Source organism: Nesoenas mayeri (genome assembly GCF_963082525.1).
Source record: "Nesoenas mayeri genome assembly, chromosome: 28".
In the NCBI taxonomy this organism is placed as follows: domain Eukaryota; kingdom Metazoa; phylum Chordata; class Aves; order Columbiformes; family Columbidae; genus Nesoenas; species Nesoenas mayeri.
In genome coordinates this window covers 1,737,132-1,789,244 of record NC_137558.1, presented here as the reverse complement: position 1 = coordinate 1,789,244, position 52,113 = coordinate 1,737,132, and the positions used below count along the sequence as shown (strand labels likewise).

Here is a 52,113-nt window from a genome sequence, read left to right as displayed (position 1 = left end):
AATGGGTGCAAACTGGAACACGGGAGGTTCCGCTTAAATTTGAGAAGAAACTTGTTTGTGGTGAGGGTGGCAGAGCCTGAACAGGCTGCCCAGGGGGTTGTGGAGTCTCCTTCTGTGCAGACATTCCAACCCGCCTGGTTCCTGTGTAACCTCATCTGGGTGTTCCTGCTCCATGGGGGGGTTGCACTGGATGAGCTTTCCAGGTCCCTCCAACCCCTGACACTCTGGGATTCTCTATTCCATGTTCCCATATTGGAAGTGGAGCGTTTCTTTTCTGGTGCTCCGAGCAGGTTAAATTCCCCACAGGACAGGGCTGCTCCTGCCTTCAGCCCATGCAGGGAACCAGGTCCCTCAGCCTGACACTGTTCCCACGTGCTGCAATGAGCCTCAGGCAGCATCACCGAGTGGCACCGGCCCAGGTGCCAGGTCAGGGGGGTCGTTAAAGCCCCTGTGTCACCACCACCTCCCAGCAGCCACCTCACAGCTTCAGACATGCAGGAAAGAGAAACTGAGGCACAGTGCCTGCTGCATTCACCCATCGCCGTCACATCCACGGAGCCAAGACCAGGGCTGTGGCACAGCATGACACAAAGGAGGCAATGGGTTGTTGCAAAAAGTGTGAATTACTGTCTAACCCAACATCCTTCCCAGGTTGGAGCAGGGTTTCCCCATAGGTATTAACACCTTTAAACCTGCCAGGATGCCTCCGCACCATCCAGCACCCCATGGCTGCCACCATGCACCCCCATTGCACCTGCAGCTTAGCAAGAGCATCCGCTCCGCCGGGCTCCTCGCGCCGCGGCCGCGTGGCCCTCCGTGCACTCTGGCCCACCAGATCTAGGCCAGGGGTCAGCGCGGAGCTGTGAGCGGCTCTTGCACCCATTGCATAAGTGTGTTATTGATTTAGCAGTTCCCAGAAAGCAAAGCCTGGGGACTGGACAGACCAAAATACCTCCCCTGGGTACCCCCCCGGCCCAGCACTTGCTGCACACATGGCTTCTGGGCCTCCGACCTCGTGTCCGGTGAGGCAAGCGTGGCACCTGACAACCTGACCTAGAGGTGCCAATAGGCTGGGTCAGGAAGAGCCCCCCCCGCAAGAGCTCGTGCACCAGCGCCGGAGCACGGCTCCCACCAGACACCCCTTCTGTGCAGCTCTGCCCCCAATGTCCGCCAAGGCAGCTGTGACCCGCACCCGGAGCCCACGGCACAGTCCAGACTCCAGCACTGAAAACCTTCCTCTGCACAGACCCCTCTTCGCCCCAGTTCAAGGACAGGGAACTGCTGGAGAGAGTCCAGCGCAGCCACCAAGATGCTGCAGGGAGTGGAGCATCTCCCGTGTGAGGAAAGGCTGAGGGAGCTGGGGCTCTGGAGCTGGACAAGAGGACACTGAGGGGGGACTCATTCCTGGGGATCAAGATGGAAAGGGGCAGTGTCAGGAGGATGGAGCCATTGGTGACAACTAGTGACAGGACAAGGGGCAATGGGTGCAAACTGGAACACAGGAGGTTCCACTGAAAGAGGAGAAGCAACTTGTTCGTGGTGAGGGTGTCAGAGCCTGGCCCAGGCTGCCCAGGGGGTTGTGGAGTCTCCTTCTGTGCAGACATTCCAACCCGCCTGGACACCTTCCTGTGTAACCTCATCTGGGTGTTCCTGCTCCATGGGGGGATTGCACTGGATGAGCTTTCCAGGTCCTTTCCAACCCCTGACACCCTGGTATCCTGTGGTTCTGTGATTCCCCGGATCAAGCGCTGGAAGCCGCGGGCTGCAGGGGCCCCAGGCTGGGGGAGCAGTGCACAGGGTGGCCGTGCAGCGAGTGCCAGGGCCGGCGCCAGCGGCTTCCGCAGGGACAGTGGCAAGCGGGCAGCCCGTGGCCCTGCAGCCGAGGGGCAGCACGGAGCGGGAGGCCGGGCGAGGGCTGGAGCCGCTGGGCTGGCGGGGCCGGGCAGGCCGGGCTCCAGCCGTGGGAAGGGAACGAGGCCAGGGCCCGCAGCCAGGGACGGAAGGTCGGTGGCCCCGCTTCCCTGGGCACCTGCTGCCGGGGCTGTGTCCCCCGGTGCCAGCCAAGCCATGAGGAGCAAGAGAGCAGCCTGTGCCAGGCGCCCTCCTGAGCGGCCCGTGGGTGCCGCCGATGGTGCAGGACAAACGGCTGCGGGACAAACCGCTGCAGGGCCACCCAGATCCACCACAGGGGCCGGTCCTGCAGTCTCCCCTGGGGAGTTCAGCGGGGGTTGGGCCCCGTGAACGGCGCCTCGCAGCAGCGCAGCCGAAGGTGCCCGGCGCAGATCACCGTGCACCTCCGAGCCAGGGGCTGCTGGCTTGAAATGGGGGTGATGGAGCTGGTGAGGGGCTGGAGCACAAGTGTGATGGAGCGGCTGAGGGACCTGGGGGGTTCAGCTGGAGAACAGGAGCTGAGGGGAGACCTTCTGATCTCTGAACTGCCTGAAAGGAGCTTGGAGCATGGAGGGGGTTGGTCTGTGCTCCCAAGTGATAAAACAAGAGGAAACGGCCTCAAGTTGCGCCAGGGGTGTTTTAGATTGGGTATTATGAAAGAATTCTCCATGGAAAAGGTTGTCGGGCACTGAAAAGACTGCCCAGGGCAGTGCTGGAGTCACCGTCCCTGGAGGGGTTTAAAAGGCGTTTAGATGAGGTTCTTAGGGACGTGATTTAGTGCTGGAGTTGGGTGAGGTTATGGTTGGACTCGGTGATTCTGAGGGTCTCTTCCAACCGAAATCATTCTATGATTCTATAAAACTGCCCGTGAGGCTGAAAATTAAAAATTAATCCTTTTCAAGGCAACAGCAGAGGCTTTCAGGAATTCCCACCCCTCCCCTGCACTCCAGGCCCTGCCAAGGGGCACCTGGCGCAGCGCACTTGGACCTTTGTCTCAGGGTCTGTTGATACTGGCAGCGGCTCCTTCCAGGAGCCACCGGCAGCAGCCGCACATCCCCGTGCCCGCCCGGAGCGGAGGCCGAGGGGACAGCACCTCCGGCGCCCCATGTTCCCTCCCGTGTCAGATCTGGCACAGCCCAAGGGCACGGCCCCAGTGCTGGGTCAGCGCTGTGTGCGTGGGAGAGAGGAGAAGAGCCTGCGCTGCGGGACCCTGGACCTTGCGCGGCCGGGGAACCTCCGACCTGAAGACACCATGGAGGGCATGTTTTCAGGGGGCTGGCAAACCCCCAGGACAATGTGTGCTGCCCTAACCTCAAGCTGCCAGGGAGGGGCCTCAGAGACTTCAACCCCTCTTGGGGGAGCACCCCAAATCAGTAGGACCTCAACTCTTCCCTGGGGAGACCACACCTGGAATATTGTGTCCAGTTCTGGTCCCCTTAGCTCAAGAAGGACGGGGAACTGCTGGAGAGGGTCCAGCACAGCCACCAAGATGCTGGAGGGAGTGGAGCATCTCCCGTGTGAGGAAAGGCTGAGGGAGCTGGGGCTCTGGAGCTGGACAAGAGGACACTGAGGGGGGACTCATTGCTGGGGATCAAGATGGAAAGGGGCAGTGTCAGGAGGATGGAGCCAGGCTCTGCTGGTGACAACCAGGGACAGGACAAGGGGCAATGGGTGCAAACTGGAACACGGGAGGTTCCACTTAAATCTGAGCAGAAACTTGTTGGTGGTGAGGGTGGCAGAGCCTGAACAGGCTGCCCAGGGGGGTTGTGGAGTCTCCTCCTCTGCAGACATTCCAACCCGCCTGGTTCCTGTGTAACCTCATCTGGGTGTTCCTGCTCCAGGGGGGGATTGCACTGGATGAGCTTTGAGGTCCCTTCAACCCCTGACATTCTGGGGTTCTGTGTGATTCTATGACCTCCATGTCCATTCAGACGCAGCCGCCCAGTGAGGTTCGCGCTGTCTGTACCACAGCCCAGACGACAGAAGGAAACACGGTGACAACTCATAGGTCTGGCCGTGTTCTACCAATGGCTGCTGCAGCCTCGAGAGCTCCGCACCGGCCCCAGGAAAGCTGTTTGTTCGATAAATACAGGTGGCGAAAAGAGGTGTTGGAAAAAAAAAAAACCAAAAAACAAAAAACAACAAAACAAACACCAAACCCGCTTTGCGTTTGCGCAAGTGGCCTTGGATCCCAGACAGTATTGATTCCCAAGTCTTCCACCCTGCTTGTGCAGCAGCTGGGTCAGTGGGAACCCTTCAGTCCTGAGCCCTGGAAGCACCAGGACCTGGATCTGAGCACAGCGGGTGCTGTGACCTGATGGGAGATGCAGGTGCGGTGGGGCTGGGTGGGAGAACCTGCCCCACGACACACGTGATGTTGTGTGCTGCTTTGACTGAAAACGGGTTAATTTGCATCCTATAGTTACAAACCTTTCTTTTCCCAGCTAGCATGCTCGTGATTTGGACTTAGCTTGAGAACAAGCGGGTAACACCCCATGTTTTGAATCGCTCTGCTCTGAGAGCCAAGGACACTCTGAGCTCTGCCCACAGGGGTGAGGCAGCGAGGAAGGGGATGGATGGACAGAGCTGGACTGGCACCCACACGGAGCAATCACAGTGTTCCAGCCCATTAGCATCATGCTCATTATTTAAGAATGTCAGGGCCTTCCAGTTGGTTCTTCTTCCGATCTCTCTGGTTCTTCTCTCTGTCTCTGGGGTAGCTGGGAAGTTCAGTCGGGACGTTTAGTTTGGCTTTTACCATTTTGCAGAGGTCTCTGAGCCTTTCTGCCTTTCTCCTCTCTTTTCTCTCTCTGGGATCGGCTCTTTGGGCCACGTGTGTTTTGCTGGGACTGGCTGCTCCGTTGTGGCCGGAGTTCATAGGGAATTACCTTGAGCATCTTTTATTTCTGTTTTCTATATATATTTACTAGTAGCGTATTAGTATTTTGTTATTTTATTAAGCCGTGTTGATCTCAATCCAAGTTTCTCCCTTCCCTTTTGATTCTCTCCCCTACTGGTGGGGTGTGTGAGGGGTGAGTGAGTGGCTGTGTGGTTGTATTGCCAACTCGGGTGAAACCACGACACCTCCCCACCCCCCAGCATCTTTTCAGCTCCTGTCTCCCCAGCACCCTGAGGTGGCCGCTGCTGGAACCCGTTACCTGAAGAGCACACGTTCCTGGGACCAGCGGCCGGGCGAGCTGGTGCTGCCCGGACATGCCCGGGAAGTCGTGCTCTGCAGGTAGAGGGTCTGGTGTCCATCAGGAATGCGTTTATGAGCCTGTGGCTCATGAGCAGAGAGGAATCCATGGGCAGATCTGAAGGGGGAAAAGAGCTGGGAGGGAGGAGAGGACTTGCAGAGTCAGCATCACCCTTGATACTTCATCCTCAGGAGGAGAAAACACCTCGGCAGGGTTCCCATCTCTCAGCAGCTCTCCAGGTCTCGCACTGCTAGAGCGGGGCCGGGAGGAGCGGAGCCGCTCAGGTACAACCGCACGCATCAACAATCATGTCGGGGATGTCGGTCTTGACGATGTTGCTGTCGCGGTCATAGTAGAGCAGAGAGAGGGGGCGACGCTGCGTGGGGACGCAGCAGGAGTCCACGGCCGCGTCCGCGTTGTTGGCTTTGATGAGGTTGAGGACGGCGGTGTGGAAGGAGGCGGCGAGGCCGGGGATGCCAGCCATGTGCAGGGGGCAGAGGCCGGCGCAGTAGTTCATGTGATATCCCTCGGGCTGGATGATCCAGTCCTCCCAGCCGATCTCCTTGAAGTCCACGAAGAATTCCTTGCGGCAGCACATCCGAGAGTCCGCGCCGCAATCGATGCCGCGCCGCTGCACTCGGTGGGGCGCCCTGTCCCGCGCCCGGGCTGCCACAAACGGCCAGTGGGAATCACCGTGGCCAAGCAGGAGGGGAGCCCCCCAGTCCTCCAGCATCTCCAGCTCCACCGTGAGCCTTTGGCTCCCTCGGCCAAAGAGGCTCTGGACGGCTCGGCCCACGTCCAGCGTGGCCCAGCCAGCCCTCGGCACCTCCAGCTGTGTTTCGTTGGCCACCGTCACGTTGAGCCCCGTTGGATCTGACTGCAAGAGTCTGACGGTGACAGGACGTGTCCCACGGCCGCGGGCCACCCAGAACAGGTAGAGGGTGGCTTGGAGGATCTCGGTGCTCCCAGCCAGCTCCCGAGTGAAGCGGAAATGCAGGCGAACGCTGCGGGAGGTGAAGGACCCTGCACACAGAACCGAAAGCAGAGTCAGGAGCTGAAGGGAGGATGATGGGGCTCCCCCAGCTGAAGGCCACCAAATGTACATGGAGGTGCTGAGGGGCTGCCCCTTCCCTGCGCTGCTGCTTGTCCTCCTTACGCTGCTCTGAAGTGGCAACATCTGGCCAGATGCTGAACCTGGTTCGGTTCCACCTCCACCCGCCTTGCCAGTGAAGCTGCTGCAGGGTTCTGGAGCGGGTTATCTGGCTGTGTAAACCAGCCTTGTGTTTAAGACAGTCACTGTGGGAAACTATGGCGAGGGGTATGGAAACAGAAATTAGCCTTGAAGATATTAAGGTCTACCTGTGAGAAAGATGGGAGTAAAGGAGTATCTGGAGATATTAAGGTGTATCCGTGAGAAGAAGGGAGTAAAACACTTACGTTAGCAAAAATTGGCCAATGATATGTTACTATTACAGCAAAAAGATATGAGCTGGTAAAGACTATATAAAAAGCCTGAGCTCAGCCCCATGGCTCACGCCAGCTCTTCTGCTTCCAGCAGACGCTCCACCGAGCCAGGAGACAGCTCCCTATTGTCCTCGTGTGCTGGAACACAATGTACTGCCAGGAGCTTTGTTCCCAGGGGTCTTCAAGGACGTGGCAAGCCCTCGCTATCCCACCAGCAGCCATGCAAACCAAGGAGTACAGGGAACTGATTGAAAGGGTCCAGCACAGAGACGCAAAGATGATGGAGGGAGTGGAGCATCTCCCGTGTGAGGAAAGGCTGAGGGAGCTGGGGCTCTGGAGCTGGACAAGAGGACACTGAGGGGGGACTCATTGCTGGGGATCAATATGGAAAGAGGGAGTATCAGGAGGATGGAGCCATTGGTGACAACCAGTGATAGGACGAGGGGCAATGGGTGCAAACTGGAACACAGGAGGTTCCACTTAAATATAAGCAGAAACTTGTTGGTGGTGAGGGTGGCAGAGCCTGGCCCAGGCTGCCCAGGGGGTTGTGGAGTCTCCTTCTCTGCAGACATTCCAACCCGCCTGGTTCCTGTGTAACCTCATCTGGGTGTTCCTGCTCCATGGGGGGATTGCACTGGATGAGCTTTCCAGGTCCCTCCAATCCCTGACACTCTGGGATTCTGTGACTGTGTGTGCCCCGCAAACCTCACCAAGCAGCAGTTTGGGCTGGGCAAAGCGACGATGCACAAGGATGCTCTGCAGGGCAATTCTGCTTCTTTCCAAAGGCGGCTGTATCCGTCTGGGAGAAGTGGCGGGTATAGGACACTGTTTTTCTAGTGACACCTGTCAGGAACCCTGAGCACGCCTTGGAGAGCCCTGTCCCCCCAGCAATGCAGCTGATTCTGGAGCTGATTCTCGTTCCTACATAAAACCCACGGCTTTGCGTAGGAAGCAGAGACACGGCTGAGTGCGGGAAGCAGATGGGCTTTGGAGCCTAAGTCCAAACGCTGTGAGCTAAAGGGAATCTAGGCTTAAAAACTACGTTTTGAAAATCATGGCTGTCTGACCCCTCCACCTCTAACACAAACGGGGAGGCTTCAACAGAAATGGACAACAAATTGCATGTATCCCAGCTGTCCATCTTTGCTCCTGCGCCCACCCCCTCGCTCCAACGCATCCCACATGGAAATGAGAGGGTCCCAAGAGCCTCGGTGGTGTTTCCCTGCCCATGGCGTGGGGTGGCTGGTTGAGACAAGATCGAGTTGTGGATGCAAAGGTTCTGGATACGGAGCTTCTCGTTGCTAGTCGTAGCCTGGCATTGCTCGCAGGAGCGTGATGCCCTCATGCAAAGCCTTAGAAATGTTCATGCAACTGAGGAAATCTCCCCAATTTCCCCCTGTGCCCCCCAACCTCAAGGCCCAACCCAGCGTGCCCATGGAACGTGGGGTCTGTACAGACCTGCCTCGGCAAAGCTCAAGATCTCATATTCCTGCACGCCCACCCCGGGACGTCGGACGCGGCCATCACGGGGCACTCCCAGCGGGGCGGCCGCGTAGGTGCGCTGCACACGCAGCCTGCGGAGAGCGGTCAGCGGGGCCCGTCTGGCCGTGGGCTGCGTGATGTTGGGCTTGTCCGGCAAATGGAGCTTGGAGAGGATGCTCTGCTTGGCCAGCGCGATGAGGACGTCCCGCTGCACGCTGGGGGCCAGGGCAGCCAGCCCGCAGGATGGGCACCACACACCTTTGGGAGCCGCCATCCTCAGAAGGCTCAGGAGCAGGAAAGCCACGATGGCTGTCATCGCCGGTGCCAGATGTGACAACCTGGGGGTCTCAAGCGAACAGCGTTCCTCCGGCCGCCCGATGAGTCGGAGTCAAACTGGGACAGCGGCGCCGGGGCTGGGAGAGCGGAGTGTGGCGGCGGGACGGCAGCGCTGGACTCCGCAGGAGCAGAGTGGGGATGGGCTCGTTCTCCTGACGTGGCCACAAATATTGGCTGATCCCGGACAAGATAAACGCCCCTGTGATCCCGCCGGAGTGTCTGCCGGGCGCGGGGTAGCCAGGTTAACGTCGACAAGGGCAGATGGTGCCCCCGCTCGGCAGAGGCTGCCCGGGGGCTGGGGCTTGAACTGAGGGTCTCACACCACCCCTAGGGAGCCCCATTCCCAGCGTCCCGCACCACAACATGGTGGGGTCCTGCACCATGCTCTGGGCAGCCCGTTGCCCCGGGGGGTTCACGTCGTGCGCCCGGACAACTGTCACCTGCCTGGGTGCCCACTCCTGGGGTGTGTTCCCTTGGCCAAGGCAGGTTGTCTGGGACCAAGAACGCAACTGGAATCTTGTGTCCAGCTGTGGCCCCTCAGTTCCAGCAGGACAGGGAACTGCTGCAGAGAGTCCAGCGCAGCCACCAAGATGCTGGAGGGAGTGGAGCATCTCCCGTGTGAGGAAAGGCTGAGGGAGCTGGGGCTCTGGAGCTGGACAAGAGGACACTGAGGGGGGACTCATTCCTGGGGATCAATATGGAAAGGGGCAGTGTCAGGAGGATGGAGCCAGGCTCTTCTGGGTGACAACCAGTGACAGGACAAGGGGCAATGGGTGCAAACTGGAACACAGGAGGTTCCACTTGAATATGAGCAGAAACTTGTTGGTGGTGAGGGTGGCAGAGCCTGGCCCAGGCTGCCCAGGGGGTTGTGGAGTCTCCTTCTGTGCAGACATTCCAACTCGCCTGGTTCCTGTGTAACCTCATCTGGGTGTTCCTGCTCCATGGGGGGATTGCACTGGATGAGCTTTCCAGGCCCCTCCAACCCCTGACATCCTGTGACTGTGTGACTGTGTGACATGGGGCTCCCCAGAGGCAGCGCCTCGGGGATGGAGCATCACTACCCCCGAATGGCGGGAACGCCCGCGCTCCGCTGCCACCTCCACCACACCGGGGGTCGCTGCCGCGCCCCTCCCGCCTTCCCGGCGCGCCGCGTCCGGCCGGTTGCCACGACAACGGGCGCGCTCTGGTGACGCAACACGCACAGAGCAGTGACGCAGCGCGCACGCCCGGCGGGGGAGGGGCCCGCCCGCTTCTTTCCTTTTTTTCCCCCCCTCCCCCCCCCCCCTTTTTTTTTTCCTCCTTTTTTTTTTTTTTCCCCGTTTCTTCCCCGTTTCTCCCCGTTCCGGCCGCCCCTTCCCCCCCCATCCTGTCCCCCCGTCCGCCCGCCGCCCCGCCCGGGCGGCCCGCGCTGGCCCAGGCCCGGCCCGGCCCGGGGTGGTGGTGGCGGCGGCGGCGGCGGCGGCCCCGCGGCGCAGGGCCCGGCCCGGTGAGTGCGCGGGGGCGGGCGGCGGGTCGGGGTCGGGGCGGGTTGTGGCGATGCCCCCGGGGATCCCGCTTGCGGCGTCGCCCCCGCGGCCCTGGATCCGAGCGGGGAGTCCCGGGGGAGCGCTCGGTGTCCGCCGCCCCGGTGGCGGTGGTTGCGGTGGCGGTGCGGGGCGGGTTCGCAGCCCCGCAGCGGCGGGTGTTGTTTGTACGAGCCTTCGAGGGGTCGCTGCCGTGGGGGTGACGGCGCCACCGGGGCTTTGCCGCGGGTTTCGCAGCACCGCGCCGCTTCTCTCCTGATTCTCCTCCCCATTCTGCGCCTCTGAGCAGCTGTCGGAGCGTTTCTTGCCGGTTTTTGTTTCCTGCTGGAGATGTGGCTTGTGCTTAGTAATTAAAACTAAGGTAGAAATCCCCTCGGTTTGCTCCAGCCCGGCGGCCGCAAGAGCTGCCCCTGTGTTTCCAGCACACTTTTGTTTCCAGCACACTTTGTACTTGCGGGAGGCCGAGGAGGGAGAGCAACAGGTGGGCGAGGAGGCCCGTGGACAGCGATCCGCTGCTGCAGGGCTTGCACAGGTGAGGATGCCTTTCAACACGTTGCTCTCCATGGCGACGCTTTGCTGGAGATGCCACCCGGCTCTTGAGGAGCTGGATTAAGGCTCCCAAATCAATTCCTGCCACTTGTGAAGGGGAAAACATCACTTGGATATGGGCCATTCATTCCCTTATCTCTCCGCCTGCTTGTGAATGGAGACTGGTGCCCTGGAGATGAGGTTACGGGGCCACTTGACCCCTCAGGGCATCGCAATCTTTGCCGAGTGGTTCCTCAGGGACAGTTGGAGCGACGTGTGTTGCATGAACAGAACAAAACCTGGCTTGGTTTAACAATATCGGAGAGCAGTTTGTAGCATCGCCCTCCTCTTTGGCTGAGTCTTAGTAGCTTCATTTGCTTCAACCTTCCTACGATCAACACTGAGAAGTTATATTCTGTATTCCTCTCAATTCAGGGATATATAATGTGGTCAAACCCTGCAACCGTCTGCCCTGTGAGGGTCAAGGCTGGGAGCCCATTCAGCAGAGTGCAATTAAAGGAGCTAATTAGTTCTGTCACATTTCTTCTTGGGTGTTTTGTTGCTGGTTTGGGGTAGGAGCTGCAGTCATTGAGCTGGGAGAAGCAGATGCTTCTAAATCTGCCCAGCAGCTCGCCAGAACACGGTGCATTTTAGAGCAGCCTGTGGCCTCTCGCATCCTGTGCAACACGCGAATTTGGTAGAATGTCTTTCCTTAAGAGCTGGAGCTGACATTTGAAAGGATAGTGGGATGTAGTTGAGAACCAGCGTTCGCCCCCCTCCTTCTTCAAACACACCACGCTCTTCCCTATCTTTTCTTGAACATTCTCTTGATTTCGGAGCTCTATTTAAACCCAGGATGACGCGCCCTGCGTCCCGGATCGAAGCCGAGGGGAGACGCGCCGCTGCGGGGCTGTTGCTGTGCCCAGCGTGGGCAGCAGCAAGGGGAAGGGCTCATGACTCCTGTCTGCCAGCGCCGGGATTCCCCGGCATGTCTGTTGTCAACGGGGCGCATGCGGGTTGATGGTTTCATATCGAGCCCGGTTTCATTATGTAGTGGGAGCACAAGCTGTCTCTGTACCGCAGGCTGAGTCACTGCTGCCTCCCAGTGAATTTCAGCGATGATTATCGGGTGTGGGCAGATGCAGTCTGCTCTTTATAGCAGCTCGCTTGGATTTATTTAATGAAGTTTTTAAATCTTTCTATCGCTTTGAGAAACTGATTTTTCTCCCGAGCCGAGTTTAGACACAGAGCCGCTTTATCACAGAAGGTGTTTTGTGTATCTCCTCTTTTTGGAGGCTTTAGCTCCCCCAAAACTGGCAAAACCCTCAACTTTCGCATGTGTTGTGTTTATGGGGTTTTAGCACGTGGCTTTGTGCTGGTGCAGGGGGAGCGATTCTGCCCCGTTGCCTGATATTGGGGCTTTTATGGGTACAAATGCGCTCAGTCTGCTGCCTATGGGAACAAGCTCCTCGGGTAACAAAACCTCCGGCCCATAAGCGACTCTGTGCTGGGGGTTGTACCGACATAACGATGCAAATAAATGACGATCGCTGTCTAGTGGCCGGGTTGTGCGCTGAGGATCGGTGTCGTGGTTCTGTCTTGCCACTAGCGGGAGCATTAATAGGTTCTCTTTGATCTGCTCACTTAGCAGAAGGGTTTTTATCCAGGAAATTCTCCATTTGGGGTGCAGGAGGAAAAGTTGGCACCCCCTATAACCTCCACCAAGCAAGGGGCAGAGGCATAAATGGCTTTTTAACATATGTAAATGGGATTTACTTCAGGTGCCCATCAGCAGCTTTTCAATGCACAAAACTTTGATTGGAGATTCTGATGCCGTTGGGAGATTTATTCTTGTCATAACTGCAAGTCTGATAATGTATAGAAGATTGGTTGGACTCCTTCCATCCCATCTTCCTTTCATAATATACAGTCCCATGACGTGCTTTCCAGAAATAGCAGCCGGCTGGGGGGGGGAAATCCCAAAATATTGATGGCAAGCCGCCTCTGTATGTGCATTCATTAGGTTTTGAATTAACTGTACCTAATAGCATTTTAATTTTCCCTATCAAAAATGTACTGTATTTTCTTCTTAGCGGCGTTTCCTATCTGGGAAGCACTTGGGAAACCGGTGTCGTTCTTCTTCACAAGTGAGCGGTTTGTGTCAGGTTACACCTACATCAAGACATCTTAAGGCAGGTGAATATTTTAGGTTAGCAAAGTGTTTGGTGTTTAACACATGGTTTTTAGTGCAAGAAAAGTGGTGGAATGTGGAGAGAACAGTATGTTGTTGCCTAACAGGGTGGTGATGTTCGTATAGTATATTCATATATTTTTGTCTATTACATCTATTTTGTGGGATGGAGGTGGTGGGACAGTTTGCCATGTTGCGAACGATGCGTGAAAGCGCCTGGATTTAAGATAATGGCATTTAGAACAGCTGGATAGAGAACAAGGCTTTAATTGTGCCATTAGAAACAGCTGGCGCTCATTCCACCTTCACCCCCCAATAGAAAACAGATTGTACCAACTAAGTCCTCCGAGCTGAACGTCTCTGATCCCAAGTCCCCGCGTCTTCCCACCCAGCGCTGGCTCCGCCGCCTCTTATTTTGGGCACGCGCTTCACCGCAGGGCTCCGATCCAGGAGGGGCAGCCCCGGTTGCCACGCTCATCATCATCAGATTTGGATTCCCAATTTAAAGGGTAAACAGCTCGCCATGTGCTGGGCTCAGCACACAGAGCTGCGGTGCTGCAGCACCCACGGGCCGCCCGCCTTGTGGACACACATGCTGTAGTTCACGCCACCTCTCTCCGATTCTCCCCCCGTTCCTCTGGCATGGGCGCATGTTCTATTTTTAATCGGCGCTGCGCTCTGTATTGCGGCATTTCTCCTCCTGAATTATTTATCAGCGTTCGGAGCTGAATGGAGCGCGCGCGTTACGTTTTTTCCACCGCTCGTTACTGCCCACGTGTCTGTCTTGAGCCATTGACAGATTTGGTTCATGTCAAACGCGCCGGCCGAGGGGCTGGAGGGACCGATGGGCTTTGCTTGCAGCCCATGCCAGCGCAGGGTCACTCGCTCTCTGCGTGTTTAACACTCTCCTCGCTGGGGCAGACGGGGAGGGGATGGTTGCCATGATAACACACCCTCCGCTGCTCCAGATTCGAAGGGAAGGTCCCTTTTTAAACCAAAACGCTTTATTACTGCCTGGAGCTCCAGCCTTGCAGCTCTATGCATGTGTGTGTGCGGGCACATGCGGAACACGGTGTCAGAAACCGAGGTAGACCCCAAGCTTTGTTTGCTCGGCCATGTCCTGATGTTGGGCGCAGACAACACCCGGAGCTGCTGCGATTTCCGTGCCCGGTTTTCCCTGACCCGGTTTCACGGCGCACACGCGGTACCCGAGCAAATGGTGCGGAGCTGCTTTTCATTCCGCTTTAGCATCGATGGTAGGAACTGACAGTGGGTTCAGCAGAGGGTCCTAAGCTCATGGTGTGTTCTTGGGTGCTTAGGGTGGGCTGCTTTGGAAACAGGAAGATCTATTAGAAGGGAAGAACAGCATTCTAAGTTCCCTTCTTTTCTAGTATTAATCTTGCCATTGCCAGGCGCCGGAGAGCAGAAAACAATCATCTTGCCAATAGAAAAGGCCCAAGTAGGATCTCTCAGCAAAGCAGATTTTATTCACAATTTTGCAAGATGGGGTGTTTTACCTAAAGGTTGGCATATAGAATAGCGCAGAAACCCCGCTTATATCCCCCAAATCCCACCGTAAATTCCCTCCCCTGTTCCCCAGTGGTTGGTACTGCAGGGTTTACACACCCCCCGGCCCTGCCTCAGTTTACCCATCTCATTCATCTAATTCTAACAATACCCTTCCCCTTACCGATCTATTTAAAATATGGATTCCTGGCTCTTTGGCCACCCGTCCTCCCAGATTAACTCGTAAATACAGGTATCAATTTGGGATTAGTTGAAGAGACTTTGTTTTACATTAAGGATTCATAGTCTGATGTGTCTCGTTCCCCCCAACTGGGATCAGGCACCAGCTCCTTGGTTTTATAAAACCAATGTTCCTTCATTAAATGTTCCTTACACAGAGTAGAGCCTGCCAGCCACTGTCTTTAAATCGGATTGAAATGCAGCAGAACGCTGCTGGTTCCACTAAGGAGTTTTGGCGATTTTAAGGTTCTGTGGAGCAAAGACCCTTGGGCTGTGCAAGGTGTGTTGGAGCACTGCCCGTGCACTTGAGCTCTATCACTTCTTTGTTGGTCAAGTACCTTCTTAAGGGCTCAGAAGTCCAGGTTTGAAGCTCAGGGGCCTCCCTGGCTGCTGGGAATGAACAACCACATAATAATAAGTTCAAAAGGGGGGAAACTGGTTGGTACCGCGTGGAGATGGTGGTTCTGTTTCCTTGGGCAGACACCTGGATACAACTTGGAGCTTGGGGCATGGAGGGGGTTGGTCTGTGCTCCCAAGTGATAAAACAAGAGGAAACGGCTTCGAGTTGCACCAGGAGAGGTTTAAAATGGATATTGGGAAGAAATTCTTCAAGGAAAGGGCTGTTGGGCATTGAACAGGCTGCCCAGGGCAGTGCTGGAGTCACCATCCCTGGAGGGGTTTAAAAGGCATTTAGACGAGGCTTAGGGCCGTGGTTTAGTGCTGGAGTTGGGTTATGGTTGGATTGATGATCCTGAGCGTCTCTTCCAACCAAAATCATTCTATGATTAATAAACTCCGTATCATCGTCCGCTAGTCCAGAAAGAATTCTGTGATTTGCATCTTGTTCCGTGCATCTGTCAGCATTTCATCACTAGTAAACGAGCAAGAAAATCACCCAATTAAACCATTAACGGACCCCTTGGAAACATTGCAGTGACACGAGGCTGCCCGTGACCTACCTGCGCACAGGTGGGACGTTCCGCTAAGCGCCGTCCGTCTGTCCTCTTGAAGATGCTGTGATACTGTGGCACCTCTTTGCTCCTGCACTGACTCAAGTTGCTGGCGGGGAACGGGGGCTGTGTCTTTAAAGCCTTTTCGGGGCGGCGTGGAGGCAGCTCCATGGAAGTGTTTGAATGAGAGCAGGAGGGGGTGCGCATGTGGCTATTGGCAGAGCTCTCGATGACATCCTCCGAACAGCTGGGCTCTGCTTCGCTTCCGAGCCGCTTGTCGGAGCAATTAGCTCGCCGGAGCAGCAGCGCAAATCGCTGGCGTCTCGTTCGGGGCGCAGAGCTGGCCCCGAAGGAGCAACATGATTTGGGCAAAATTCCTCTCCAAGCGGTCGTGACAATGAGATCTGCGTTGAGATCGGGGAATAGATGACCTGCCGAGAGCACAGAACCGCCACGGTGAGTTTATTTTTAGAATAGATCTTCAATTATTTTTGGCTTGGGGAGGGTTGACTTCCTCTATGTCCCCACCGTGCAACATACAGTGTATAAATGCAAGTGTTTTAGGGATGGGGGACCTGCCACCATTCAAGCAGCAGCTGCTTGATGGGGTTAATTTAAAATGGTGCAATAATGAATATGTGGCTCTGTGATCCCATTCAAGACGTGTGTTTTTGCCTTGTTTTGTGATGCTGGAGTCGCACCCACCGGAGCAGGGGAATCCCCGATAAGCAGCCATGTCATTAAGGAGTTCCCGTGACGGTCTCAGGGGTTCTCCTGCTCTCTACGCCGCTGCGTCGCTTCTCATCACTTTGCAGAGCCAAAATACTTCCCTGCCGGCTTGCACTTTAAAGGATTTACCTGATCAAAGCTGGCTAGTTGATGAGAAATGTTGCCTGGTTAATTGGCTATGGGCCATATGACGGTTCCAGGCTACCTCGCGCAATTCCGTGTTCTGCAGGTCTGTATTTGTGTTCACGGATGTATTAACCCCGGTTTTAAACTATTTTAAACCCATCGCTGAGTTTGGCTTGGTTTTAGTGGAATCAGGAGTTTAGATAGCCTTCAAATCCTTCCCACACATTAATCATCCAGTCCTGCCTAAAAATGAAAGCGCTGGAAGTGATGCTCCATTCATTTGAGATTCAGTGCTAGGAGCTGTGTTTTTTGGGCTGGAGGTGCAGTTACCACGCTGCAGGATCTTCACTCAGGTGCATCAGACCTGATTTTCCCTTTTCTTAGTGTCTTTAAATGCTTATTTAAACTGGAAGCATCACCTGTGGCTCGAGACTCTGCAAACAGCAGCTGCAGCGATCAACCCAATTTCTGGATCCCACCTGGAAACCAGCCCCAGTGACTTGTATTTGGTGACAAGTGACTCTGTGTCCTCTGCCAGCGCAGTAGCGGAAGGAGCATCTTGAATATAGAAGAGTGAATATAAAGAGCAGCCCGACTCTTTTCCTTCTTCCCAAGGAAGAGCTGCAATGATTTGGATCTGATTAGTGAAGTTTGAGCATTGGGAATAGCGAGCTGGGCTGGGGATCTCTCGCTCTGGCACGGGCACAACAGGAAGGTGCCAGCAAGGCGTTAAGAACTATTTCTAACGTTGTGCCTTTTTCCTGAGCATGTTGCCACCTCTCTATCTGCAGATGTCTCCTGTATTTCGTTACGGAAGGAATTCTGCATGGGGTTCTCTGAAAGAATGAGGCCGCGCGGCGGCAGGAGCAGCGCCGGGTTTTCCTCCAGGCGCCGAAGGGTTAACAGAGGTTCCTGCTCAATGCTGCCCTATTGAGTCTTGACACTGTGGAAAGGAGGTGGATAATTCCTTGCTCGCTTTTGAGGAAACCCCCGTGGTGGCCAACCCTCTTAATTGTTGCTGGGAAACCGCTTTGACGTCACGGGAGCAGTTCCCTGCGCTTGGGATGAGGACAGGAATAGATGGGGAGAGGAGAAAGCGCTGCGAAACGGAGAAGGGAAAGAACTTTTGGATGGGGACCTTCTCATCTCACGCTTCTCTTTTCTTATCTTATCCCACCCTTCTACCCAGGGGACCCAGAGAAACCATCTCCCACCGCATCGCTCGGCTCTCCATTCAAGTTTCCCCATCAACCTGATGGCGACTCTTCCTGCCGCTGCTCCACCCAACCAGCACTTTACATGTGTAGGGAAAAACACCAACACACCCCTTTATCCTTTCGGTGTTTCCCTTTGGTTGCGAGCCCCCAAATTCCGCAGCTGACTCGGTGATGGTGTGGTGGACCGTGACAGCAGCGCTCTGGATAGAAAACCCCAACGAGTTTCATCCAGGTGGACATGTCAGGCTATTGAAGTTTGGCTTTTCGAAGCCCATGGGCGCAGCACGCCGTGTCTTTTCAATTCTCTCTTTCCTCAGGTGCCAACGCACCTTTATGGTTCTGGCACATTGGATTCCTGTGTGCCACATGAAGATGGTTTGGGCAGCACTGCTGTGGTTGTGTCCGTCTTGGAATACAGTAATAGCGAGTTGACGCTTATCCTGATTTTAGTACTTGAATTGATTGAGAGAGGTAACGAAATAACCGGTTGGATTTGGTTGTTTTCTTCCCCTTGAAATTATCCTGTGGCTCAAAACGTTCTACATCATGAAATCCATGCATGTACCGCACAACTAAGAGCTGCTGCCATGGTGATAGTTCAGCTGTTCCCCAGAACACACCTACCGGCTGTTGTGCCGGTCAGTGGCGCTGCCTGCGCCTGTCCCAGTGAACGGTGTTTCCCGTCCCCTTGTTCACATCAGGTTGTCTCTCCCCTTTCCACCTGGAGCCAGACCCTTCCATCCGCATCGTCGTTCCACCTCTTTGATGCAATGTGGGGGTGGAGATGGAGATTTGAAGCGATGACTAAGCACCGGGAGCCTGTGCGCCCAAACACATCTGCCCTCCTGCTTTTTGCTCATTGATTTGCTTTTGCTAAGTTTTGGTAGTGAGGAATTAAACCCCTTTGTTCAATGGGGAGACTCGAGAGGTTGATTTGTTGGCTAAAAGTTGTAAGTTATGGGTGTTCTTGAGTTCTTTCTTACTGAACCAAGTGCTTGTTCTCGCTAGAGCTGTAACCTCGCTGTTTTTCCAGCAGTTTGCTTCAAAGGCTCGTTACCTGTTTGTTTCCAAGCTGAGGTTGCAGATTTTGGATGGGTGCTGGCTTTGCCCTCAGCAGCAGCATCAGTGCAGGCAGAACAGCCCAAACGGAGCCTGGGAGGGAGATGATGCAGGAGCCACGTGGCTTTGCTTGGTCCGACTAGCAAAGCCTTTCCCTCCAGCCTCTTGTTGCATCTGGTAGGTGTGCTTTACAATGGAAAAAGCTTCCCAGCTGCTCTGCCTTGGCAGAAAAGGAGAAGACTCAGGTCTCCCGAAGATCCCCGGGTGCGCAGAGGGAGCGCCGGGAAGGCTTTAACGCCTTGAGTTTGCAGCGCCCTCCCCACCGCGCCGCCTCCACTTTTCCCTGTGCAAAAGCCTTTCTCAACAGCAGACGCTGCGCTGGGGAAGGGGAGTGAGGAGGGGGAACCTGCATCCCCCCCAAAACCGGGCTGGTTGCCCCTGGTGACAGAGCCGGTTGCCATGGAGCCGCGGTTTTGATTGGGCGATGCGGAAGCCAATGAGCAAATTGTTCATGAGAGCATCATCATTTAACCTTGCAGGAGGTGCTTACTCAGTGATATATGATGCTAATACTAAAGCCTTGCACACGGAGGGGTGAAGTGACGCTGGAAGAAGGCCGCTGCTTTCCCCCTCCCCTCTCACAGGCTCGTTTGTTGGTTTTAATTAACCAGTTGCACCAGCAAACCTCCCAGTGCTCAGAATTGACTCTCATTGTCCATCAGAGCGATGTAGTGAGGACCGACCTGCCTGACAGTGAATCAGCAGCTTCAGGATGTTTCTTTCTCATCCCTTAGAGCGTTTAAACTCCGATTGGAGCTGTTTTATTTCTAAGCGTGCTTTCTTTATGTCTTATATCCAGCCTGCGGATGGAGGAAGCCGCTGTTAGGGCTGTGTCAGGGTTTCTTCTTGGCAGCGAAGCTTTGTAGTTAAACTCAGTTCCAGTGATGCTGGGCTGTCTCTGGTCAGATTTTTCCTCTGAAAAATTGGTCAATAAACAAGGGGAGGGGAAGCGAGTCAAGATTCTTTGTCTATGGAGCAAACTGCGAAGCCTGAAGGCTGTGAGCTGCAAACTTGCTCCTGTGGTCACAGTTTGGACAGGGGCTGAGAAAGCAAAGCCCACTCGCTTGGTTCCTTCCCTCCTGAAAACCAAGAGGCAGCTGAATTCTCCTGTGTGGTGGGACGAGCTACCGCAGGCACCTCTGTCCTGCTGAAACAGGAGCGTCCATCCAGCCAGGCTGCCGTGCGTCTCCGTTTCGCTCACAGGAGCGTGTCCGTGCTCTGAGAAACAGGGCCAGGAAGAGTGCGTTCAGTAGTTTGCTGCTGGATCCATCCAAACCGGAGATGCAGGAGTTTGTTGCTTTTATTCCCCGCCTAACCAGGAGCGGATGCTGCCGGCGTTGGCGTGGCTTGGCAGCTGTGAATTGCGTGTAGCTGGAAGCCGGCAGAGATGGAATTTGGTGTTCCCCTTCAGGGTGTAAATCAGCCCTGGCTACCCACTGTGCATCACTTGACACCATCACCACCTCTCCCCGCCTGTTCGCCGCACCAGCCTCCAGACCCAAACCCAAACCAGTGGCAGCTCAACCGCCTTCTGTTGCTCCGTTATCACAGAATCCCAGAGTGTCAGGGGTTGAAGGGACCTGGAAAGCTCATCCAGTGCAATCCCCCCATGGAGCAGGAACACCCAGATGAGGTTACACAGGAACCAGGCGGGTTGGAATGTCTGCAGAGGAGGAGACTCCACAACCTCCCTGGGCAGCCTGGGCCAGGCTCTGACACCCTCACCACCACCAAGTTTCTGCTCATCTTTAAGTGGAACCTCCTGTGTTCCAGTTTGCACCCATTGCCCCTTGTCCTGTCCCTGGTTGTCACCAGAAGAGCCTGGCTCCATCCTCCTGACACTGCCCCTTTCCATATTGACTCTCTCCAGCAGTTCCCTGTCCTGCTGGAACTGAGGGGCCACAACTGGACACACGATTCCAGGTGTGGTCTCCCCAGGGCAGAGCAGAGGGGCAGGAGAACCTCTCTGACCTACTGACCACCCCCTTCTAACCCACCCCAGGTCCCATTGGCTTCCTGGCCACAAGGGCCCAGTGCTGGCTCAGCCCACAGCACCGGGATTCCCAGCTGATCTCCCATCCAAGTACTGACCAGGCCCGGCCCTGCTTAGCTTCCGAGATCGGGCATTCTCAGGGTGTTATGGCTGTATATATTATATACATATATATGTTCCCCAAGTATATCCTGATAATATCTGAACTAAACCCTTTTCTCAAGGGCAGAGCAGAGGGGCAGGAGAACCTCTCTGACCTACTGACCCCCCCCTTCTAACCCACCCCAGGTCCCATTGGCTTCCTGGCCACAAGGGCCCAGTGCTGGCTCGTGGTCACCCTGCTGTCCCCCCCGGTCCCTTTCCCCTACACTGCTTCTCTTTTCTAACACAGATTTTTGCGCTTTCCCTAATGCTGCCTCTCTGCAATCTTTTCCTCTCCCTGGCAAAGCGCAGCTCAGTCCCACCAAGTCCTATGAGCTTCCACTTCTCTCCGCAAGCCGCTGTCTGTCACGGCAGCTCGTGTGTGCCGCCCCCTCCCTCGCCCACGGCCGTCCCGGGGGAGCGGGGCTGATTCATTCATTCCGAAAGGAAACCTCCTTTCAGAAGCATCGCAATTGAGAAGCACCAGCAGTGCACGTATCTTCCCTGAGTTTGATGCGAAGGGAGACATCCTGGAGGGCTGTTGGTGCTTTGTCAGGAGGAGGCAGCCTACAAACGTCAGTTCAGTGGCTCCAAGTCGTCTTTTCTGGAAGAGGAGAGGGAGAACTGGTTATGTTCTGCTTGTTGCGATGCTGAAGTTACATTACACTATGATGAGAAAAGATCCCGTTACTCGTCTCAGATTTGACTGAGGCGCTTGGCTTGGGGCTAAAAATAGAATCATAGAATCATTTTGGTTGGAAGAGACCCTCAGGATCATCGAGTCCAACCATAACCTCACCCAACTCCAGCACTAAACCACGTCCCTAAGAACCTCGTCTCAATGCCTTGTTGAACCTCAGACAATTGGCCTCAACCCGTCAATCCAGATCCCTCTGTGTAATCTTCCCACCCTCCAGCAGATCAACACTCCACCCAGTTTGGTGTCATCTGTGGACTAAGGGTGCACTCGATCCCCTCATCCACAGCATTGAGAAGGAGGTTCAGCAACACTGAGCTTCTTGCAGGACTGCTCCGGGAGCCGCTTTCTGTATCTGGAACTGATTCCTGTAGCTGTAATAAGAGTCCAATACATGTTCTATGCTCAGCAGCTCCACAAATTAAAGGGGAAGGAGGTTGAATTAGTTAATGAATATTAGCAGTTGCCACGGAAAGCCAGGAGTTGATAAATGTCTGTGAGGTCTGACTCTTTTTCAGCCGTATCTGCCAAAGTAATTCATAAAACAAGTTGTTAAACATCAGCTCTGGTTTAGAATCATTTCAGTTGGAAGAGACGCTCAGGATCATCAAGTCCAACCATAACCTCACCCAACTCCAGCACTAAACCACATCCCTAAACCTCGTCTAAATGCCTTTTAAACCCCTCCAGGGATGGTGACTCCAGCACTGCCCTGGGCAGCCTGTTCAATGCCCAACAACCCTTTCCATGAAGAATATTCTCCTAATATCCAATCTAAATCTCCCCTGGCACAACTTGAGGCCTGTTGTCATCTCCAATGGCCAGGCCTGACTCCCTTGTACCCTGTTCTGTCCCCTCGCAGGTGCCCATCGCTGCGTCGTAGGGCGCTGAAGATGTCAACCAGCACCACAACGCAGGAGTCTCTGGAAATAATGAAGGAGTCTGAAAAAAAGGTGGTCGAGGAATCCGTGAACAAAACCAAATACGTATCCAGGTCACCGAGCAAGGAGGAGGCGGAGAAGGACGCGGGGGAGGACGCCAGCGTGCGCCAGGAATCGCAGGTAAGGGAGCGGACGCGCGGGTCGGCCCTTCGCGGTCTGCGCCCTCTCCTGCAAACACGCCGTAGTTTGCCAAGTGCCTCTTAAATCCGAGCGGCGCTGTGTCTCTCGTGATCCCCTGTGTCAGAACCACCTTCGTGTCCCAGAAATGGTAGGAGAGTTCTAGTTTTCCCACTTAGAAGTGGCGTTTCGTGCACCTTTTGCCTGGTTCCTCGTGCACCAGGCTGAGCATGGGAAGGTGAAAAGTCCTTGGCTACTGGGCAACAACCAAAATATCAGTGTATTAGCAACACCCTTCTCAGACTGAACCCAAAACATAGCACTAGGCCAGACGGAAAATTAACTCCATCCCAGCTGAAACCAGGATAGTCAGAAACAGAAGAACTGGGTGTAGAGTCTTGAATCTGGGCAGGAACAGCCCCAGGTTCAGTGTGAGTTGGGGAATGAGCTGATAGAGAGCAGCGTAGGGGAAAGGGAGCTGGGAGTCCTGGGGACAGCAGGGTGACCATGAGCCAGCACTGGGCCCTTGTGGCCAGGAAGCCAATGGGACCTGGGGTGGGTTAGAAGGGGGTGGTCAGTAGGTCAGAGAGGTTCTCCTGCCCCTCTGCTCTGCCCTGGGGAGACCACACCTGGAATCTTGTGTCCAGTTGTGGCCCCTCAGTTCCAGCAGGACAGGGAACTGCTGCAGAGAGTCCAGCGCAGCCACCAAGATGCTGGAGGGAGTGGAGCATCTCCCGTGTGAGGAAAGGCTGAGGGAGCTGGGGCTCTGGAGCTGGACAAGAGGACACTGAGGGGGGACTCATTGCTGGGGATCAATATGGAAAGGGGCAGTGTCAGGAGGATGGAGCCAGGCTCTTCTGGGTGACAACCAGTGACAGGACAAGGGGCAATGGGTGCAAACTGGAACACAGGAGGTTCCACTTGAATATGAGCAGAAACTTGTTGGTGGTGAGGGTGGCAGAGCCTGGCCCAGGCTGCCCAGGGGGTTGTGGAGTCTCCTTCTCTGCAGACATTGCAACCCGCCTGGTTCCTGTGTAACCTCATCTGGGTGTTCCTGCTCCATGGGGAGATTGCACTGGATGATGTTCGAGGTCCCTTCCCATCCCTGACATTCTGAGATTCTGTAATCCACCTGAAGTGGATTTTTGCCCATCTTGGACCTGACCGAGCTCCAGCTCTTCCTATTTGCACGTGTTTCCATTTTCTTCAGTGTTGTGCTGCTTTACGCCGCAGATGCCGTTTGCAGTGTGCACGTTCAGGTTGAGCTGCTCACCTTCTCTCTCTTTTCTCCACAGAGGCGAACATCGAGTCATGGACACGCCAGAAAAAGAGCCAAGGTACGACCTGTTCCCATGTCCCCTTCGCCTTTTGGCCATTCCAAGCAGAGTCACAAGTGCCTTGGCAATGCAGCAGCATTAAGTGTGTGTGTTTTGGGCGAGATGTCTTAACTAGAGCCTTTCTTTTCCTTCTCCAGTCTAATTCGAAGCTTAAACTGGTCAGGAGTTTGGCTGTATGTGAAGAATCATCTAGCCCCTTCGTGGATGGGTTGCTGGAGTCCCAGGTAGGCCTAGAATGAGACAAACTGTGGAGCAGGGAAGCCTGGAATATCCACATCTTGCTCAAAGTGATGTCCTGTCCTACACTTGTGCCTCTGAGAGCCAAGAATTTCCCCCGGAAGCTGCTTTTGAGGCACTCACAACTACTCAAGTTGTGCAAGCTTATGCCTCCAAAAATGGAATGATCCTTGGCCTTCACAAAGCCCTGGGGCTTTGGCCATGGCAAAACACTCTTGAGTGCAAAATTAACAGCATGTTATCAGCTTTGAGCAGGGAAGCACATGCCTTCGATCTCGAGGTGATCCGGGCAAGGTGGGTTTTCAACAGCGACAGATGCTGTTGAGGGTCCCGTCAGAGCCTGAACAAGTGTTGTGGTTTCACCCGAGCGGGCAATACAACCACACAGCCGCTCACTCACCCCCCACAACAGGGAGAGAATCAAAAGGGAGAAACTTGGATTGAGATCAACACAGTTTAATAAAATGACAAAATGCTAATTCACTGTTAGTAAATATAGATAGAAAATAGAAATAAAAGATAGTCAAGGCAATTCCTCATGAACACACTGAGCAGCCAGTGCCAGGAAACGGCACCTGGTCCCAAAGCCGATCCCAGAGAGAGAAAAGAGGAGAAAGGCAGAAAGGCTCAGAGGCCTCTGCAAAATGGTAAAAGGACGAACTAAACGTCCCACACCAAAAACTCCCCCGGCTGCGCCAAAAAGTGCAAAGAGAAGGACCCAAGAGATCAGAAGAACCAAAACCAGAAGGTCCTGACTCTCCTTAAATAATTAGCAGGATGCTAATGGGCTGGGACACTGTGATTGCTCCGTGTGGGTGCCAGTCCAGCTCTGTCCATCCATCCCCTTCCTCGCTGCCTCACCCCTGTGGGCAGAGCTCAGAGTGTCCTTGGCTCTCAGAGCAGAGCGATTCAAAACATGAACCCTGTGCTGGGCTGGTATCTGCTTGTTCTCCAACTGAGTGCAAATCATGAGCGTGCTGGCTGGGAAAGAGAAAGGTTTGTAACGCAGGAAGGAAATCAACCCGTTTTCAGTCCAACCAGCACACAAATGCTTCTCGTTGGGAGGAGAGTGGGGAGAGATGTTGCTCCGTCTCAGGTCTGAGACCTGAATCTCCAGCCATGCTGCTGACTCCAGGCAGTGTCCAGGTTCCTCAGAGCAGCCTGGTTTGGTTCGGTTTGTTCCAGGACATCATTCAGTTGCACATCAGCTGCCCCTCTGACAAGGAAGAGGAAAAGTCCACGAAAGATGGGACCGAGAAAGAAGAAAAAGACAAGAATAAAGAAAAGGCGCCAAGGAAGATGCTGTCTCGAGGTCAGGTCCTGTCTTCCTGCTTTGATTCTGCTGGCCAGGGGTACAGTTTTTGCAAGAACAGTTCTCTGGTGGCTTTTTAAATGTGCAGATGTAAACCACAAAAGACCCACTGTATAGACTTTTGGTTTTTGGTTTAAATTTGATGTTATGAAACCTGCCACAGGTGGCAAGATGGGAGGTTGCAAAGAAGGCAGGAGGGTCTGCAGAGGGATCTGGATAGACTGGAACAATGGGCTGATTCACAATGGGATGAAGTTCAACAAGGGCAAGGGCCGGGTGCTGCACTTTGGTCACAACAGCCCCCTGCAGCGCTCCAGGCTGGGCACAGAGTGGCTGCAGGGCAGCCAGGCAGAAAGGGACCTGGGGGACTAATGGACAGGAAGCTCAACATGAGCCACCAGTGTGCCCAGGTGGCCAAGAAGGCCAATGGTGTCCTGTCCTGTATCCAAACCAGCGTGGTCAGCAGGACCAGGGCAGTGATCCTTCCCCTGTGCTCTGCACCGGGGAGGCCACACTGGAGTATTGTGGGCAGTTCTGGGCCCCTCAGCTCAGGAAAGAGATTGAAGTGCTGGAGGGTCCAGAGAAGAGCAACAAGACTGGGGAAGGGACTTGAGCACAAGCCCTATGGGGAGAGGCTGAGGGAGCTGGGCTTGTTCAGTCTGGAGAAGAGGAGGCTTAGAGGTGAGCTCAGCACTCTCTAGAACTACCTGAAGGGCAGTTCTATCCGGGTGGGGATTGGGCTCTTCTCCCAGGCATCAGCAATAGGACAAGGGGCCATGGGCTTCAACTCTGCCAGGGGAAATTGAGGCTGGAGATTAGAAAGCAATTCTGTGCAGAGAGAGTGGTCAGGCATTGGAATGGCTGCCCAAGGAGGTGCTGGACTCACCGTCCTGGAGGTTTTTAAACTGAGATTGGCCATGGCGCTTAGTGCCATGATCTAGTCAATGGACTGGAGTTGGACCAAGGGTTAGACTTGATCTCTGAGGTCTTTTCCAACCCAGTCGGTTCTGTGATTCTGTGAAAGAGGTGAGCTGAGTTTCTGTGGGATGATTTTGGGACACACAAGTGGCTAAAAGATACACATTTAGTCTGATGAGCAAATTGAACCTGAAACCCCTGTACAGACAGCACCTCTGCCCTGGTGCAGGTTCAGTGGCACACACACTCTTTTCTGCAATTACTTTTAAATTTGAAAGTGTGTGGGGAGAGGGAAAGAACAGGTCCTAGGAGCTGGACTTGAGCCCAAGGTGCTCAGTTCTCTAACAAGGTGGGTTTTCCTCCTGTCACAAAGAGCTGAGGCTGAGAATGAGGCTGAATTTCCTTGGGCAAAAATACGGGGACATCATCCTTCAGTCTGTTCTACTGCAGTGTTTCCTTAATTCATTCTGCTGCTGTTGTTGTTTCAGATTCCAGCCAGGAATACACGGACTCCACTGGAATAGATTTACATGAATTTTTAGTAAATACACTGAAAAAAAACCCGCGGTAGGTCCCTCGTCAGTAAAACAACTTGATGGAGCGAAGGGGGGATGAGAGGTGACTACAGAAAGCACCTGGAAGCGTGTTTGACTTTTTGGGATTCAGAGAGCGTTACTGGAGCCGAGGCGGCATGGAAACAACAACTACAACTGTAATTTGAAATCCCGCAGTCAATCAAAACATGTAATTGTGTATTACGGAGAGAGAGAAAGATAGAAAGTCGTTTGTTTGAATGCAAGCAGGAAGGAATCTTGATTGCTTTAAAACCCTTGCTAGAAGTGATTGTCAAATACCAGCCTGTAAAGGAATCCCTCCCCTCCCCTCCCCTCCCCTCCCCTCCCCTCCCCTCCCCTCCCCTCCCCTCCCCTCCCCTCCCTTTCCTTCCCCTCCCCTCCCCTCCCCTCCCCTCCCCTCCCCATAACCAGGGTACATCCCATCAAGCCAGAAGTCTCTACCAGTGGAGCTTCCAGCAGAGCGGAGGTCCAATATTACCAAATACTGTTAGCAAAACAACTTGAAACTGAAGATAATGGCAATTAATTTACTATAAATGAAAAAACATGGAGGGTTTTCCTTGGTCCATTCCTGATGTGTGAAGCCGGGTTAATAGTGTTGCTTGCTGCAGGTATTTGTGACTTTTCTATGTCGCAGGGAGGTGGGCACCAGGCATACAAAACTGCATTTCACTGTCTCTAAAGGCGGCTTTTTCATTTTTCTCTCTTGACAGGGATAGAATGATGCTACTAAAGCTAGAACAGGAGATTCTGGAGTTTATTAGTGATAACAAGTAAGTGATCATCATGAAAAAGAGGTTTGTAACTTACACTTTAGGAGCTTGGGCACCTCGGGGAGAAGGGAGTGGCTGATCTGGGGTCTGGCTGAGGCACATTGAGCCTCAATCTCTCTTTTGGTGTCAGGGCAGCTTTGGCTGTTTTAAGACCTTCTGATTTGTGAGGCTTTTCTCCTCTCTCCTCAGCAATCAGTTTAAGAAGTTCCCTCAGATGACCTCGTACCATAGGATGCTGCTGCACCGGGTGGCTGCCTACTTCGGCATGGACCATAACGTGGACCAAACTGGGAAGGCGGTTATTATCAACAAGACCAGTAACACACGAATGTAAGAACAACTGGGCTGGCATCTCCTTCCCCTCCCCTCCCCTCCCCTCCCCTCCCCTCCCCTCCCCTCCCCTTCCCTTCCCTTCCCTTCCCGCATATCAGAAGAGCCAAAAACAGAAGGTCCCAACTCTCCTTAAATAATGAGTGTGACACTAATGGGCTGGAACAGTGTGATTGCTCCGTGTGGGTGCCAGTCCAGCTCTGTCCATCCATCCCCTTCCTCGCTGCCTCACCCCTGTGGGCAGAGCTCAGAGTGTCCTTGACTCTCAGAGCAGAGCGATTCAAAACATGAACCCTGTGCTGGGCTGGTATCTGCTTGTTCTCCAACTGAGTGCAAATCATGAGCGTGCTGGCTGGGAAAGAGAAAGGTTTGTAACTCCAGGATGTAAATTCACCCATTTTCAGTCCAACCAGCACACAAGCTGGTTCTCAGAGAAGGAGCAGAAGCTCTTGTTGCCATCAGACACAGGGTGATTCAACACAACAAGCACCTTTGCGTGCTGCCTCACTCCCTGCAGAGCGGTGGCTCTATGAGGACAGTTCTGTGCCCATTTTCACCCGTCTAACCAGGGCTGTTTCTTCCCACAGCCCTGAGCAGAGGTTCTCTGAGCACATCAAAGATGAGAAGAATGCAGAGTTCCCGCAGAGGTTTATCCTCAAACGAGATGATACCAGCATGGACAGAGACGATAATCAGGTAAGGGGTGGCGATGGGATATCTGCATACTGCATGAAAGTCAAACGCGACTTTCTCAGCTGAGAACAACTCTAAATTTCTCTCGGATTTCCTGTAATAACCTTATTTAATAGAAGCCTCCACCCCACCCAAGAAGCAGCTTCTAGATACATAATGAAGCCTTTACAAATTACTGTGGAAATGGATGAAGAGTTTGGGTGGGTTGTGGGAGTTTTCTGTACCTTTGAATGCTCCAAAGAGCGGCCTTTAGTTTTTTGGCCCCCGGGAACAACCTGTCTGATATTCCTGATCTGCCCTTTCCAAATCAGGCAGAGTTCAGTGGTTGCGCTTGAGCCAGGAGGTGGAGGGCACTAAGGTCTCCAGGATGTTAATCCCTAGACACAGGTGTCCAGAAGGTGGGCGTAGAGGCACAGGCTGTGTCATTGCGTCCAGGCGTCACACACACTCCGTAATCCACACCCTGCGTTAAAATACCAGCAGCTGACTGTGCCCCCTGCTCCCGTTGGCAACCGCTGACCCGCTGAGATGTGTTTGTCCCTTCAGATCAGGCTCCCCTTGCAGGATGGGAGAAGGAGCAAATCTATAGAAGAGCGAGAGGAAGAGTATCAGCGGGTCAGGGAGCGGATATTTGCACGAGAGGTAAGCTTGGATGGCTCGCTTGCCAGGTACCATCCTGGAACTTTGTGGTACACAGTGACCTTTAGTATACAGAGAGGTCAGATCTCACCATTGCCTTTTCAACAAATGTCCCAGCGTTCTTGGTATTCACCATTGAATTCCAGCTCCTAACAAAGATGTCTAAGACACCAAGATAGAGGAGCCGCACCTCCCCAGTCTGCTCATCCCCAAACTCTCTGTTTTGGGGGCAATGGATGCGTGGGAACTGACAGGAGGCAGTTTTTCTCCTTGCTGCCCATCAGGATTATAAGCTCCACCAGCTTCTCTCCAGCGCAGCTTTGAGCTCCTGCCCGAGCTGCGCTGGCCTTGGAGCATCAGGCGAAGCTTTGTGGCTGTACAGGCTGGAGCTGAGCAGCATGTTTATTGTCTTCCTCACCAAGTGTCTGGCTGGGTTGTGGCTTCCTTGAGATCTCAAAGTGGGAGCAGCGTTCCTGGCCCACGTCTGGCTCAGGCTGCTGCGCTGAGCGCCGTCCTGTGCCAAACGCTGCAGTCGGGGGCGATTCCAAGTGCCCATCTGTCGTGGATTATGTTCAGAGTCCAGCTCCTTTCCCTGCTGCTTTTGAGAGTCTTGGGGACGATGCCTTTCATTTGTCCTAGTGGGAAGTGCCGTGTGCCCGAGGAGGATGTTGTATGTCTGGCCTTAATTGTTCCATTGACAAAGGTGCCGTCAAAGCTGCTGCTGTGGTTTCACCGGAGCTGGCAATACAACCACACAGCCACTCACTCACCCCCCACAACAGGGGAGAGAATCAGAAGGGAGAAACTTGGTTTGAGATAAACGCAGTTTAATAAAATAGCAAAATACTAATTCGCTACTAGTAAATGTATATAAAATAGAAATAAAAGATAGTCAAGGCAATTCCTCATGAACACGCTGAGCAGCCAGTGCCAGGAAACGGCACCTGGTCCCAAAGCCGATCCCAGAGAGAGAAAAGAGGAGAAAGGCAGAAAGGCTCAGAGGCCTCTGCAAAATGGTAAAAGCCGAACTAAACGTCCCACACCAAAAACTCCCGGGGCTGCGCCCCATAGAGAGAGCGGAACAGACAACCAGAAGATCCCAGCTCTCCTTAAATAATGAGCAGGATGCTAATGGGCTGGAACAGTGTGATTGCTCCGTGTGGGTGCCAGTCCAGCTCTGTCCATCCATCCCCTTCCTCGCTGCCTCACCCCTGTGGGCAGAGCTCAGAGTGTCCTTGGCTCTCAGAGCAGAGCGATTCAAAACATGAACCCTGTGCTGGGCTGGTATCTGCTTGTTCTCCAACTGAGTGCAAATCATGAGCGTGCTGGCTGGGAAAGAGAAAGGTTTGTAATGCAGGAAGGAAATCAACCCGTTTTCAGTCCAACCAGTGCAGCTGCCTTAGAGCAAATAATTAAGGAGTTGAGAACTGAGATTTTTAAACTCTTGAGAGATCCCGGGGTCGCAGGTATCACGAAAGGCTCCTGATGGGCCTGGGTGGAGAGTCCAATGGGACTGGGGTGCGGAGGGCTCAGCAAGACTCCGGAGTGACCACATAACCGGTGCATAACATCAACTGTGTCCAAACCCCGTGCTGTCAGTCGTGCTCCTTTTTGCTTTGAAATCACCTGGGTTTGCCGCTTTCAAAGTTTCTAAGTCTCCTTTTCTTTCCTTCCCATCTCCGTGTCTCTTCCGCGCTCCCAGACTGGCCAGAACGGATATCTCACCGACAGCAGGTTAGTACTGTTTCGCAGACGCTGTTTGTACCTCTGCGAGGCCTGCGTGGCTCTGTAACAATTATTCTTTCTGATGTTAACCGACAGAATCTCCAAAGAAGGCTTTTCTTCTAGTTCTCACAAACGAAGGCAGATTTTTAGGTATCTCTGTGTGACTTCTTTTGTATATTGTCCTGCTGAGTGAGTTTGCCCCATGCATGGCTGCTTGTGGAGTTAGTGAAGTTGTATTCTCTGCAACATCAACTCCGGAGTCCTTTCTTTGCTGATTCATCAGTTATAAAACGGAGGGGTGGGAGGTGAATGGCAGGGAGGAATGGGGAACCCAAAGATTCCCAAAAGGACAGAGAAGCCCCCACAGTGGCAGAATCAGCACCCAGACAAGGTGGGGTTGTCCCTAATCGCCGATTATAAACGCCACACTCCTTAATGGTGGCAACGAGGTGTCTCAGGCTCTTATTTCTGCAGAGGGCACTGGGAGCATGTTTGAGCAGCGTGTTCGTGTGAACCCTGCTGGCCTCACGTTTAATAGCCGGAGCTCTAGAGATGAAGCGTCTCTGTGCAGGAACAGGCCAGAAGGATCCAAGGAGGTGCAGGAACAGCTTTGGCTGTGTCCTCAGTCCCTCGCATGGCTCGGGCTGTCCTTAGAGAGACATCTCCATGGAAAACACGGTGTCCTCAGCACAGTTACATGGACTTTAGGAGCTGAGCTGCAGCCAGGAGCTTTTCTACCTGTTGTGCACAGTCCCTAAAGGGCTTGGCTAACGTGCTCTCCTTGTTTTGTGCTTTCCATAGTGGGGAGAGACTTCAGAGTTCAGGCTGGAGAGCCTGAGCTTGACAGCGATGCTTGTTAGGTCAGCTGTACTTTGGGGTTCGAGGCTGCGTAGTCCCAATTCCTTCACTCCTTTAGGGGTATAACCCTTGTACTGGTTTGCCAATAGATGTGTTTAGTCTCTCACGTGCTCCCAGCAGCCCAGGACATCACCTCAGAAGTTCCTTCCAATCTTTTCCCCTCCACAACTGCAGCGTTACATGAGCACCTCTCCCAGCGTTGCCTTCACCGTTCCTCCCCAGCGAAGGCCCGGGAGCCCATTCCTCTGCTTATGATCCTTCGCTGGGCTGATGAACCAAGTTTACTGCTTGGAATGTTCTGCTGATGCTCCACCAAGTCCTGCTATGGCCAGACCTGCTGTGGGGCTGAGGAAGGGTGATCAGTGGGAGCACAGCTCTGAGCATAGCGATATCCCAGCCTGTGGGCAGAAAGCTGTAGCAGGACCGGTGTGGAAAGTGGTCTCACAAGATCTCGAGGCCTCTGTTAAAAGCTCCCTGTTGTGAGACAAGGCTTTAGTGAGGGATCGTGCTCTGAGCGGCCTGGCTTCCCTTCCAGGCTGCGCTCTGGCTGGGGACAAGGGCTCTAAACACCCACCAAGGAGATGAGCAGTGGTTGGGTGTTCACAGTGCATGCCCAAGAACGCTGTGACCTGGGTTGGTTGTTTGCTGTCAAATCCATACGTGAAGCGCTGTGTGGCAGGACCGGCTGCCGCGGCGTTGCCCGCAGGTCCTGCTGCTGCCCCTCTGCGCCGCAGCCACCATCTGACTCCTCTGGTCTCCCCAGGAGCAACCGGGACGGTTTGAACCGCGCCTCGGGCAGCCGCCAGAGCAGCACGGAGAGCGAGATCAAGTCGCTGGAGCCTCGGCCGTGGAGCAGCACAGACTCAGACGGCTCCATCCGCAGCCTGCGACCGCCTGTTACCAAAGCCAGCAGCTTCAGCGGCATCTCCATCCTGACGCGGGGGGACAGCATCGGGAGTAGCAAAGGCAGCGCTACCAGCAGAACGTCACGGGCAGGTACTGAACTGTTTCCCCGCACACCTCCTGTCAAAGGGCACCTAGAAGACATGGACTTGGGGCTGGAGGATGAGCTCATGACACTCTGGTCAGTGACAGGTTGTTGTGGTTGAACCTGAGTTGGCAATACAACCACACAGCCGCTCACTCACTCCCTCCCACACCCCCCGAGTCGGGGAGAGAATCAAAAGGGAAGGGAGAAACTTGGATTGAGATCAACACAGTTTAATTAAATAGCAAAATACTAATACACTACTAGTAAATATAGATAGAAATAAAAGATAGTCAAGGCAATTCCTCACAAACACGCTGAGCAGGCAGTGCCAGGAAATGGCACCTGGTCCCAAAGCCAATCCTAGAGAGAGAAAAGAGGGGAAAAAGGCAGAAAGGCTCAGAGGCCTCTGCAAAATGGTAAAAGCTGAACTAAACGTCCCAACTAAACCCCCACATCTGCACCCCGGAGAGAGAGCGGAAGGGACAACCAGAAGATCCCAACTCCCAACTCTCCTTAAATAATGAGCAGGATGCTAATGGGCTGGGACACTGTGATTGCTCCGTGTGGGTGCCAGTCCAGCTCTGTCCATCCATCCCCTTCCTCGCTGCCTCACCCCTGTGGGCAGAGCTCAGAGTGTCCTTGGCTCTCAGAGCAGAGCGATTCAAAACATGAACCCTGTGCTGGGCTGGTATCTGCTTGTTCTCCAACTGAGTGCAAATCATGAGCGTGCTGGCTGGGAAAGAGAAAGGTTTGTAATGCAGGAAGAAAATTGACCCGTTTTGGGTCCAACCAGCACACTGGTTGAAATGGAACACAGTTGGCATCATCTGAATGAGCAGGGGTGTGCCAGACACAGTGGCAGGATCCGACCCCCATCCTCCCCATGAAAAGACCAATGTTTTTCCCTCGCAGGTGCCAACCCTGCCATGCCTTTCTCTGTTCAAGGTTTGGTACTCGGTGCCCCTGAAGCATGCAGCCAATCCCCTTCTTCACAGCCCAGCCGCGGCCTCCTGCCCTGCACAGCCCCGCAGCCGCAGCCCCAGGGCCTGGCGCCCGCAGCCCAGCAGCCGCCAGCCATGAGTAACCACATGCTGTCCCAGGTGAGTCGCTGCGCCGTGTCCAGGGCTCCGGAAGCTCCTCGGGCTCGTGGGTGGGAGGTAGAAGCAGAGAGAGGGGCCCATGGGGAAGAGAAGAGTGGAGGAAAGACCTGGCGGTCAGTGCCGCACGCAACAGAGTGGGGTCAATACAGAGGTTGCGCTCTCCCGCCGCTGTTGGCCATCGCTGGCCTTTGGGGCCTTGTGTTCATGCCAGGCGAGAGCTGCTTTGTGGACATGCTCAGCCTTCCACAAAGCAACTGGCTGGGCTGTGTGTCTTCACAGAAAGACGAATGCCCCCCCCTGTTCTGGTCTCTGTGCTTTCCACCCCTCTGCAGTGCCCCCTCTGTGTGTTTGCAGTTGGCTCACTTGACTAACCTGGTTGTTCCTTCTTTCTCTCCTTCCTCCTCTCTTTCCTTCCTCATCCTCCTGCCCTTTTCCCACCTGAATCTCTCCTCCACTCCCTTCTCTGCTGGTCTCAGCCGGTCCCAGCGCTGCAGCCCGTTCAGTATTCTCCAAGCTCCTGCCCCCAAGTCCTCTTGCCAGTCTCTCCACCCCAGCAGTACAACCTGGTATAAACCCCATTTCCTCTTCTGCACTATCTCTGTTGTACTCACGTGCTGTGTTTGTGTTGTATGAGCTTTTGTTAATCAGGTATGTCGCAGACAAACCCAGCGGGTTCGGGGTTCATGGAGGCTTTGGGGTCAAGGCAGTGGGATATCCGAGGCTGTGGGACACATAGGGGCAGGGCACTAATGTTGGAAGGAGTCTGGGGAAGGGCAAGCGCTGAGCCCGGAGCTCCGCTGGGAAGCGACGCTCATGCCCAGGGGCTGTGGATGCCCCGTGCTCCCAGTCGGCCGCTGTGTTGTCTCCACCACGAAGGGTGCGCCCCATGGGACGTGGCCTCTGTGCTTGGGGCCACCCCTGTCCCTGTGAGGCCCTGCATGTCACCAGTGTCCGCTGAGTGCTTGGGCCCCTCCAGCAGCTCGCGTGCTCCTCCCCCCTGTCCTGCAGGGTGCTCTCGGTCTGTAGCTCATTTCTGGGGACTTTTGCTGGGCGAGCTCCTCCACACAGATTAGGGAGAAGGCGTCTGGAATGTACTCAGCAGAGTGATGTCCTACATGTTGTTGTCCTCCACGCTGTCCTCCTCCATCCTTCCCGCTTACCCCAATGCAGGCTGATGAACTCAGCAACCCCTTTGGGCAGATCAGCCTCAGCCGGCAGGGCTCCACGGAAGCACCGGATCCTTCCTCGGCCATGTTCCAGTCATCCCTCATCTCCCAGCATCCTCAGCAGACAGGATTCATCATGGCAACCCCTGGGCAGCCCATTCCCACCTCCAACTACTCTGCCTCAGGGCACACAGCCCCCACACAGCAGGTGCTGCAGCCCCAGGGCTACATTCAGCCTCCCCAGCAAGTAAGAACACGCGCGAGCCCAAAGGGGACATTCATTTTGGCCCAGAGCTGTTGGGAAAGGGGCTACCAGAGAGCAGCCCAGAGAACCAACCGTTCCTTGAGAGCGAGTACCTTCCTTTTCGTGATGGATGGACACACAGGGGTCCAAGCTCCAGGTTGGCATGTGCCCCTGCTCCACCCCCTTGTCCCTCTGAGCTTCTTTGGAGGCCCCCCTGGCCATTCCTGGCTTGTAGTTCTGGGGAGGGACAGTGACGAGACTCAGGACTGACACCTCTAAGATCCCCTTGGGGTCCTGTAGGGCATTATGAGCTCTGGGTTTGTTCCCCTGAGCTGTGATGAGGATTGTTCCTCCTGTGCTCTTGCACTGCTGTGCTGGGAAAGGCTTGGCTGTGGAGGCTGGGAGGAGCAGGAAGGGGCCACGGTTCCCCGAGGAGCTTCCATCTGGCCAGAGCCAAAGCCCTGGGTGGTTTCCTTCAGCAGAAGCCAGGCCAGATGAGAGAGGAAACTGCTCTTAGAGGACCAGCTTTCTTGGTCCTGCTCCTTCTTGTGTTCTCATCGCTGTGTTTTCTTCATTGTGATAGATTCAGGTTTCTTACTACCCTCCTGGGCAGTACCAGAACTCCAGCCAGCAATACCGATCTCTCAGTCACCCAGTGGCCTACAGCTCCCAGCGCACTCAGCAGCTCCCCCAGCAGTCCCAGCAGCCTGGTAAGGGGGTGCAAAGTGGGGAGGTGGGGCATGTTTCCCTTCCCCACTGCTCATGTTGGCTCTTGGGGATCTCCCATGCGCTGTCTGGGGCTGGGATGCTCTTCCCTGTCTCCTCCTTGCTGGATTTGCTGCCTATAGAGTGTCCCTTGCCGGTGCAAGCACAAGTTGAAATTGGCTTGGCTGCAAAGGCTGGTTTAGTCTTTTCCCACCCTCTCAGCGTGTATCATGCACCGCGGTGCTGCGCGGTGGATTTAAAGCCAGGAGCTTCTTTCAGGTGTTTTACATTTGCCATAAGAGAAGCCCTTTTCCCATTCTCCAGCAAGAGGTGGGGCAAAGCAGCATCTGAGCCCTCACATGCCAAGCCTCAGGCTGTCTCTTTTGAGAAACCTGTGCCATTTAAACCTCGTTCCGACAGGTTTACAACCAGTGATGTCCAACCAGCAGCAAACGTACCAAGGTGTGATGGGAGTGCAGCAGGCGCAGCCTCCGGGGCTCCTCAACAGCCAGAGGAACAGCATGGGGGGCCAGATGCAGAGTATGATGGGGGTGCAGCAGGCACAGCCCCCCGGCCTTCTCAGCAGCCAGAGGAGCGGGATGGGGAGCCAGATGCAAGGCCTGATGGTGCAGTACACTCCGCTTCCTTCGTACCAGGTAGGCAGCGGTTGCTGTTTGACGAGGGGCTGCTGGGGACGGACCCTCAGCTGTGCAGGCCCTGTGGGACGTGCCCTGTTCTGAGCATGAGCGACAGAGATTTATTCACCTGGAGAATACAGTGCATGCTCGCCAGCTTGGGAAAGGCACGTCCACGTTTGAATTTGCGTGGGACAAGTCTGAGTGCAGCTGGTCCCTTCGCTATTGTGTTTGCAGAAAAGCTGGAGGGGCCACCCTTGCCTGGGCAAGATAGCTCTGGGATGCAGTAGACAACCGTCTGGCATCTCATCTACCTTGTATAGACCTCCCTGGTGTCTTTAGGGCCAGTTCTTCCTGCTCTGTTACCTGTTGTTCCATGGGGCTGCTTCTTTCCTCCCTGCACAGGTTCCTGTGGCCAATGAGTCCCAGAGTGTGGTCCAGCAGCCCTTCCAGCAGCCAGTGCTTGTACCAGCCAGCCAGTCTGTTCAGGGGGGGCTCCAGGCTGGAGGGGTACCCATCTACTACAGCGTCATCCCAACTGCCCAGCAGAACGGCACCAGGTAAAGCTGCTGTATCTGTGGCCTGCCCAGGGTGGGAAAAGGATCCGGCTGAAAGGGCACAGCATCCCCCTCCTGCAGCCGGGCACCAGAGGTGCTGGCCAGCTCCTGAGTTTCATAGAATCATTTTGGTTGGAAGAGACCCTCAGTATTGAGTCCAAACACAACCTCACCCAACCCCAGCACTAAACCATGTCCCTAAGAACCTCGTCTAACCGCCTTTTAAACCCCTCCAGGGATGGTGACTCCAGCACTGCCCTGGGCAGCCTGTTCAATGCCCCACAGCCCTTTCCAGGAAGAATTTCTTCCTAATATCCAACCTCAACCTCCCCTGGTGCAACCTGAGGCTGTTTCCTCTTGTTTTATCACTTGGGAGCACAGACGAACCCCCTCCATGCTCCAAGCTCCTTTCAGGCAGTTCAGAGATCAGAAGGTCTCCCCTCAGCTCCTGTTCTCCAGCTGAACCCCCCAGGTCCCTCAGCCGCTCCATCACACTTGTGCTCCAGCCCCTCACCAGCTCCATCACCTCCTCTGCACTCTCTCCAGTATTTCAATGTCCTTCTGATGATGAGGGGCCCAAAACTGAGCACAGGATTCAAGGTTTGGTCTCCCCAGTGCCCAGAACAGCAGCACAATCACTCCTCTAGTCTTGCTGGCCACACTATTCCTCATACAAGCCAGGATGCTGGTGGCCTTTTAGGCCACCTGGGCGCACTGCTGGGTATCAAGTTTGCCCAGTCCTGTCGCCCAGAGTCAGCACATCTGGCCACAGCTGTCCCGCACCGTGTTCCTCCGCAGCCAGCTGTGTTTCCAACCAACTCACGTACTGAGGAGCTGGTCGGGCTGTTTCTCCTCATCCCCAGCACCTCACCAGAGCTCCCTCTGCTCCACAGCCCTTCGGTGGGGTTCCTTCAGCCACCCGGCTCTGACCAGTACCAGATGCCGCAGTCCCCGTCACCCTGCAGCCCGCCACAGATGCAGCAGCAGTATTCAGGTAAGAGCGGCCACCGCTCAGCGCTGGCACTGATTCTGCACATCAGGTTTTGTAAGGGCTGCGGAGTGAACAGAGCTGCCGCTTCACAGCCAGTCCGGCAGCTTCTGCGCAACGGGCTTTTCCTCATTCTCACCCATCCCACAAGCCGCTGGGCGTTATCAGAACGTGGCACAGCGACTTTGGCCTGTGCCCGGTGTCTCTTTGCCGTGGTGGGTGGGAGCGGGTAGAGGGAGCTGCTGTGGGAGATGCTGAGACTCCATCTGCTGGCAACGCGGCTCAGTGTCAGCAGGATAGTTCATGGAAGCAGCGTGGATGGCGGAGCATCAGGATTCCTGCATCCTGCTCCATCTGCTGGGGCTGGTGAATTGGGGACAGAGCTGGAACCAGGATCCTCGAGCTCCATGCGCAGCTCTGGCGTTAGATCTTCTGCCTAAAGTTTTGCTGTGATGCTCAGAGAGGTCACCCGAGTTCCCTTCAGCTTGGCCCCTCTGCTCACGTTTCTTCTGGGTTAAAAGTCATCACTCTCTGATGTAAACTGTGATAACAGAGAGAGATTCTGGCCAGGTCTTGGTGGGGGGGTTTTCAGCAGAAGAAAGAGCACAAAGGGGGTGTTGTAGGGAAGAGTGCGAAGTTGCAGAGCAGCAGCATCCCTGCGCAGAGCCCGGCCAATACTGCTGCTGTCGTTTCTCCCCAGGGGTGACTCCTTCAGGCCCTGGTGTGGTTGTGATGCAGCTGAATGTACCCAACGGCCCCCAGCCCCCCCAGAACCCTCCCGTGGTGCAGTGGAGCCACTGTAAGTACTACAGCCTGGACCAGCGGGGGCAGAAGCCAGGAGACATGTACAACCCAGACGCCAGCGCCCAGGTATTGAGAGGACTGGGAAGAAAGCAGCTCGTCTTTGGGGGAGGGAGAGGACCCCAGTGTCCGTGCTGGGGTCACCCCATGGTGGTCACGAGCACCGGGGCTGTCTAACGCTTTTCCCCCCCCAGGCCAGCACCCAGCTGAGCAGCCCCATCACGTCCCCCACCCAGTCCCCAACGCCGTCTCCTGTCACCAACCTCAACAGCGTCTGCACGGGGCTGAGCCCCCTCCCCGTCCTCACACAGTTCCCCCGGCCCATGGGCCCAGCACAAGGTAAGGGAAGGGACAGAGACAGCACAGGGCTGGGTCTATCCTATGATTTCTTCAGCCCCCTACAACTATTTGCTTCTTTTTTGCAGGTGACGGGCGCTACTCATTGCTGGGCCAGCCCCTGCAGTATAACCTGTCCATCTGCCCCCCGCCGCTGCTCCACAACCAGCCCAACTACAATGCACACCAGGTAAACCCCCCCACCACCCTTTCACCATCCTGGGTGACAGGGGGTGCAAGGTTCATTGAGGTTCTTTCCTGCACCTTCACATCCGTGGCCTGGTCAAGTTGGGTCTCGCCCCCAGCTCCCGGGGTGCTCCGTGGGCATCGCGAGCCCACGGTGTCTCTCAGGTGACACGCTGCCCTTTTTATTCTTTAAAGGGGCAGACTGGAATGAAACATGGAAACCGGAGCAAGAGACAGGCCCTCAAGTCTGCGTCTACTGACCTTGGGACCAGCGATGTAGGCAAGTGACCCTCCCCAAGCGGTTCCCCCTTTGACTGGTCCCCGGTGCACGTGTGTAGTTGGCATTGGCAGAGACTCCAGATGCCGTGTCTGCCCACACCGGCGTCCCACAGAACCTGTGGCCACATGGGCCCTGTTCCTGCTTCTATGGGGGTTGGATTGATGGAGCTGGCAGAACTCCTGGGATTTTATTCCTCTTTGGCAGCAGAAAGTGAGTGTCCAGAGCCCAGAGCCATCTTGTCCCCATCATTGCCTTCCCAGTTGGTTTGTTCATCCGTTTCCCAGTGGGAGCAGGAGCTGCAGAGCTCTTGTCTTTGTAAAGGGCTTTGGGATCCTCCAGGTGTGGCTGAAATCCCCAGTGGATCGTTTCTCCCCAGAGGGGAAGGGGCTCCCTCACTTGGGGGTCTCCGCTCGCTCATCGCGGGGGTGAAGAAGAGGGACGTGTCTGTCCTCTCCCTGCAGCAACACAACACTTGCTAGCTGGGCACGAGCCAGCCAGCCTGGAAGGGTGACAGCCTTCACCAGAGGCTTCAGGCTTGTCCCCTGTGTCACCTCCATGTCACCAGCAGCAACAGCAGCTGGCTGCGGGGGGCCCTTTAAGAGCTGCTTGCCAGAGAGCTGTCCCCCTCCCCGCGCCTGGCGTGTTCATTACATGCCACGTTAATATTAGCAAAGAATCCATTCAGCCAGCCCTCTGCTAAGCCCGAAAGCCGGGGCTGGAGCCAGGAGGCAGCAGGAGTGTTTGGGTACCACAGCGCAGAGGCAAAGAGGTTGGTGTGACACTGGCGAAGCGCGGGCAGGATCTGCACATGTTGACGTCCTCCGTGGCGCTGCCTTGTCCTTCTCCCTCCCAGGACAGAGGGCAGAGAGCTGCGCTACCTCCCCGTCCCGGTACCCAAAGATCAGGGTGGGAACACCTGGGAAAGCCCCCAGCCAAGCGTTGTGAATGTGGGGGTGTTGTGGTTGAACCCCAGCTGGCAATACAACCACACAGCCGCTCACTCACCCCCCAACAGGGGAGAGAATCAGAAGGGAGAAACTTGGATTGAGATCAACACAGTTTAATAAAATAACACAATACTAATTCGCTACTAGTAAATATAGATAGAAAATAGAAATAAAAGATAGTCAAGGCAATTCCTCATGAACACACTGAGCAGCCAGTGCCAGGAAACGGCACCTGGTCCCAAAGCCGATCCCAGAGAGAGAAAAGAGGAGAAAGGCAGAAAGGCTCAGAGGCCTCTGCAAAATGGTAAAAGCCGAACTAAACGTCCCACACCAAAAACTCCCGGGGCTGCACCCCAGAGAGAGAGCGGAACAGACAACCAGAAGATCCCAGCTCTCCTTAAATAATGAGCAGGATGCTAATGGGCTGGAACAGTGTGATTGCTCCGTGTGGGTGCCAGTCCAGCTCTGTCCATCCATCCCCTTCCTCGCTGCCTCACCCCTGTGGGCAGAGCTCAGAGTGTCCTTGGCTCTCAGAGCAGAGCAATTCAAAACATGAACCCTGTGCTGGGCTGGTATCTGCTTGTTCTCCAACTGAGTGCAAATCCTGAGCGTGCTGGCTGGGAAAGAGAAAGGTTTGTAACGCAGGAAGGAAATCAACCCGTTTTGGGTCAAAGCAGCATGGGGACAGCTTAGCACCGCGCTGCTTTCCTGGGTGTCAGCTCCCGCTGTGCCGCTGGCACCTCTGACACTGTTTCTCCCCGCAGTGCTGGGCCGAGTGCTGGAGGTGACAGACCTGCCCGAGGGCATCACGCGGACAGAGGCCGACAAGCTCTTCACCCAGCTCGCCATGGCCGGTGCCAAAATCCAGTGGCTCAAAGAGACTCAGGGGCGGCGCGGAGACAGCGGCGGCGGCGGCGACAACGCCGGGACTCCGGAGAACGGCAGGCACAGTGACCTCGCTGCCTTATACACCATCGTGGCCGTGTTCCCCAGCCCGCTGGCTGCCCAGAACGCCTCCCTCCGCCTCAACAACTCCCTCAGCCGCTTCAAGCTGCGCGTGGCCAAAAAGAACTACGACCTGCGGGTACTGGAGCGGGCCAGCTCGCAGTAGGGCGCGCGGGCACACGACACACTGGACCGTGGGCACTTCCCTCTGCCTCCTCCTTTCTGCCCTCCCGCCCTCTCGCCCTCCTTCCTGGATATATTTATATGGACATAATTAAGAGACAAGAAATTGATTTCTTTGGTTTTTTTTTTAATTATTATTTTTGGAGTGATGCCCGTGCCCGCCCACCTTCCCCTGTGTATATTGTTTTGTTAAGCACTGTGTTGAACCGCACATACAGGTGTTGATTGGTATGTTCACTGCACATTTTATTTAATCTGATTATTATTTGGGGGGAGGGATGGGGAGGGTTATTTTTGGTTTTATTTTATTTTGGGGGGGTGGGGGGGGCGTTTTTAAATATAAAAGGAAAACTTGTCCATCACCTTCCTGCTGCTTTGCTGTTCTGTACCAGTGCTGGAGCTCCCTGTGCTGCCTCCATGGGGTGAGACGACAACGGGGGAGCAGGAGGGTCGGTCCCCCCTATCTGGTGTTTGCAGCCTCGCTGTGCAATGGCAAGAATGGGGGTGCAGGGTGGTCCCACTGTACCCCCAGCCAGGAAGCAACATATTCCCCCCGATGACAGGAGTAGGTGCAGGTGTTGCCATGTAACTGGTAGTTACACATGAAAATACACTATAAAACTTCAGTTGTGTAGCTGGGACTATTCCCAAACTGTACAATGGGAAAAATACCTGGAAAAAGGAAAAACATGTGAAATGTATCACACCTTTATTATCTTATGAAATTAGCAGGACTACACATTTCCATTAAGACATAAAGCCCAGGTTTATCCTTTCTAGTTAAAGATATCTATTGAAGGTACTGAGACACAATGAGGATGTTGTTACACCCAGGGTGTCCATAGAGTTAAAACCGAGTAGCAGGTATGAACAGGAAGCCAACCAATGATCTAAATCGCTTGGTGGAAACACAGGAAAACCAGTTTATATTGAAAAAGAGATCTCATTGGGAAAATTCTCATTTGACTCGGTGTTTCGTGAGTGCCAAGATAACTTTGGTTACACTTTTAAGGGCTGGTGGCGTTCGCACGCAGCACCTGGAGCATCTCGCAGCAGCTGGATGGGACCCTTGAGAGCAGGTGGGAACGGAGAGGTAAGAGCTGCCTGGAAGGGTTGGGCTGCAACCCCAACCTCGCTGCAAACTGGTGTCCCACAGCCTGGCAGGGACACAGGACCAGGGACCTGCCACCCGCTGCAGGGCAGAATGGGAGAGAGCAGAGGAGACGGTGAGGGGCTGGAGCACCAGTGTGATGGAGCGGCTGAGGGACCTGGGGGGTTCAGCGGGAGAACAGGAGCTGAGGGGAGACCTTCTGATCTCTGAACTGGAGCTTGGAGCATGGAGGGGGTTGATCTGTGCTCCCAAGTGATAAAACAAGAGGAAACGGCCTCAAGTTGCGCCAGGGGAGGTTGAGGTTGGATCTGGGGAACAATTTCTGACCCAAAGGGCTGTTGGGCATTGAACAGGCTGCCCAGGACAGTGCTGGAGTCACCATCCCTGGAGGGGTCTAAAAGGCGTTTAAATGAGGTTCTTAGGGACGTGGTTTAGTGCTGGAGTTGGGTGAGGTTATGATTGAGCTCGATGATCCTGAGGGTCTCTCCCAACCGAAATCATTCTATGATGGCAGCGGGGTCCCAGAGCAGAGCAGAGAAGAGCAGCAGGATTTGCTGCCAGGAGCATTGGGACAGTGGCGAGAGCCGCCCCATCGCAGCCCCGCTGCCGCCGCTCTGCCCTTCTCCCCTCCCGGCTGCAGGAGCCTCGGGTGCGAGAGCAAAGGAGCCGTGGAGGCCGGACCGCTCGGTATGCCCCGTGCCAGGGGGTGGGTGGGCCCCTGTGACGCCCAGCAACCCACTAACGCAAATAGCCAGTGGCTCCTCTCCACCCCACTCCCCTCCTGGCTCATGCGCTGGCTCCAATTTCTCGGCGTCAGCCTCCGCCAGCGCTCAGCTGTTGGTTCCCCTCGCCCTGTCACTCCCGCTCTCCACGGGACCGGGGCAGCTGCCCCCTCCCTGCTCACCCAGCACAGGGGGCTCTGCAGCCAACGCGACCCCAACGCCACCACCGTTCGCGGCGTTTTCCATCGCGAGACGAGAGCTCCGAACGCAGCGTAAGTGCGTGTCCACGCGGTTCCCCCTCGTCGCGGCCACCGGCCCCCACGGGCCGCTGGTCCACCCGTGTTCCTGCAAGACCTCGGGGTCCTTTGCTCCTGCAGCACCCCGGGATGCCCCAGCTCACGTCGCCGTTTCCCTGCTGGTCGTCCTGGTTGGTTTCTGTGGGGACATGGGGGGCCCTGTGTTAGGCATCACCAAAAATAGTGATGTCTGGGTAGAAGGGCTGTGGGGATGGTTGAGGGTCAATGGTGGAACGGGCATGTTTGGGGGGATGCAGGAGCAGCTCCTGCCCCCTTGGTAACATGGGGCTGCTACGGGGAGAAAAGCGGCTGTGCAGCGATGCCAAACAGTGGCGCAGGTGCTCGTGTCCCAGGGGGGTCGAGAGTGGCACCGTTTGTGATTAATCCGTGCGATGGAGATGTCTGGATGTGCGCAGGTAGCCCAGGGTCGGGCTGGCAACACTTGGCACCACCTGCACTGAGCATCAGCAGCGCTGGGCTGGGCCGGGAGCCCCGGGCCTTGGGCGGCACAGCTGGGGCAGGAGGAGCAGCTGGGGAGATGCTTCCCATCCAGCAATCCATGGCCGTTCCTACCCCAGCAGCCCCTCCACCATCGTGTCTCTTTTCCCCTCATAGCATGACAGAGAAGGAAGTGCCGGAGCCGGCGGCTTCACCTGCTCCAGGTGGGAAACCCAAGAGCCGGGTAAGTGGGTGCCCACAGGGGAGCTCGGGTGGGTGGGCGAGGGAACCACCTTTCCAGCGCTGTCTCTGCGGGGTTCAGGTGGGATCCTGCTCCAGCGGGGCCATTTCCCACCTTGGCTTCTCCCCAGGGTGCCCACACCGACGTGGTGCCGAGGAGTCACAGCCGCTAGTTTTGTGGGGACCTCACGGGGTCCCTGTGCTCGCAGCATTCCTGCCGTGGGATGCGCAGGGTGCCCACGTGGGGGTGAATGAGTCTCTAGGTCAGAGCAAGGGGGCCGGGAGCCAGGCAGCGGCTCCTGTGCTGCGCCCCACACACCGGCCATGTCGATGCCTCCTCTCCCGCCCCAGCAGCTACAGAAGCTGAAGCAACTTTTCCAGCGAAAACCCAAGGAAGAGACGGTGACGGAGCCGCAGCCCAACGGGGAGCTGGTCAGCCCCTCGGGCGGCCCCATCTACTACATCTATGAGGAGGAGGAAGAGGAAGAAGAGGAGGAAGAGCCTGAACCCCCACCCGAGCCCCAGAAACTTGTCAACGACAAACCCCACAAGTTCAAAGATCATTACTTCAAAAAGCCCAAATTCTGCGACGTTTGCGCCCGCATGATCGTCCGTGAGTGCCGAGGGTGCTGGGGCTGGGGGCCGCGGTCAGCGCGAGGGCTGGGGGCCAAGGCCACAGCTGCAGTGTCACATTGCCTCTCCTTTCCACCCCGCCACCGCCAGTCAACAACAAATTTGGCCTGAGGTGCAAGAACTGCAAAACCAACATCCACCACCACTGCCAGTCCTACGTGGAGATGCAGCGCTGCTTCGGCAAGATCGTGAGTGTCCCCGCCGCGCTGCGGGCAGCGAACGCCAAAGCGATCGGTCCCCTCCTCCTGGCAGGGGTCCCGGGTGTCGCTCCCCTTCTGCGCGCTCATGGGTCCCCAGCGCCCACCCGCTCCGCTCTCACGGGTCACCCACGGGTCTGGGTGGTGGGTGATGCTCTGTCCTCCTCTTTCCCGCAGCCCCCGGGGTTTCGGCGGGCGTACAGCTCACCCCTGTACAGCGACCAGCAATACGCCTGCGTCAAGGAGCTGCTGTGTAAGTACGGTCCCCGCAGCGGGGTGCCCCATCTCCTGGCGTCCTGGAGACGAACGCTTGTCCCCACCCCTGCGCCCCAGCAGCCAACAGGAGCGACCCCGTGTTCGAGACCCTGCGGACGGGCGTCATTATGGCCAACAAGGAGCGCAAGAAAGGGCAGGACGACAAGAAAAACGTGAGTGCGGGGTTGGCGCATGGCTCTGAGCGCCCGAGGGTCCTGGCACCGCGCTGCACCCCATCGCCACCCCCACCTCCCCGCGCTGCGCCCCCTGAACGCTCTCTGCATTGCAGCCCTTGGCTGCCATGATGGATGAGGAACCAGAAGCCACAAAGCCAGAAGAGGGCAAAGCCGAGGGCGGTGAGTGCGGCGACCATACATGGGGGCCGAGGAAGCCGAGAGTGGGGCAGGGAGGGAGCCCCATGGGGAGAATGGACTTTGCCCTGCGCAACGGGGTCCTCGGTTCAGGTCTCCACCCTGGGGCTCGTTCTGCTGGACACGGGAGGTCCGGGGGTAGGGGGCAACACCGAGAGCGACATAACCGCCCTCCTCCCACCTCCAGGCACCTCCGAAGGGGACAAGAAGGCTGAGAAGAGCCCAACAGATGACAAGGTAGCCGTTGTCCTCCCCTTCCACCCTGAAGACCTTGGAGCAGGGCAGGCAGAGGCTGCAGGGATCTCCCTGCTGGGCTCCCCGGGGCTGGTTTTGGTCCTCAAGCCCCTCGCTCCCCCTCCCCAGAACAAGAAGCCGCAGCCGGGGCTGCGCGGCGGCTTTCTGCAGTCTCACTATTTCGTGGCGCTTTATCGCTTCAAAGCCCTGGAGAAGGACGACCTGGATTTCCCGTAAGCTCTGGTCCACGGGGCGGGCGCAGGGGCCACGAGTGGAGGGTCCGAGGTGGGCAGTGGGGAGGGGGAGAAGCCTTCACCTCGACGATGAGGATCACAACCAAACGCAGGTGAACGAGGGCAGGAATTAGAGCCACGCTGGCGCGTGCACCCCCAAGCTCCCCAACACCCAGCCCTCCCTTCCCTTCGCAGGCCGGGGGAGAAGATCACAGTGGTCGATGACTCCAACGAGGAGTGGTGGCGGGTAAGGCTGATGTCCTGCAAGCACGGAGGGGAAGGACGCGCTGCTTAAAGCTGAGACCAGCGGCCGGCGCAAAGCGCGCCCTAAATCCCCACGAGCTGCGGGGTGTTTGTCATGGGGGACCTGGGGGCTGGACAGATCAGCTCCAACCCATGATGCTGACCGCATCATCAGAAGGACATTGAGGTGCTAGAGAGGGTGCAGAGGAGGTGATGGAGCTGGTGAGGGGCTGGAGCACAAGTGTGATGGAGCAGCTGAGGGACCTGGGGGTTCAGCTGGAGAACAGGAGCTGAGGGGAGACCTTCTGATCTCTGAACTGGAGCTTGGAGCATGGAGGGGGTTGGTCTGTGCTCCCAAGTGATAAAACAAGAGGAAACGGCCTCAAGTTGCGCAAAGAAAGGTTGAGATTGGATATTAGGAAGAAATTCTTCCTGGAAAGGGCTGTTGGGCATTGAACAGGCTGCCCAGGGCAGTGCTGGAGTCACCATCCCTGGAGGGGTTTAAAAGACGTCTAGACGAGGTTTAGGGACGTGGTTTAGTGCTGGAGTTGGGTTATGGTTGGATTGATGATCCTGAGGGTCCAACCGAAATGATCCTATGATTCTGTGACTTCTTCCAGGGGAAGATCGGTGAGAAAATCGGCTACTTCCCTCCCAACTTCATCATCCGGGTGCGGGCGGGCGAGCGGGTGCACAAGGTGACGCGTTCGTTTGTGGGCAACCGGGAGATCGGGCAGATCACGCTCAAGAAGGATCAGGTGAGACGGGACCGCGCGCTCACAGCCCACGGTCCTTCAGCCTCCCAGCACCTCTGCCCCAGCCCCCCCCAGCTCACAGGAGCCTCACCTGCCCACCCTCGCCTCCAGATCGTGGTGCAGAAGGGTGAGGAGGTGAATGGTTATGTCAAAGTCTACACCGGCCGCAAAGTCGGGCTCTTCCCCGTGGACTTCCTGCAGGAGATCTGAGCAGGGGCAGCATCCCAGGGCCCCCCAGCCGGGGGGCGGACGGACCCTGATGGGGATGGGGACAGGGACGGCAGGAACCCCTGTCCCTGATGCCTGCAGCAGCGGGGGCTCTGCTGGGGACCATCCCCACCAGGACAAGCGCAGGCCTGGGGTTTGGGAGGTGCCTCTCGCGCTGTTTCCCCCGGGGGGTTTGTAGCGCCTTAGCACGCTGGGTGCAAGGAGGGGGCACCCCCAGACTCGCTGGGGTGCCGGGTGCCTCGGGGCCGTCAGCGGGGCCGCTCCGGGCTGTGTAATCCTGTGTTGTGCCAATACACGTCTGCTACCCCATTCGGTGCTGGTCCTGGTTTGGAGTTGCTGGGGGGGTCACTATGGGGCTGGGAGGCTGCGTGTTGTAGGAAACAATCATCTTGCCAATAGAAAAAGCCCAGGTAGGATCTCTCAGCAAAGCAGATTTTAATAACGATTTTGCAAGATGGGGTGTTTTACCTAAAGGTCGGCATATAGAATAGCGCAAAAACCCCCACTTATATCCCCCAAATCCCAGCGCAAATTCCCTCCCCTGTTCCCCAGTGGTTGGTACTGCAGGGTTTACGGACCCCCCAGCCCTGCCTCAGTTTACCCATCTCATTCATCTAATTCTAACAATACCCTTCCCCTTATTGATCTATTTAAAATATGGATTCCTGGCTCTTTGGCCACCCGTCCTCCCAGATTAACTTGTAAATACAGGTATCAATTTGCACCCCGGGATTAGTTTGAAGAGATTTTGTTTTACATTAAGGATTCATAGTCTGATGTGTCTCGTTCCCCCCGACTGGGATCAGGCACCAGCTCCTCGGTTTTGTAAAAACACCATTAAACGTTCTTTACACACACACACGTGTGCAAGTACAACTGCGGCCCCCCCAGCGCAGCACCCGGGGGTCCCACAGCCACGGGGAGAAGGGGCAGGACCCCCCGGTTTCCAGGCCAGCCCCGCTCAGGACCGGGCGCTGGCGCGGGGCCCGGCAGAGCCCGAATAGGGTCCGCGGGTGACAGGTGACGGGACAGGACGAGTCCTTGGATCGCGGGGGGGGAGCGCGGCCGGGAACAGGTGCGGCGGCGGAGGCGGCTGCGCGGCCCGTGACGCCCCGGGACGTGACGCCGGCGGTAACCATGGCGACCGAGCGGAAGCGCGGGCGGTAACCACAGCGACGAGGGCAGGGACCGCGTGTCGCCCGTCGCCATGGCGACGGGAAACGGTGTCGGCCCGGGGGGGTCCGCGTGGTGAGAGCGGCGGCAGCGATGTCGCGATCGCAGAATCAATGTCAAGGGGTTGAAGGGACCTGGAAAGCTCATCCAGTGCCATCCCCCCATGGAGCAGGAACACCCAGATGAGGTTACACAGGAACCAGGCGGGTTGGAATGTCTGCAGAGAAGGAGACTCCACAACCCCCTGGGCAGCCTGGGCCAGGCTCTGCCACCCTCACCACCAACAAGTTTCTGCTCAGATTCAAGTGGAACCTCCTGTGTTCCAGTTTGCACCCATTGCCCCTTGTCCTGTCACTGGTTGTCACCAGCAGAGCCTGGCTCCATCCTCCTGACACTGCCCCTTTCCATATTGATTACTATTAATTAATCACCCCTCAATCTCACAGAATGTCAGGGGTTGGAAGGGACCTCAAAACATCATCCAGTCCAACCCTCTGTCACCCTCACCGGGAACAAGTTTCTGCTCAGATTTAAGTGGAACCTCCTGTGTTCCAGTTTGCACCCATTGCCTCTTGTCCTGTCACTGGTTGTCACCCAGAAGAGCCTGGCTCCATCCTCCTGACACTGCCCCTTTCCATCTTGATCCCCAGGAATGAGTCCCCCCTCAGTGTCCTCTTGTCCAGCTCCAGAGCCCCAGCTCCCTCAGCCTTTCCTCACACGGGAGATGCTCCACTCCCTCCAGCATCTTGGTGGCTGCGCTGGACTCTCTGCAGCAGTTCCCTGTCCTGCTGGAACTGAGGGGCCACAACCGGACACAACATTCCAGATCCCATGGGTTCCACGGGGCCGGGGCCGCCGGGCGGAGCCGCCTCTGGGTCGCGTCCCCGGCGCGGGCCGCGTGGGGGCGCTGCTGCCGCGCTGCGCGGAGGCGCCGTATGCAAATGTATGCAAATATATGCAAATGTATGTGAGCAACCGAGGCGCCCCCTGGCGGACGGCGCTTGTCCCTGTCCCGGGTGTCGCCCCCCCCGCCCCGTTTCCGGGGGTCGCCCCCTGTCCCTTCTCCACCACCCGGGGCGGCTGTTTGCTATGCGAGCCCCGTCCTTGTCCCCGCCGCCACAGCCATGAATATTCATAGTCAGACCCTCGCTGGCGAGCGGGGCCTGGGGGGGGGTTCAAGGGCAACGCAGCCCCCACCTTTACCCCCTCTTCCCAGTCCCAACACTGGGGGGTCCTCCCCCAGTGCCCAGCTGGCCGATGTGCAGCAGAAAACACCGGGGGTGGGGGCAATGCAGGGCTCACTCCCAGCCCTCCCTCCTGACAGCTTTTAAATGCTGAGCCATTACAATTTTCCAGCTCATTTGCAGCTCTTCATATGGTTAATTTTACTGGGACTGTCTATTTATTTATATGCAGAGCCCTGCGTGGGGCGGGGGGGGTGGAAGCTGATTTGCTGTGGCTGAGAAGTAGGTTGGGGAAGAGAGGAAACCACCCAGGGAAGCGGGGAGGGCTCCGTCTGAATTAACAGCTGAAGAGAACAACTTAATTAGAGTAATCAGGAAAATTGGGCAAAACCCCTTTCCTAAGACTTCTGTGCCCAAACCTGCCAGTGCTCGGGGGCTTCTGTGGTGGCTGCAAAGGACAGCGCGTGATTTGGGATGGGGAGGGAGCGCTGGGGCCCTCCCGAGCAGATGGCCTTCATTACATGCAGGATCTAATTGGACTGATCAGCAGTTAATAGGAAATTAAGAGGTGAATCTGTTCCCTCCCACCCAGCTCCAGCATGTGCCTCCCAGCTGCTTTTTGTAGCCTCCCAGTCCCCATTGTCCCCTCCATCCCCGGTGTCCCCTCTGCAGGTCCCTATGGGTGGCATCGCTTCCCTCCAGCGCATCACCCTGACCTGTGGAATGAGCTCAACAACCCGAGTTATAAAGCAGGTATGTTTATTGTGGTGCCAGGGTGCAAGGGGGTCGCTCCCAAAGCTCGCACACCCTTCTGCCCAAAGCTCGCTGGCTTATGCCCGTTCCTTCATGCATATTCAGACCATTTATTAGAATGGGCTGTAATATTACAATTGGATCCCCGAAATCATTGTAATATCCCCACCCCGTGTCGCACGTGTGTGCTGCCTCATGGTGGTTGTCTATTGGTGTCTTTGGGCTGAAGTCAGTAGTCTTCCTCTTGGCGAACTTCCACAAACCCTTGCTCTTTGGCCCAAAAACAGTTTGATGCTCCTCATCACGCTTTTTTCCTTCCTTTTCTTCATATGGGGATGTGGTTGACACTGGGGTGGGTGCTCTTTGAGTCCCTCTTTAAGCTCCTATTGCTGGTAGCTGAGCTGATCACATTGCAAACGTTCTTAACCACAATGGAGTCACATAACGCATCACTCTGCACAGTGAACTTCTACCAAACCGTCTATAAACCTGCACCACGCGTCTTGGTGTCACGGGCAAACGTGCTGAGGGTGCGCTCAGTGCTACCGTCTACGTCGCCAACGAGGGTGCTCAGCAGCACCAGTCCCAATACTGACACCTGAGGAACGCTGGAGTCACCGGTGTCACACAGCGAGTGAGACACAAGGGACAATGTTGTGGTTGAACCTGAGTTGGCAACATGACCACGCAGCCGCTCACTCATCCCCCGAATAGGGGAGAGGATCAAAAGGGAAGGGAGAAACTTGGATTGAGATCAACACAGTTTAATAGAATAACAAAATACTGATGCATTACTAGTCAATATAGATAGAAAATAGAAATAAAAGATAGTCAAGGCAATTCCTCATGAACACGCTGAGCAGCCAGTGCCAGGAAACGGCACCTGGTCCCAAAGCCGATCCCAGAGAGAGAAAAGAGGAGAAAGGCAGAAAGGCTCAGAGGCCTCTGCAAAATGGTAAAAGCCGAACTAAATGTCCCAACCAAAACTCCCCCATCTGCACCCCAGAGAGAGAGCGGAACAGACAACCAGAAGATCCCAACTCCCAACTCTCCTTAAATAATGAGTGTGGCACTAATGGGCTGGAACACTGTGATTGCTCCGTGTGGGTGCCAGTCCAGCTCTGTCCATCCATCCCCTTCCTCGCTGCCTCACCCCTGTGGGCAGAGCTCAGAGTGTCCTTGGCTCTCAGAGCAGAGCG

The 52,113-nt window shown here is 55.7% G+C and overlaps 3 protein-coding genes across 10 annotated transcripts; 2 read left to right on the top strand and 1 right to left on the bottom strand.

Moving 5' to 3' along the window:
• Nucleotides 1–5,367: 5,367 nt before the first annotated feature.
• Nucleotides 5,368–8,349, bottom strand: LOC308050363 (inhibin beta C chain-like; the record flags this gene model as incomplete). Its single annotated transcript, XM_080360450.1, has 2 exons — nt 5,368–6,110; nt 8,010–8,349. 2 exons carry the CDS (start codon nt 8,347–8,349, stop codon nt 5,368–5,370), a joined length of 1,083 nt encoding a protein of 360 aa, XP_080216576.1.
• A 1,411-nt stretch (nt 8,350–9,760) lies between these two features.
• On the top strand, nt 9,761–42,274 carry R3HDM2 (R3H domain containing 2). 8 transcript variants are annotated; one of them, XM_080360419.1, is made up of 23 exons: nt 9,761–9,855; nt 22,192–22,390; nt 23,683–23,724; nt 23,862–23,948; nt 25,147–25,273; nt 26,680–26,758; nt 27,480–27,539; nt 27,729–27,869; nt 28,457–28,565; nt 29,109–29,204; nt 30,904–30,935; nt 32,548–32,780; nt 33,721–33,875; nt 35,046–35,288; nt 35,869–35,995; nt 36,411–36,646; nt 37,031–37,185; nt 38,076–38,176; nt 38,871–39,040; nt 39,166–39,310; nt 39,397–39,497; nt 39,689–39,773; nt 41,485–42,274. In XM_080360419.1, exons 2-23 carry the CDS (start codon nt 22,223–22,225, stop codon nt 41,829–41,831), a joined length of 3,039 nt encoding a protein of 1,012 aa, XP_080216545.1. In that variant the 5' UTR covers nt 9,761–9,855; nt 22,192–22,222; the 3' UTR covers nt 41,832–42,274. The 8 variants fall into 8 exon arrangements, with proteins under 8 accessions (XP_080216545.1, XP_080216546.1, XP_080216543.1 ...); XM_080360420.1 differs by having other exon boundaries at nt 25,108–25,273; nt 35,046–35,249; XM_080360417.1 differs by having other exon boundaries at nt 25,108–25,273.
• A 2,319-nt stretch (nt 42,275–44,593) lies between these two features.
• STAC3 (SH3 and cysteine rich domain 3) lies at nt 44,594–48,028 on the top strand (the record flags this gene model as incomplete). The annotated part of the gene is made up of 11 exons (XM_080360715.1): nt 44,594–44,659; nt 45,010–45,268; nt 45,379–45,476; nt 45,663–45,738; nt 45,822–45,913; nt 46,030–46,096; nt 46,299–46,348; nt 46,475–46,578; nt 46,774–46,825; nt 47,442–47,579; nt 47,688–48,028. 11 exons carry the CDS (start codon nt 44,594–44,596, stop codon nt 47,784–47,786), a joined length of 1,101 nt encoding a protein of 366 aa, XP_080216841.1. The 3' UTR covers nt 47,787–48,028.
• Between the last annotated feature and the right edge of the window lie 4,085 nt (nt 48,029–52,113).

What these genes read in the sequence shown, in the direction of transcription:
- R3HDM2 (XM_080360417.1), top strand. Translation starts at nt 22,223, where the DNA reads ATGTCAACCAGCACCACAACGCAGGAGTCTCTGGAAATAATGAAGGAG. An exon ending in ATGGGTTGCTGGAGTCCCAG is followed by an intron (nt 23,949 to 25,107) that starts GTAGGCCTAGAA and finishes GGCAGTGTCCAG; the next exon opens with GTTCCTCAGAGCAGCCTGGT. An exon ending in ACATTCAGCCTCCCCAGCAA is followed by an intron (nt 35,289 to 35,868) that starts GTAAGAACACGC and finishes TCATTGTGATAG; the next exon opens with ATTCAGGTTTCTTACTACCC.